This window comes from Nomascus leucogenys, chromosome 3, assembly GCF_006542625.1.
Source record: "Nomascus leucogenys isolate Asia chromosome 3, Asia_NLE_v1, whole genome shotgun sequence".
NCBI classification, from domain to species: Eukaryota; Metazoa; Chordata; class Mammalia; order Primates; family Hylobatidae; genus Nomascus; species Nomascus leucogenys.
Window position 1 is genome coordinate 70,427,257 of NC_044383.1, and position 51,208 is coordinate 70,478,464.

The 51,208-nt window shown below is 39.4% G+C and overlaps 1 protein-coding gene and 1 pseudogene across 2 annotated transcripts; one reads left to right on the top strand and one right to left on the bottom strand.

The window, feature by feature from the left end:
• The first annotated feature begins 504 nt into the window (after window positions 1-504).
• LOC105737521 lies at window positions 505-22,515 on the top strand (annotated as a pseudogene). The gene is made up of 4 exons (XR_004029320.1): window positions 505-1,917; window positions 2,423-2,518; window positions 19,409-21,314; window positions 21,355-22,515. The product of XR_004029320.1 is annotated as a zinc finger protein 85-like (transcript).
• Window positions 22,516-48,373: 25,858 nt separating this feature from the next.
• On the bottom strand, window positions 48,374-48,717 carry LOC115834433 (NADH dehydrogenase [ubiquinone] 1 alpha subcomplex subunit 3). The gene has a single exon (XM_030809437.1). The coding sequence runs from the start codon at window positions 48,692-48,694 to the stop codon at window positions 48,440-48,442; it is 255 nt and encodes an 84-aa protein (XP_030665297.1). The 5' UTR covers window positions 48,695-48,717; the 3' UTR covers window positions 48,374-48,439.
• Between the last annotated feature and the right edge of the window lie 2,491 nt (window positions 48,718-51,208).

Consider the following 51,208-nt stretch of genomic DNA (forward strand, 5'->3'; position numbering starts at 1 on the left):
TGATAGGAAGAGGTCAGTGTGACCCATATTTTCATTACAATAGCAGAAATCGCTGGTGTTTGTGGCAAGGGCAGGCACATGAAGACAAATAGAGAAACATATTTTTATATTCATCGAGCAGCTCATTGTTCCTGAATCTCTGCTGTTATAAAGGACAAAAATGGGTGGGCTTTTTCTGCAGGTCTTAGTTCTTTTTTCTGTGGTTGCGAGGCTAGCAGGTGAATTGGTGGTGCTGACTTCTTTACAAGAATTTTCTCAAGATGCAGGTGTAACTTCTCCAGAGAATGTCATCTGAAAGGATTTCCAAAGAAGGCAAAAGAGGAAAAATGGCTTTATTTTTTTCAGCTAAATATGTCTCAGATGAAGAGCTGTGTCCACTCTGCCTCCCGGAGTGCCATGCATTTAGTCCTTGCAAACCTTTACTTCTCTACTTGTGTTTCTTTTCCCCTAATGAGTTTAACTACTTTTTAAAATTCTTGTGATAGTCAAGGGTCTCTGCAAAATGCTTCTCTCCTATATCCCAGAACCTTCTCTACACTCTAAATCATGGCTTCTTATACACCATGCAGAATTCTTAAAATGAATTTATAATGTGCACTATTTAAAATGTTCCCTTTGTTGCCGTTGAACATGGGAAAATGTAGATATTCAAGATTCCCATTGGCAGAAAGCTGGGGTCCTTAGTAAAGATAAATAACATGTAATGTTGTGGCTTCATCTGTTTTCTCCATTAACTCTATGCAGAACAGGATTAATAAAATACTTATTTAAACAGGATGGCGTTTATTACCGTGAAAATTCTGAAAAAAAGTTATTGAGAGATACCTGCTCTCTCGGGTGCTAAAGAAAGACTACTTTAAAATGTTATTAAAAATTACAGAACATAGAAGATACCTGCATTTTGAACTCTGCATAAAACTGATTTTTCTGTGTGGTTAAATTCAGACTATAATTTACTTTTCGAGGGGCAATATCTCAGCAGTGATGATGTGTTCTTCTGTGTGCATCAGCACATCATAAACATTTGTCCTAATGCAGTTGATTTTAAAATTTACTTAAAGCGCTCTCTGAAATATTTATTTCACTATAGAGTTAATTATTTTTCTCTTCATTATTAAGTATCTTTATGTAGCTAAGGAAAAGCTGTGCATAAACCATCACATTTAATCTGGCAGTTGCCTTTCTTTCTTAGGTTTTCCTTGCATATATCTGTCTTTGGAAAATGAAGACTCTTGTCTTTGTTTACAGGGCAGAAAAATTGAGTAAAACACAGGTTCTTCCACTTACTGGATGTTTGACAAAATATTCTTTCTGGGCCAAACACATTGGCATTACTAGTGAGTTTGTTAGAAATTCATAAACTCAGAGTTTATTTCAGATCTTCTGGGAAAAAAATCTGCACAAGATCTCCAGTTCATTGTTCACATTAAAGCTTGAGAGGTGCCTTCTAACTCAACATATCTTTTTTGTCTGAAAAATATACACAACTCATTCCTTGTGTGGCAAATATAGCACTAAAAAATGTACATGTTTGTGTTTATGCCTTTAGTTTTATACTTTACTATTCATAAAAGTATATATACACTGGTGTTGTAGATTTTATACCATTCTCTCAGAGAATACATTAGAGAATATTTCTGTGTTGAAATTTGTTGGATAATTTCAGTCATTCTTGTAAGTCAGACGAATTTTCTTTACTCTTTCATTTAACCTTAATTCAAATGATAAATTTTGCCCACGTGTAAATGTGTGTGTGTGTGTGTGTGTGTGTGTGTGTTTGTTTGTTTCAGGGGCCATTGACATTTAGGGATGTGGCCATAGAATTCTCTCTGGAGGAGTGGCAATGCCTGGACACTGCTCAGCAAGATTTGTATAGGAAAGTGATGTTAGAGAACTACAGAAACCTGGTCTTCTTGGGTGAGAATAACTTTAATACACAATCCCTTATATACCCTAAAGTTTTCATTTCTCTGTTTTCGTAGAATAATTTTTGGTAATTTATGCTTTGCATAAATGAGTTTCTGATGCCTGTTTTAAAAAAATCTTGAGGAATTGTCCATGTGGAAAAAAATTTCTTCAGGATGTTTTATCTTGGCCTGATCTTTTTACATTTCTGAGCCAGTCTGTATCCTTCACTCTAGAGTAGTGGTAATTTCAGAAATTTAGTGGTATAGAATATTGTTGTCCATATGTTAAAATCTATATGCCACCACTAATTTTTTATCCACAAGTACTGGGTGGTGAAATTAAGCACCTACAAATTTAAAATATTTTCTAAATGTTAAGAACTTTCTGTCATTAAACAGTATTTTGGGATAAATTTTCTAGAATATTCTATTACGTCCTCTTTACTAAGCATGGTACTAGGTAGGTAATTAGAGAATATGGGCCAGATTCATGTTATTTATTTTTAATAAAGCAGGTATTGCTGTCTCTAAGCCAGATCTGGTCACCTGTCTGGAGCAAGGAAAAGATCCCTGGAATATGAAGAGACACAGTATGGTAGTCAAACCCCCAGGTAGGTGAGAGTGAATGAAACAGTTGACATAGATGAAAGGTTGAAAGATTAAAAAAAAAAAAGCTAGTCCCTGCCGGAAGCAGTGGCTCACGCCTGTAATCCCAGGACTTTGGGAGGCCAAGGTGGGTGGATCACCTGAGCTCAGGAGTTCGAGACCAGACTGGCCAACGTGGTGTAAACTCTGTCTCTACTAAAAATACAAAAATTAGCCGAGCGTGGTGGCAGGTGCCTGTAATCCCAGCTCCTCCAGAGGCTGAGGCAGAGGTTGCAGTGAGCCAAGATGGCGCCACTGCACTCCAGCCTGGGGGACAAGAGCGAGACTTCATCTCAAAAAAAAAAAAAAGAAAAGAAAAGAAGATAGTTATCAAGTGAATATGATACCATCACCAAATCTGTCCTGCTGATTTGGGAAGCTATGTTCCAAAGCAAAGAGTTTCTCGGAAGCCTGAGGCATTTTTTTGTTTTTTTTGTTGTTCTTATTCTCACATAGGGCCATCTTCTGTCTTATGCTTTTAAATTCTCTAAGGATTATACTTTCTCTTCATTGATATTCCTTCAAGTTTACAGTAAGAGCCAAATCATCTTCATGGCATATGAGACTGCACAATCTGACTGCTTTTCCATTGCTTTGAGGGACACACAAATATCTGCATCTGCATGATTTTGAGAAACTTTATGTTAAACTATTTTATTCGTTCTCTTTTTGCATCATTTCTAAAATGTGTGAGGGTAGTGGTCTCTGTTCTATTGGTTTTTATGTTAATTTTCTGAACATTCCATCCTGTTTTTATTAGTATATTCTTGAAATGTAGTTTGAAATTATAAAGTATGATGTCCCTCTGCTTTGTTTTTCTTTTCTCATAATTAATTTGGCTATTCGAAGTTTATTGTAGTTTCTTGTAAATTTTAGAATCGTAGTTTTCATTACTATAAGAAAAAAATGCCACTGGAATTTTGATAGGAAGTTTGCTGAATCTATAGATTACTTTGGAGAATATGGTACTTTAACTAAAAGTATTTATTTTTTCAATCCATAAATATGAAATATTTTTAAATTTATTTGTGTCTTGCCTAATTTCTGTTATTGATTTATATCTTTCATTTTAACATTTTTTGCCTCAGGTTAAATTTGTTCTCAGAAATTTAGTATTTTAATTATATTTTAAAAAGATTGTTTTCTTGGCCGCATGGTGGCTGCAGCCTGTAATCCCAGCACTTTGGGAGGCTGAGGCCAGTGGATCACTTGAGTTCAGGAGTTCGAGACTAGTCTCACCATTATGGTGAAACCCCGTCTCTACTGAAAATATAAATAATTACTTGGGTGTGGCTGTGGGCACTTGTAATCCCAGCTACTCAGGAGGCCGAACCAGGGGAATCACTATTATTAATCTTAAAAAATTAAAAAAAATTTTTTTTTTTTGAGGTGGAGTCTCACTCTCTTGCCCAGGCAGGAGTGCAGTAGTGCCATCTCTGCTCACTACAAGCTCCGCCTCCTGGGTTCTCGCCATTCACCTGCCTTATCCTCCCGAGTAGCTGGGACTACAGGTGCCCGCCACCATGCCTGGCTAATTTTTTTTGTATTTTCAGTAGAGACGGGGTTTCACCATGTTAGCCAGGATGGTCTTTATCTCCTGACCTCGTGATCCCCCCCGCCTTGGTCTCCCAAAGTGCTGGTATTACAGGTGTGAGCCACCATGCCCAGCCTACTAAAAATTGTTTTATTTTTATTGTATCCAATAGCTTGTTTTAAGTGTGTAGGACAATAACTTACACTTTTATGTTAATTTTATATTTTGTTAATTTACTGTATTAGCTTAGACAAATTTCAATGTACTGTGGTTTTTTATGTGTAAGATGATATATTCCTCAAACAGCAACTTTTTGCTTATTTGTCCAGTTTCAATGGCTTTAAAAAAATTTTTTTTTTCATTATTCTGCCACATACTTCCAGTGCTATGTTAAAATAGAAACATTGACAATGGGCACAATAGAATTTACTATTGGTGTCTGTGAATTTGAAATGGCAAACAACTCCTTAAGTTTTCATAAGCTGATTTCAGGAGGTAAAGATCTTCTTTTCTTGGGTTCCCAGGGTTCTGGGATGCCCTCTGGGTTGGTAGTGGAGTGGGGTTGTAACTTGGTTGCAAGGCTGCTGGGTCTGCATTAGGGTCCACATTTAGTTGTCTTGTTACAAGAGGCTTGGGTAGTTGTAATTCCCTTTTTTTTTTTTTTTGAGACAGGAGTCTCGCTCTGTCGCCTGGCTGGAGTGCAGTGGTGTGATCTCAGCTCATTAAAACCTTCGCCTCCCTAGTTCAAGTGATTCGCCTGCCTCAGCCTCCTGAGTAGCTGGGATTACAGGTGCCCACCAGCACGCCCAGCTAATTTTTTGTGTGTTTTTAGTGGAGACGGGGTTTCACCATGTTGGCTAAGCTGAGTCTCAAACCCCTGACCTCAGGTGATCCACCTGCCTTGGCCTCCCAGGTGCTGGGATTACAGACGTGAGCCACCACCCCCGGCCACTTGTTTCTTTTTAATGCTTATTAAAAGTTTCTCATCAGAATGTTTTATTTATAATTATACTGCATATTCTCTGAAATTTTACTGCCAATTTTTCAAAATACCTGCCTTTGATGAGTACAGTTACAGTCAAATACTGTAGTTAGACAAATTCTTTTTTAATGGTGCATTAATGTTGCATACCAAATTGTATGAGTAAACGTCTCTTCCTGTGCTGTTTCATATTAGTGGTGTTTTCAGTGTAGGTATCTTAATATCAGCTTATCGTGGTTTTTGGTTGTGTATTATAATTTTAGTCAATTTGCAATTCTGTCTGTATACTTTATGTCACTGTGAGGTTGAATTAAAAGATAAATCAGCCATATGTCTATCACAATCATATATGTGTGTGTGTTTATCTATAAATATGACCCCAATATTGGTTATGGCTTATCTTGTATATATTCTTTCTTTCTTTGTTTTTTTTAAGGCAGAGTCTCGCTCTGTCGCCCAGGCTGAAGTGCAGTGGAGCAATCTCGGCTCACTGCAACCTCCTCCTCCCGGGTTCACATCATTCTTCTGCCTCAGCCTCCTGAGTAGCTGGGACTACAGGTGCCTGCAACCACGCCTGGCTAATTTTTTGTAGAGACGGGGTTTCACCATGTTAGCCAGGATGGTCTCGATCTCCTGACCTTGTGATCTGCCTGCCTCAGCCTCCCAAAGTGCTGGGATCACAGGCATGAGCCACCGCGCCCTGCCCCTTGTATATATTCTTTCTTAGCTGGTTTTCAATGGTTGTTTTATCTTGTCTAAGTGAGTAGTCATGTAAATATTTTCACCATTTCTTATTTTCGTGATTTGTTTAATCATGAATATGTATTTCATTTGTGTAAGAGAAACACTTCTGTGATTTGAAGGTAATTTTTGAAAAGATTTATAATTTTTTTTTCAGTTTTTTGGTTAGAAAATTAATTGTTGTAAAAACACATAAAATTTAGCATCTTAAATCTACTTAAGTGTACATTTCAGGGCCCAACATGTGGGTGGCTCACATCTGTAATTTCAGAAATTTGGGAGTCCAAAACAGGAAGATCACTTGAGCCCAAAAGTGTCAGACCAGCCTGGGCAACATATGAAGATTCTCTGTTTACAAAAATTTTTTTTAAATAGCCAGGCATGGTGGTGTGCACCTGTGGTTCCAGCTACTTGGGAGATTGAGAGGGGAGGATTACTTGAGCCTGGAAGTTTGAGGCTGAGGTGACCCTTAATTGTGCCACTTCATGTCAGCTTGGGTGACAGAGTGAGACCCTGTCTCAAAAAGAAGCTGTATATTTCAGGCATGTTAAGTATATTCACATTGTTATGCAAAAGACTTCTAAAAGTTTTACATCTTGTGAAACTAAAACCCAGTACCCATTAAGTAACAACAACGCATTTACCCTCTTCCCAGCCCTTGACAAACACCCTTCCAATTTCTATTTTTATAAGTGTGACTACTTAAGATATGTAAGTGGAATCATACAGTATCCATCATTTTGTTTCTGGCATATAGGTGACATAATATTTGCAAAGTTTGTCTTAAAGTGTGACAATATTTTCTTAAGACTGAATAATATTTCATTGTATATATATATATGCAACACTTCTGATGTGTTTATAAATCAAGAGACATCTGAGTTGCTTCAGCCCTTTGGCTTTTGTGAATATGGGTACAATAAACATGGATGTTCTAATAGGTCTTCCAGGTCTTGTGTTGCATATTTTGACTATAAATTCATAAATGGGATTGCTATATTTGATGATAATTCCATTTTTAATTATTTGAGAAACATAACATTTTAAAATAATGACTGTATCTTTGTTTTCTACTAACAATCAACATAGGTTTCATTTTTATTGCATCATCAACAGATTTGATGTGCTTAAAAAATTTATAGTGGCTATTGTAATAGGTGTGAGGCAATTTTTTCATTGTTATTTTCATGTGTTTCTCTACAAAGTATTAATTTTCCGTGTCATTTCAAATGCTCTTTTTCTATATGTGTATCTTTTCTGATGAAAATTTTGTTCAATTATTTGCTCATTTCTAAATCAATTTAGCTTTATTGTTCAGTTTTAAGAGTTGTTCATATATTATGAATATTAACTCCTATCACATATGATTTTTGAATTTTTGTTTAATGTGCGGCAATTTTCAAGTATAGTGTAGTTACATTTTTCTGTTTCTTTGTTGTTCATGCATTTAATATCATATCTAAGAAAATGGTGCCAAGACTCATATCATCTCTTTTTTCTAAGAGATTTGTTACTTTTTCATGTCTAAGTTTTTTTGTTTTTGTTTTTGTTTTTTGAGACAGAGTTTTAGTCTTGTTGCCTAGGCTGGAGTAAAATGGCACGATCTTGGCTCACGGCAACTTCTGTCTTCGAAGTTCAAGCAATTCTCCTCCCTCAGCCTCCCAAGTAGCTGGGAGTACAGGCATGCGCCACCATACCCAGCTAATTTTGTATTTTTTGTAGAGACAGTTTCTCCATGTTGGTCAGGCTTGTCTGGAACTCCTGACCTCAGGTGATCCACCCGCCTTGGCCTCCCAAAGTGCTGGGCTTACAGGCATGAGCCACCGCACCTGGCCGCATGTCTACGGAATTTTTTTGTAAATTTTGTGAATATAGTTTTAAAAAATGATGTAACTTTATTTCATCAGTGTTGATGTTGTTTTTAACATTCTTTTTTGAGAAAATTATCTTTTCTGTATCATGTGCTCATGGCAACTTTGCAAAAGATCATGTAATCATACACAGAAGGCTTCATTTCTGGGCTCTCTTTTCTGTTCTTTCATCTTTTTATCTTTGTGTAAGTATCACACTGTTTTTGTTATTGCAGCTTTTAATGTGTTTTGAAATCAGAAAGTATAATGTCTCTCTGTTCTTTTTTATGGGTGTTTTGCTAGTTATAGTTTATAATCAAATTATAAAATGTTAAGCTGGCTGGGTGTGCTGTCTCACACCTGTAATCCCAACACTTTGGGAGGCTGAGGCGGGCAGATTGCCTGAGCTCAGTAGTTTGCAACCAGCCTGGGCAACAAAGTGAAACCCCGTCTCTACTAAAATACAAAAAATTAGCAGGGTGTGGTGGCATGCGCCTGTAGTCCCAGCTACTTGGGAGGCTGAGGTGGGAAAATTGCTTAAACCCAGGAGGTGGAGGTTGCAGTGAGCTGAGATCGCTCCACTGCACTCCAGCCTGGGTGACAGAGTGAGACTCCATCTCAAAAAAAAAAAAAAAAAAAAAGTTAATGTTTTTGGAATAAAACTGTGCTATTGTAATTTTTTTTTTTTTTTTTTTTGAGATGGAGTTTCGCTCTTTCACCCAGGCAAGAGTGCAGTGGCTGAATCTCAGCTTACTGTATCCTCTGCCTTTTGGTTTCAAGTGATTCTCCTCCCTCAATCTCACATTGCATTAAATCTGTAGATTACATTGAGCATTGTGGACATCTTCAAAATATTTCAAATTTTGAACAGGAGCATGCTGAAGGGTGTGTTGTTTAATTTCTGTGTATTTGTACATTTTTTTCTCTATCTTATACTACTGAGACCAGCTCAGTTGGAGAGACCCTAACCCAGCAGTGCTTGTGGAATTAAAGACACACACACAGAAATATAGAGGTGTGAAGTGGGAAATCAGAAAAGGTTTGGAGCTGAGAGCCCTGAACAGAGATTTACCCACGTATTTATTAACAGCAATCCAGTAATTAGCATTGTTTCTATAAAAGATTAACTAAAAGTATCCCTTATGGGAAACGGAGGGGTGGGCCAAAATAAAGGGATGGGTTGGGCTAGTTATCTGTAGCAGGAGCATGTCCTTAAGGCACAGATGGCTCATGCTATTGTTTATGGTTTAAGAATGCCTTTAAGTGGTTTTCCACCCTGGGCGGGCCAGGTGTTCCTTGCCCTCATTCTGGTAAACCCACAACCTTCCAGCATGGGCGTTATGGCCATCATAAACATGTCACAGTGCTGTAGAGATTTTGTTTATGGCAAGTTTTGTGGCCAGTTTATGGCCAGATTTTGGGGGTCCTGTTCCCAACATGTCTCCCTTCTTTGATTTGCAAATGAATAAAGGCAAAAGCAGCTTTGTCACGGTGAGCTACTTCTCGCAGGAGTCAGGATCCACATCTGCAGGCTAAAAGCACAATCATCTTTGAAATCACAGAACTTCTAAGTGTTTTTATCCATTTTACTGGTTTACTAGCTGCTAATCTGTCTGCAGCTCCATTAAGCACTCTAGTTCTTGGCATTAACGTCAGGTGTGCCTGGGATGCTTTAAATATTTGTTCTTTTAATTTTGCAATATCCAAAGACAAGTTTGTAGAGTGTCTTTCTAGATGCTTTTTTATTCTTTCCCAAATTTTGATCTTATTAAGAACTATTAATAGTTTCCACAAATCCTTGTGTTTAGCTCCTACAGCAGGCCTTATCATTTGAGGTTGAGGTGCCACTATACCACCATGGTTCCAGATAATAGGAACTCTTGCCATACTTCTTATCATTTCTATCATCTGACCGTTTTGTTCAGATCAGCTGAACATAGTGTGGCTGTGGCACACAGACTGAGAGGTGCAATTTAAGCTAAACACCTCCTTAGGAGACCAGCTAATAATGATTCCACAGGAATCATTGTGCAGCACCTCTGCCTGTTCTGCAATGCAATCTTTCTGAAGAAGTACATTCATTTTTTCTGGCCAGGTTCTATTTTGTTTACAAATAGGTTTTTGAGGGCGGTATGCCTCAATTATAGGAACAGATTTATTATGGTAAATACTGAGATCAGAAAGCATGTGTAACTGCATCATAGAGAGATTACATCCAGGCATTATTACCAGCCAAGATAGATAAATATGCCCAATAAGTATAATTGTTCTCTGTGTCAGCCCTTGTTGAAGGAATACTCATGGCAATGGTGAAAACTGCTATTATAGCTACCATTAAATTACTCATTGTGATTGCTTGTCCCACTTTCCTCAGGTTTTCTTCTGCCATCTGAGGTGGGTGGCTGTGTTCGATGGGTGTTGCTCATGACGCTTGGGGTTGTCCTCAGTGTCAATCTTGACATGGCTGCCACCAGGAGGTCCTCGGGATCCTCCCAGAATCTTTTCCTTGGCATCTGGCTCATGATAAAGTTTCAGGTGTCTTGATGGTATCCAAATCAGCTGTTGATTTGGGCCTGGAGGACCACAAGCATAACCTCTACCCCAAGTTATTATTTTACCCATTTGCCAACTTTTTGTTATTGGATCTCTCCACCAAATCAGTTGTTCTGCTTCTCTCTTTGCAGCTGGTTTCTGTAGATGCTGTTCAGCTGCTGATAACATCTGGCCTTTGGGTGGGCTCAAAAAATTTAAAGTTAATAATGCTAGATTCATGAGCATCTGTGGGGTTACATATTCTCTATCCCCCCCCTCCCCCGCTTCTGCAACTGCTGTTTTAGGGAGAGTTTCATTCTTTCCACTATGGCGTGTCCTTGAGAATTGTATGGGATACCAGTAATGTGTTTAATATTCCACATAGAGAAAAATGTAGCTAGAGCTTGGCTAGTATAGCCTGGGGCATTATCTGTTTTAATAGAAGCTGGAATGCCCATCACCACAAAACACTGCAAAAGGTGATGTTTAACACAAGCAGAAGACTCTCCTGATTGGCATGTAGCCCAAAGTGAGAAAAGGTGTCCACACATACATGTACATAAGCTAGTCTCCCAAACGAGGGAACATGTGTGACATCCATTTGCCAAAGAGCTTTAGGTTCCAATCCTCGAGGATTAACTCCTTCTGTAAAAGATGAGGAATGTACCATTTGGCAAGTTGGGCATTACTGGATAATAGCTTTAGCTTCATTCCAGGTAATGCTGTATCTGCGTTTGAGACCAGAGGCATTAACGTGGGTTAAATTGTGAAAGTCTCTAGCATTAGATATTGCATTAGCAACTAGGCAATCAGCCATTTGATTCTCTTCCGTCAAAGGTCCTTGAAGAGGTGTATGAGCCCTAATGTGAGTGATGTAAAAAGGGTGCATTCTACTCCTAACTGCTGTTTGAAATTGGGTAAATAAAGTCATCAGTTGTTCATCTGTATGAAATTGTAACTGAACATTTTCAATAAACTGTGTGGAATGAACCACATATGAAGAATCAGAAATTACATTAATAGGCATATCAAAAGCAGTCAATACCTCAATTACAGCTACAAGCTCTGCTTTTTGAGCTGAAGTATAGGGCATCTGGAAAACTTTACTTTTCCAGCCAGAATAAGAAGCTTTACCATTACTAGACCCATCTGTAAAAACATACTCAGCACCTTCAATTGGTTTAAATTTAGTTGATTTAGGGAGAACCCAATTAGTTAATTTCAAAAACTGAAACAGTTTTGTTTTAGGAAAATGATTATTGAGAATGCCCACAAAGTCAGCTAAATGGGTTTGCCAAGTAAGACTATTTATAAAAGCTTGCTGTATTTCTACCTTCGTGAGAGGGACAATAACTTTTCCAGGATCATATCCATGTAATTTAACAATCCGAGTTCTCCCAGTCCCTATCACAGTAGTGATTTGATCTAAATGAGGAGTTAGAGTCCGTGAATTGGTATATGGAAGAAAAAGCCACTCTACTAAGTCCTGTTCTTGGACAATAGAACCAGTAGGTGAATGCCGAGTTGAAAAAATTAGCAAATCTAGAGTCTTCTCTGGATCTATTCATTTATTTGAGCTTTATGGACTTGCTTCTCAATTAGTTGTAACTCTGCCTCAGCCTCCTTTGTTAATTGCTGAGGGCTAGTGAGACTAGGATTTCCTCTAAGGATAGAAAACAGATTACTCATAGCATAGGTAGGAATGCCTAGAGCAGGTCGTATCCAATTAATTTCCCCTAATAATTTTTGAAAGTCATTTAATGTTTTCAATTGATCCCTACATATGGTTCCTTTCTGTGGCACAATGGTAATGTCATTTACTAAGGTCCCCAAGTAGGAGTAGGGAGTAGTAGTATGAATTTTGTCAGGAGCCATAGCTAAACCAGCGCAAGAAATCAAATTTTGCAAGTGATGATAACATTGGAGTAATATTTCTCAAATGGGGGCACCACAAAGTATATCATCCATATAATGAATAATGTAACACTGTGAAAATATTTTACGAGTAGGTCAATTACTTGCCCTACATACGTCTGGCAAATTGTTGGACTATTTAACATGCCTTGTGGCAACACTTTCCAATGAAAACGCTTAGCAGGCTTCTAAGTGTTGTTCACTGCAGGAATTGTAAATGCAAGCCGTTCACAGTCTTGCTCAGCTAAAGGGATAGTAAAGAAACAGTCTTTTAAATCTATGACTATTAAAGGCCAATTTTTTGGAATTATAGCAGGAGAAGGCAATCCTGGGTGTAATGCTCCCATAGGTTGTATAACTGAATTGATGTCTCTTAAGTCAGTTAACATTCTCCATTTACCTGATTTTTTCTTAATTACAAAAACTGGAGAATTCCAAGGGGAAAATGTTGGAGCTATGTGCCCATTTTCTAATTGTTCAGTAACTAATTTCTGTAAAGCCTCCAGTTTCTCTTTACTTAGCGGCCATTGTTCTATCCAAATTGGCTTATCTGTTAACCATTTTATAGGTAAAGGTTCTGGAGGCTTAACAATGGCTGCCATCAAAAATGATATCCTAATCTTTGGCGGGAACTTTGTTTTTCCAGTGGAAGTGGTTTTTTCAAACCTTGCAATTTTTTTTCTAGTCCCATACCAGGGACATACCCCATTTCATGCATCGTATGTTGACTCTGAGGGCTATATAATTGTTCTGGAATTAGAACTTGTGCTCCCCATTGTTGTAATAAATCTCTTCCCCATAAATTTATAGCTACAGAAGTTATAATTGGTTGAATAGTCCCAGGTTGTCCATTGGGCCCTTCACAATGTAAAATATAAATACTTTGATATACTTCAGGGGCTTTACCAACTCCAACTACGTTAAATTGAGCAGGTTGAATTGGCCACACGGATGGCCAGTGCTGTAGAGAAATGATTGAAATGTCTGCTCCTGTATCTACCAAACCTTTAAATTTCTTTCCCTGAATAGTTATGTCACAGGTAAGACGTTTATTAGTAATTTGATTTACCCAATAAGCTGCTTTGCCTTATTTGTGCTTCCAAATCCTCCTGTTTAATTTCACTTTTTCCCATTCCCACATACAGCACAATCAGGAGCTGTGTTATGCGCTCTCCTGGCTCTGCTTTCCAGGGAACAGAAGTAGATATAACAATTCAGTTTCCCCATTGTAATCTGAATCAATGACTTCTGTGTGTATTTGTACCCCTTTTAAACTTAAATTAGACCTTCCTAGAGGTAATCCTATTGTCCCTGCTGGCAAAGGTCCACAGACTACTGTTGGGACCTTTAGCGGGGGTTCCCCAGGCAGAAGGCTCACAGCTTTTGTGCGGCATGAATCTACTGTGGCGCTACCAGCTGTGGCAGGGGACATTGTACAGGGGTGCGGGAATGGCCTGAGCTGGAAATGCCCCAGTTTAGAACGGGGCCTGAGACGGGCCCCTCATGGCGTTTCCCAAAATCAGGTTCCCAGCTTTATCAAACTTAGAGTGACATTGATTAGCCCAATTTTTTCCTTTTTTACATTTTGGACATATTTCAGACTCAGTAGTTTTCTTTTTTCCCCTGTCTGGCAGCCTGACTCGCTGATTTTTTCTACATTCTTTTTTAGTATGAGCATGCTTCCCACAGTTAAAACAAGCTCCAGGAAATGGAGTATTTCCTTTATCCACTCTCAGTCTTGCCATTGCCAGTGCTAGCAGAGTAGCCTTATGCAGATTACCTCCGATACCATTACAGGCCTTGATATAATCAACTAAATATGTTTTCCCTCTGATAGGTCACACAGCAGCCTGGCAATCGGGATTAGCATTGTCAAAAACTAGTAATTGCAACACTATATATATCCTGAGCAGCCAAATCTGCAATCACCTTTTTAAGAGACTCCTGTAACCAAGGTATAAAATCCATGTATGGTTCTTTTGGTCCCTGTTTTATAGCACTAAAGGAAGGATGTTATTCTCTACATGAAATGGTCTTTTCCCAAGCTGTAATACACACTCCTCTAAGCTGTTCTGTGGCATCATCCTGCATGACCAGTTGTGCATCTAAACCAGCCCAGCCACCAACCCCCAAAAGTTGGTCTGCAGTTACATTAATTTGAGGTTGGTCCTGGGCATTGCGAGCAGCCTGAATGGAAGCTTCGTCTGCTCACCAAGTTTTAAATTGTAAGAACTGGGCAGAAGTTAGACAAGCTCGAGTAAAAGCATCCCAGTTAATAGGAATCATCAGACTGGAAACAGCAACATTCTTTAAGAGTCTCACTACAAAAGGAGAACCTAGTCCATACTGATTAATAGCTTGTTTAGATGCTTTGAGTAATTTAAAAGGAAAAGGCTCAAATTTAGCTGTAATATTTCACTGTTGATCTGGGGAGTGTATTCTAACAAGGAACTGCCAAGCCTCTATATCACCCTCTCGTCTGGCTTGCTGAATTCCTGCCTGAATAGAACTAAGAGTGGTTGCTCGAGGCACTGCTTGAACAGTCACTGGGGCAACTACTTTTCACCCAGTGTCCTCTGGAAAAGAGAGATCTGGAGGGTCAGGCCACTCTTTTTCAAAATAATAATGAGGGGGTATAGAAGGGTAGCGATGAACCTCTTCCTTCTGCGCCACTTTAGCTTTCACTGGCAAATAAGCCTGGTCTGTAACCTCTTCTGTTACTTCATTATACTCTCCTTCCTCCTCATTATCAGTGTGAAAAAGTTCCAAGGTGGACCGAACCACAGCCCACACTTGTCCCATTGTTACCCTGATGCTTCCGAGCTCCCTTCTTACTCACCACGGGGATTGCTTTAAGCGTACTTGGGTGTCCTCCAGCTTAGTTCTATGTTCTCCAACCGTCGCTCCACTGACCTTCAACCTGGATTCGAGCCCCCCATGATGGACGCCATTTGCCAAGACCACCTCGGTCGGGGAGACCCTAACCCAGTGGCACTAGAGGAATTAAAGACACACACACAGAAATATAGAGGTATGAAGTGGGAAATCAGGGGCCTCAGCCTTCAGAGTTGAGATCCCTGAACAAAGATTTACCCACGTATTTATTAACAGCAAGCCAGTCATTAGCATTGTTTCTAGAGATATTAGATTAACTAAAAGCATGCCTTATGGGAAATGAAGGGATGAGCCGAAATAAAGGGATGGGTTGGGCTAGTTATCTGCAACAGGAGCATGCCCTTAAGGCACAGACAGCTCATGCTTTTTTTTTTGCGATTTAAGAATGCCTTTATCCAGTTTTCTGCCCTGGGTGGGCCAGGTGTTCCTTGCCCTCATTCTGGTAAACCCACAACCTCCCAGTGTGGGTGTTATGGCCATCATGAACATGTCACAGTGCTGCAGAGATTTTCTTTACAGCCAGTTTTGGGGCCACTTCATGGCCAGATTTTGGGGGACCTGTTCCCAACATGTAAGTTGAGTGCTTTGCTGAGTTCTCTGAGTAATCTTTCAAATCATTGAACTTGAGGAGGAAGATGTGGAAGACCTTGGCTTGTCAGCAGTAGTTCAGAAATAGATGGTTATCCAGAGCCATGTGACTGGCATCTGTAGTTGCAACAGTGTTGTGGGACTGAGCCCTGAACTTGTGGATTCTGTGTTGACTCTGGGTGGTGTCAGAATTGAGTTGTTAGACAGCCAATTGGTGTTGGATAATTGATTGGTGTTCAGCAAACTACAACTTTTTTTGTCAGACGAGAGCTACCACAGGGGCTTTGTATTAGGGTTCTCTAGAGGGACAAAACTAATAGAATAGATATATATTTATAAAGCGGAATTTATTTAGTATTAACTCACATGATCACAAGGTCCCACAATAGGCCGTCTGCAAGCTGAGGAGCAAAGAGAGCCAGTCTGAGTCCCAAAACTGAAGAACCTGGAGTCCGATGTTTGAGGGAAGGAAGAATCCAGCACGGGAGAAAGATGAAGTCTAGGCCAATGTAACCTTTTCATGTTTTCCTGCCTGCTTTTATATCCTGGTTGTGCTGGCAGCTGAGTAGATGGTGCCCACCCAGATTAAGGGTGGGTCTGCTTTTTCCAGCCCACTGACTCAAATGTTAATCTCCTTTGGCAACACTCTCAAAGACACACCCAGGATCAATACTTTGCATCCTTCAATCAAGTTGACACTCAGTATTAACCATCACAGGCCTGGGCTGGAGGAGACTTCAGATGTCTGAGGGAAGTGAGGGTTTGTTCTGCACACAGGCTGTCACGCTGTACATTGTCCTGTTATTGTGGGTCTCATAGGGTGAAAGGGAAGAGAGAGTAAAAATGTTCTGAGAACTTATTCCCTCTCCCCACTTTGGTGCCAACCCCCACATGATTCTGATCCACTCTTGACCATACCCACTAAAAATTGACATGGCCACTCCTCTCCCAGGACAAGGTTTTACCCTCAGGAATTATGCCCACAATAGATTTCTTTGCCCCTAGAGTTTTCTGCCAAGAATATACACAGGTGCTTAGAAGACTTCTGGCTTATCTCAAACCCAGACACTGAATCTGTAGCTGGAACCTGTCTCCTTCACCAACACAGGCTTCTGGACCTCCTGATCATAATCTCTTCTGCCTGTACAGAAACAAAGTTTTCTGAAACAAAGAGACTTACTAATGTTAATTTATTGTTCTATTTGATTCTTCTATCTTTGTCCCACATTTTCTCTGTCTCTTTCTGTCTTCTTTATTTTTATTTTATATGCTTTTACTTCTTTCTTGTTTTGTGTATCTATATAGATGTATTCTTGGTGCTAAGAAATTTATTTTTGTGTATGTGCATATCTTTCCCAGAAAATAATGTATTTTAATATGATTATATGTTGTTTTGTTGAGTCTTGTTATTTTCATTGGAAGCAACTACTTTCAGCACCTTTTATATGTAAGGCAGTGCCAATATATTTCTTTAGAATTCGTTTAGTTTTGAAGTTTTTTTTTCTTTTTATTTAGCAGGACAGATTTTGTGATGGTATTATACTCACTTGATAGCTTTTTTTTTTTTTTTTTTTTTTTTTTTCAGAACTTTGACTATATCACACAGTATCCTTCTGGCCTGCAAAATTTTTGTTGAGAATCCACTTGCTATCTCATAAGAGTATTCTTGCAAATAACACTTTTTTTTTTTTTTTTTTGAGACGAAGTTTTGCTATTGTTGCCCAGGCTAAGTGCAATGGTGTGATCTCAGCTCACTGCAGCCTGTGCCTCCTTTGTTCAGGCAATTCTCCTGCCTCAGCCTCCCGAGTGGCTGGGATTACAGGCAGGCACCATCACACCCAGCAAAGTTTGTATTTTTAGTAGAGATGGGTTCCCCCATGTTGGTCAGGCTGGTCTCGAACTCCCGACCTCAGGTTGTTGGCATGCCTTGGCCTCCCAAAGTGCTGGGATTACAGGCATGAGCCGCTGCACCCAGCCAACACATCACTTTTATGTTGCAGCTCCAAAGATTCCCTTTTCTGTGACTTTTACAATTTTGCTTACATATGTGTTCGATATAAATATCTTTGCTTGTATCCTAGTTTGTTTGTTGAGCTTTTTTATTTTTACATCATTTTTCAAGATTTTTCAGTTTTTTAGTATTTTTTTACCTCCCTAATTTGTTTTACTAATATTTTAAATATTTTTGTTCTCGTTTCCAGTTTTCTGATTTTCTGTAGTTCTCTGTGTTCATATTTAACTCATTGAGCATTACTCAATTTATTTCATTTTTTATTGTTTCTTTCTGAAAATTTTATAATTTTTTTTTTTTTTTGGAGACAGAGTTTTGCTCTTGTTGCCCAGGCTGGGGTGCAATGGCATGATCTCCACCCACCACAACTTCACCTCCCGGGTTCAAGCAATTCTCCTGCCTCAGACTCCTGAGTAGATGGGATTACAGGTGCCTGCCACTGTGCCAGACTAATTTTCTATTTTTAGTAGAGACAGGGTTTCTCCATGTTGGTCAGGCTGGTGTCAAACTCCTGACCTCAGGTGATCCGCCCACCTCAGCCTCCTAAAGTGTGTGACCTGCTGCACCTGGCCACATTGTAATCTTTTATTGAAATTTGAACATTAAAAAGTTAACTGTCACAATCTTTGTAATATGGCTTTCTTCTGGCTTACTTTGAACAATTGTCTGAGTTAGAGATTCTGAGAGTCTCTCAAGCATGTTCTTTGAGTGTGTCTTATCTGAAATTTTGTGTTTATTTTTTAGTTAAAGGAAATTATTCATCTTTTTTTTTGGAGATGGGAGTCTCAGTCTGTCATGAGGCAGGAGTGCAGTGGTGCGATCTTGGTTCACTGCAACCTTCGCCTCCCAGATTCAAGCAATTCTCCTTCCACAGCCTCCTGAATAGCTAGGACTACAGATACGTGCCACTATGCCCAGCTAAGTTTTGTATTTTTAGTAGAGATGGGCTTTCACCATGTTGGCCAGCATAGTCTTAATCTCTTGAACTCGTGATCCACCCGCCTAGGCCTCCCAAAGTGCTGGGATTACGTGCATGAGCCACCACACCTGGCCCCTAGTCATCTTTTTTCTTAGTACTCAGTAATCACTTGCTACACCTGTTTTCTTTCTGTGGCACTGCAGTTTCTCTACTGCTGTAACATTTAACTTTGGTCTCAGCAGACTCAAACTGTCATTCCAAAGTATACCACCATTTCTTTCTGCACTATATATCATAGAAGACAGAAACCAGTGTGTGGAAAGGCCTGGACAAGCAAGTAATAAAGAAGTTTGAGCCAGTATTTTACTAGTCTTTTTTTAACAAAATCAAAAGTTGGCAAGTTACCTCTTTTTTATTTATTTATTTATATGTATTTATTTATTTATTTTAGATGTATTCTCACTCTGTTCCCCAGGCTGTAGTGCAATGTTGCAATCTTGGTTCACTGGTACCTTAGCCTCCCAAGTAGCTGAGGTTACAGGTTGAGCCACTGCACCTGGCTGGGAATTTACTCCTAAAGGCATTATGTTATATTGGGGAGCAGGAATAGCCATGTTGGGTAAATGTAACAAACTTTTGCTTTTCCCTTCTGTGTGACTTTGTGTTCACTTGGGATACTTCAAACACCTAACTCATTTATAATTTTTTCTCAGATATATTTTGGTTAGTATGTTTTCATTACATATATATGTCTATAAAGAATTAGAGCCTTTGGTATTTTGCTATGCTATCTGGTTTATGTAGTTTGTATAATATTATAGGTTAGATTTGTAATCTATATTTATCTGAGTCTAGTAAGTGGAGTAATTTGATATTTTTATTTCTTTCAGTTATATGTTCTCATTTTGCTGAAGACTTTTGCCCAGGGCCAGGCATTAAAGATTCTTTTCAAAAAGTGATACTGAGAGAATATGTAAAATGTGGACATAAGGATTTACAGTTAAGAAAAGGCTGTAAAAGTATGAATGAGTGTAATGTGCACAAAGAAGGTTATAATGAACTAAACCAGTGTTTGACAACTACCCAGAGCAAAATATTTCAATGTGATAAATATGTGAAAGTCTTTCATAAACTTTTAAATTCAAATAGACATAACACAAGACATACTGGAAAGAAACCTTTCAAATGTAAAAAATGTGGCAAATCATTTTGCATGCTTTTACACCTACGTCAGCATAAAAGAATTCATATTGGAGAGAATTCTTACCAATGTGAAGAATGTGGCAAAGCCTTTATCTGGTTTTCAACCCTTACTAGACACAGGACAGTTCATACTGGAGAGAAATCCTACAAATACGAAGAATGTGGCAATGCTTTTAACCAGGACTCAAACCTTACTACACATAAGAGAATTCATACTGGACCGAAACCCTACAAATGTGAAGAATGTGGCACAGCTTTCTACCAATTCTCATACCTTACTAGGCATAAGCTAATTCATACTGGAGAGAAACCCTATAAATGTGAACAATATGACAAAACTTTTAACCAGTCTTCAACCTTTACTAGACATAAGATAATTCATACTGGAGAAAAACCTTATAAATGTGAAGAATGTGGCAAAGCCTTTAGTATTTTCTCAACCCTTACTAAACATAAGATAATTCACACTGAAGAGAAATCCCACAGACGTGAAGAATATGGCAAAGCTTATAAGGAGTCTTCACACCTTACTACACATAAAAGAATTCATACTGGAGAGAAACCCTACAAATGTGAAGAATGTGGCAAAACCTTTAGTGTATTCTCAATCCTTACTAAACATAAAATAATTCATACAGAAGAGAAACCCTACAAATGTGAAGAATGTGGCAAAGCTTTTAAACGATCTTCAACCCTTACTAAACATAGGATAATTCATACTGAAGAGAAACCCTACAAATGTGAAGAATGTGGCAAAGCTTTTAACCAATCTTCAACCCTTACTATACATAAAATAATTCATACTGGAGAAAAACCCTACAAATGTGAAGAATGTGGCAAAGCTTTTCAACGATCTTCAACCCTTACTATACATAAAATGATTCATACTGGAGAAAAACCCTACAAATGTGAAGAATGTGGCAAAGCTTTTAATCGGTCCTCACACCTTACTACACATAAGAGAATTCATACTGGACAGAAACCCTACAAATGTAAAGAATGTGGCAAATCCTTTAGTGTATTCTCAACCCTTACTAAACATAAGATAATTCATACTGATGAGAAACCCTACAAATGTGAAGATTGCGGCAAAGCTTTTAACCGATCTTCAATCCTTAGTATACATAAGAAAATTCATACTGGAGAAAAACCCTACAAATGTGAAGAATGTGGCAAAGCTTTTAAGCGGTCCTCACACCTTGCTGGGCATAAGCAAATTCATAGTGTACAAAAACCCTACAAATGTGAAGAATGTGGCAAAGCCTTTAGTATATTCTCAACCCTTACTAAACATAAGATAATTCATACTGAAGAGAAACCCTACAAATGTGAAAAATGTGGCAAAACTTTCTACCGATTCTCAAACCTTAATACGCATAAGATAATTCATACTGGAGAGAAACCTTGCAAATGTGAAGAATGTGGCAAAGCTTTTAACCATTCCTCAAACCTTACTAAACATAAGCTAATTCATACTGGAGACAAACCCTACAAATGTGAAGAATGTGGCAAAGCTTTTAGGCGGTCTTCACATCTTAGTAGACATAAGATAATTCATGTTGGAATTCATACTGAAGAGATTCTACCAAAGTGAAGAATGTGGCAAAGGCCTTTACTGCTCCTATTCCCTTACTAAAGAATGTGGCAAAGCTTTTCACCAGTACTTTACCCTTACTACACATAAGATAATTCATGCTGGAGAGAAACCCTACAAATGTGAAGAATGTGGCAAAGATTTCTATTGATTCTCGTACCTTACTAAATATAAGATAATTCATATTGGAGAGAAATTCTACAGATGTGAAGAATGTGGCAAAGTCCTTAATTAGTTCTCATCCCTTACTAAACATAAGAGAATTCATACCATAGAGAAATCCTACAAATGTGAAGAATGTGACAAAGCTTTTAACCACTTCTCAACCATGCTTACATATAAGATAATTCATACTGGAAGGAAACCCTACAAATATGAAGAATGTCTCAAAGCTTTTTACTGATTCTTATACCTTACTAAACATAAAATAATTCATAAAGGAGAGAAATTATACAAATGTGAAGAATGTGGCAAAGCTTTTAACAAATCCTCATATATTAGTAAACATAAGATAATTCATACTGGAGAGAAAACCTACACATGTGAAGAATGTGGCAAAGCTTTAGCCTGTCCCTCCAACTTACTGCACATAAGATAATTTATACTGGAGAGAAGCCCTACAAATGTGAAAAATGTGGCAAACCTTTTAACCAATCCTCAACCCTTACTACACATTAGATAATTCATACTGGAGAGAAACCCTACAAACGTGAAAAATGTGGCAAAGCTTTTAACCAATTTTCAAACCTTACTAAACATAACTCATACTAGAGAAAAATCTTACAAATGTGAAGAATGTGGTAAAGCTTTTATCCAGTCCTCAACTCCTACTAAACATAATGATGGAGAGAAACCGTACAACTGTGAAGAATGTGGCCAAGCTTTTAACCGGTCCCCAAACCTTATTGAACAAAATAATTCATACAGGAGAGAAACCCTACACATGTGAAGAATGTGACAAAGCCTTTAACCAGTCCTCAATTTTTACTAAACGTAAGAAAATTCATACTGGAGAGAAACCCTATGATTGTGAAAAATATGGCAAAGGCTTTAACTAGTCCTCAGTTCTTAACACACATACGATAATTCATACTAGAGAGAAACTCTACAAACCAGTAAGATGTGACAGTGCCTCTGACAACATCTCAAACTTTTCTAATCATAAAAGAAATATTGGTGAGAAATCCTAAAAATGTAGAGAATGTAACAAAGTATTCAAATGATTGTCACACTTGATTATAGGTAATATTCATATTGGAAAAATTTCCTACAAATAACAATGTGGCAAAATTTTTAACTAATACACCTTATTGCACAGAAAATCATTTATGTTTGAGAAAAATTGTAGAAATATAGACGGTGAAAAAGACGTCAATATCTGCTCACATCTTACTAAACACCGGAGAGTTCATGCTTAATAAAACCATGATAAGTGCAATTACTGTCAAAAGATCTTTCAGAAAATATTATCTTTTAAAGTGAGAGTATTTATATTAAAGATGAACATTACAAACATAAAGAGGGTTGAAGTACCTTTACTTGTATCAGATCTTATTGTCCACATTTTGTACTAGAGAAAAACTCTGAAGAGGTTGCTCAAACTTTGTTCAACATCAGGGAATTTATATTGGAGAACTGTCTTGCAAATGTAATAAATTTGGGAAAACACTTTTTCAAAAACTACAGCTTAGAAAACAACAGAGTTTATACGAAAATATATTTTCAAAGATGTAGTAAAAATAAAAAAAAATTAATCCAAATTTAAGTCTATGTAAATACCAGAATTTATAGTAGAAATATATGAGGAAGTGACACTTCGAATAGTCCACTAAATGAGACTTCTGAGTATAGAAAATAATCTAAAACTAAAGTTGGTAGAAAAATTATTTGTATGTAACGTTAAGAGGAGTAAAAGGTTTTTTGTAGAGTAATAACTATATTCAGATTATACTTTGTTTCTTGAAAAAATTACAGACTTTTTGAAAAGCAAATCATGTAACTCAACTCATTATTTTCTGCTGTTTCTTTGTTCTTATTCACTTGTGAAAGCTTGTGATCATTTGTTGCTGCATCAGAGGTATGAGAGATTCTTTTTCATTAGGTGGGCATTATTTTTGATCTTTTCTATGGATGAGTAAGAATATTAAAATGTAAGATGCATGATGAAAACCTAAGTGGAGAGGTTCTTTGTGGTTAACTTATACTATTGAGTGATGCACGAGGTAGGTGTTAAGAGTAATATTCTTCTGCATTATGAGAAAACTAGTATATTATTCATATATTGTACTAATTGTACTTTTATATAATATGCAGTACATTTGAAAAATTTTAAATTATGTGTGAAGGTAACTGTTTCAACATTTTTAACATGGTAAATATTGTGCATTCAATGAAGTGTTATTATGCCACAAAGATTAACCTTTTCCACCTTACCAAAAGGAATAGGTAAAAGATGGTAACAATATACTATTTGGTAATATAATGGACTAACATCTGTAGTCATCTCTTTTGCCAGTGGCTTCGAACTGCAAATAAGCTAAAGAATATTGTTCTTATAGGTTAAATTTTTATTTTTATTTTAATCATTAAAATTTATTTTTCTTAATTTTTGTGAGTACATGAGTATATATACTTACGCCATATATGGCATATTTTGATACACAAATACAATATATAATAATCACATTGGGATACATGTGGTATCCATCACCTCTAACACTTATTCCTTTGTATTACAAACAACTCAATTCTACACTTTTACTTATTTTAACATGTACAATTGTGGCCAGGTGTGGTGGCTCACGCCTGTAATCCCAGCACTTTGGGAGGCCGAGGCAGGTGGATCACCAGGTCAGGAGTTCAAGACCCGCCTGGCCAACATAGTGAAACCCTGTCTCTGCTAAAAATACAAACAATTAGCTGGGTGTGGTGGCAGGCACCTGTAATCCAAGTTACTTAGGAGGCTGAGGCAGGAGAATCACTGGAACCTGAAAGGTGGAGGTTGCAGTGAGCTGAGATCATGCCAGTGTACTCCAGCCCAGGTGACAGTGTGAGGCTGTGTCTCAGGAAAAAAATACACAATTGTTATTGCCTACTGGGTTATTTTTATGGTTATAATAAAAATTATTTTAAAATATGCAATTATGGTTGGGTGCAGTGGCTCACGCCTGTAATCCCAGAACTTTTGGGAGGCCCAGGCGAATGAATCACCTGAGCTTAGGAGTTCTAGATGGCCAGGAAACTGGGAGGTAGAGGTTGCAGTGATCTGAGATCGTGCCACTGCACTCTAGTCCAGGGGACACTACAAGACTTCATCTCAAGAAAAAAAAAAAAAAAGAACAGTTAAATTGTGATTGACTAACGGGTTATTTTTATGGTTATAATAGAAATCATATTACAAGTATAAATAAAATACATACATTTCTGAGTCCTGAGTAGATATCTTAAAATTTTATACATATGTATATTTGAACATGTGTCCTGTCTGCATGCAAACACATACAGACTTTAGTTTGGGTTAAATATACATTACTCTAAAAGATAAACTTTAGGTGTAAGGAAATTGTAAAGAAAGTGAGTTTGTGTGAGTAGAAGTTTGTACTTATTTTCAGAAGAAATATTGGGGAAAAAATTATTTTAACAAGGTGACTAGTATAAAACTAAAAGCCTCAAAAATACTGAAAGCAAATGTATGTTCTGCTTTGTATTGAATTTATTACTATAGTTATTGTATATGAAAGTGTTTCTTAATTTTCATTTTGTGATAGTTGTTAATGCATAGGAATGCTACTGACTTTGATGTTGCTTTTGTATTTTGAAAGTTTAATAAATTTGTTTAGTAAATTCTTAGGCTTTTCTTTTTTCTTTTTTTTTTTTTTTTGAGATTGAGTCTCACTGTTGTCACTCAGGCTGGAGTGCAGTGGCATGATCTTGGCTCATTGCAACCTCTACTTCTCAGGTTCGAGCAATCCTCCTGCCTCAGCCTCACAAGTAGCTGGGATTACAGGTATTGTGCCACCAGGCCTGGCTAATTTTTTACTTTTTTTTTTTTGTATTTTTAGTTGAGACTGGGTTTCACCATGTTGGCCAGGCTGGTCTTGATCTCCTGACCTCAGGTGATCCACCTGCTGCAACCTCCCAAAGTAGTGGCATTACAGGCGTGAGCCACTGCGCCCAGCCAGCCTTACTTAGGTTTTTCTGTACTTCAGATTATGTATAGGGATAAAAGATAATTATACAGGAATAATTAACTTCCATTTGTCCTATCTGGATGCTTTTGATTTTATTCCCTAATTCCTTTGTCTTGGATTTGTACTATGTTTAGCAAGACTGACTTTAGTAAGGATGAGTGGGCATCTTTGTCTTATACTAGCTCTTAGAGTAAAATCTTGCAACGTATCCCTGTTTAATATGTTGTTAGCTGTGTATTTTTTGCTAATATGTGACATTTATTGGCTGAGGTGCCAATAATTTGATCTATAACTAGTTTTTCAGAGATTATCGTAAGGGAATGTCAAATTTTGTCAAACTTCCATTGTGCATCTGTTCTTTTGTACTCTGCATCTATTTACATGTTAGAGATGTGAAATCACAACTAATTTTACATATATACAAAAAATCATCAGAGACTACTATGAATATCTCTGTGCATGCAAACTAGAAAATTTGGAGAAAATGAATAAACTCCTGGATATACAAAACTTTCCAAGATTGAACCAGGAAGAAACAGAAGTCTTGAACAGGGCAAAAATGTATAAAACATATGATGAAATTAAATTAGTAATAAAAAACCTACCAACTGTAAAAGCCCTGGATTATGTAAAATCACAGCCAAATTTTACCACATATACAAAGATGAGCTTGTACTACTACTGAATATACTCCAAGAAATCCAGGTGGGATTCCACCCTAACTCATCATATCAATATTATCTTAATTCCAAAATATAGTGAAGGCACAACAAAAGAAGGAAACTACAGGCCAATATTTTTGGTAAACATTGAAACAACAATCCTCCATGAAATATGAGCAATCTGAGTTCATAAGTAAATCAGAACGTTAGAATAAAAATAAGACAAGAATATCCAGTCTAACACTCCTATTCAACATAATTCTAGAAGTCCTAGTCAGAGCTATCCAACAAAATAAAAGCATCTAAATAGAAAAAAAGGAAGTTAAATTATCTTCACTGATGATATAATGCTCTACCTAGGAAACCTTAAAAATTTCCAGAAATATTTTAATTTTAAAATGTAAATTATGACTGTTAAATACCTTCATTTCTGTGCATTTTTTGGTTAATATTATGGCTGATTGACAACGTGTTTTAAGAAAACTTCTTGGACCAAAGCCATTACTTTATTAACGTAATTCGAGACAAAATAGCAATGAAAGTCAACATTGATGAGTGAAACAGCTATGATCTAGTCCCTGGTAATCATTTTCTCTCCCACCCAACGTGCAAGCACCATCTTTGTGTCATCTCTCCCAGTTCTAAGTGTTGCAGGACGCAGAGGACTAGAGAGACCAGTATCGGTGAATACAGGAGCATATTTATTTTAAGGTAGGCACCAGCTCAGTGGATTCACATCCAAGCTTACAAAGCAAAGACTGAGCTCAAAGACTCAGCAAACTTACAGAAGCAAAACAAAGGCAGTTAACTATATAATGACAGGTCACATAATTTATAGCATAACCGGTGACTTGGCATAACTTGTGGCCTGGCATAGCTGGTAGCCGTGGAGCTGCGTTGAAAAAAAAAGAACTGGCTAATATAGGAATTTGTTTGTTTGTTTGTTTGTTTGTGTCGTTCACCCTTGCTTCGGAGGGGACCGTCTGGAGCCTATTTCTTTGGTTTTGCCTTCCTCGAACAAGGTTATCTTCTAATTGTCCTTGAAGTGAGATTGCTAGGCAGAGGAAAACTTTTAACCCTTGCCTTGCCACATTCTGGGCTTTGGCTTTTACTTTTCTTGGAGTTAATGAATGCAGTACCTATTATTTTAAATTTCTGCCTCGGTTTCTCCCCTTTGATGCTTTTTATAAACAAAATTTTAATAGAAGGCATCACTATTACTTGATTCCTTATGAGAGAGCAGGTTTTCTTCTTTAGGAACAGGCTGATACTTATGCAGAGCATTAGGTGAGTGGTAGTTTGCCTAGCTACAATTGTCTCTATAGTTGATTGAATGCTCCTAATAAGGAAGGATTAAAGGCAAGGAAGTATCAACCTCCTAGTATGGTTAGAACTACTCCTTTTAAGGTTTTGAATCCATCAAAGGAGGAAAACCAGCCTCCAAAGAGGGAATCAGGAGTCCACCCTTTCCAGGTCTGGACCGAAATATGGGCTAATTTTTTCATTCTTGCAGTTATTTCTACAAAGCTTTCGCATTGTTATCAATTTTTAAGCAGCAATTAGTTAGATTAAACTTTTCACATATTCCTTCTTCCTGGGCTAGGAGATAGTCTAAAGCCAGTCTATTTTGATAAATGGCCTTTCTCATTTTTGTGGCCTGCTGGGCCAATAAGTCTAATGCATTTGTTTTTTCATTAGTGATAATTTCAAGGACTGCCTGCAACCTTATGATGCAGTTAAGCATGTAAATTGAGGTGCAGTACCCCCATGACCGATTTTGTGCCCAGGTAGCTAGCCCACATTGTTGAATTATTCTTTCAGTGGCCAATCTGTGTCCTTCCAATCTCTTAATTTTTTTTTTTTTTTTTTTTTTTTTTTGAGACGGAGTCTCACTCTGTCACGTAAGTTGGAGTGCAGTGCCGCGAATCTTGGCTCACCGAAAGCTCCACCTCCTGGGTTCACACCATTCTCCTGCCTCAGCCCCCTGAGTAGCTGGGACCACAGGTGCCCATCACCACAGCTGGTTAACCTTTTTGTATTTTTAGTAGAGATGGGGTTTCTCCATGTTAGCCAGCATGGTCTCGATCAGGTGACCTTGTGATCCTTCTGCCTCAGCCTCCCAAAGTGCTGGGATTACAGGCATGAGCCACCATGCCTGGCCCCCAATCTCCTATTTGTATGTCTTTTTTAATGTTTATATTTCTGTTGTTTCTTCTTTTAATTTCATCATAGACAGGATACCCTAAGGTTTTTCCTTCTTGCAGTGGGAGTAAAAATAAATATGGCTTAATTGTCTTGAGTATACAAGCCCCTATTTTGCTTGTAACTGTTGGTAGGCCTGTGGCCCGCAGATCCAGTCAAGACCAGAGGGTGCTTGCCAGGTATTTGGAGCTTCAAGCTGATACCAGGTGTGATTTAAAGAACAGAAACGGGAGAACGGATTTGGATGAGGTGATTTGGAGTCATTTCTGCCCCGCCACAAAGTTTTTCTTAGTGTTTCATTATAATATTGCTGTTCTAAGCAGGTTAGTTCTCTTACTGGGTTTGTAAAAGCCTTTCCCCAGCGAGCAACACAGTATCTTCCAATGATAGAAGTTTTTAGGAGCCAGACACTTGAACTTATAGGCATTGGTTCAGGGGAGTAGTCAGTTAAAGTAAAATTATCTTGCGGTATTAACATTTTTGCTTTTCAAGGCCACTGGTCTCCCGTGTTAGTTCCTCTGTAAACATAACATGAAGAAACGCCTAGGCTGCCAGCAATGTTTTCAGCCAGCTGAGCAAACAGGTTCTCAGCTGAAGGAAGAGGCTCTAGTAACTTCTAGTTTACATGCTTATAGATGATTTAAAGACTTGGAATTGTTGCTGAGCCAGACAGGTCCAGGTTTCTTTTTTGATAACATGTAGGTAGGTTGCTGGGTGTGTATTTATGTAGCCATGTATGGGTAAGTCTGACTTTAGAATGGTGAAGTTTACAGGATTACAGGTTTTTATTTTGCAATCTGGTTTTACTGGCATTTTGGTAAGCATAATTGGCCTCTGTTGTATGCTAGGGTGTCATGATATGCAATACCAACAATCCTTTTTTGGGATCCCAGGGCTACAAGGAGGAGTTACTCTTGGCATGCATATATATTTGTAGTTATTTCTATAGTATTTAAGGATAAGTTACCACAGACAGGTATGCTGCCTGATAGGCATCCAAGTACAGAGAAACAGGCCCTTGGTAAAAGGGAGGGACCTTGGTTTGGTTTAAGAGGAAATTTTCCTTTGACCTTGCATGAATCTTACACCATTCACCAGGTGAAAATTTAGAGTCAGAGAATACATAAGGTTTATTATTTTCTGGGCCACAAATTGAGTAGGTGGTCTGATTATAAGTACACATTCCTAAGCGAGTCCCTGTACACTTATAATAACTATGGTACAATAGAGTTTTAGTTATACCAGTCCCTGACCAGGTAGTATGTGTACAGTGGGGACGCCCTTCTATAGGTGCTTCTTCTAGCATAGTTTTAGGGGGGTAACACAGCATAACAATATACAGCATATTTATATTCAGCAAGGACAGAAGAGGTCCTTATTTGGGCGAGGAGGCTGAGCACAGTGACAGAACAATAGGAAAACCGTATTACAAGGAAAACTACCACTTTTAAGATTTTTAACCACATCTACTTGCTTGACAAGTTCTTAAGCTTTGGCCGTGTGTAGACTAGTCAGATTCCTGTGTGTGACTAGAATAGGGCTTGTTGTCTTCTTATGCTTCCGCCATGCATAGACTGGTGAGCTTCCAGAATGACCAGAGCAGGGTGGTTGTCTTTCGCAGCAGCTTGGGCTTGTCTCAGGATCATCCGGGTTGGATGATCTGGGTCCTGCTGGCTGGTCCACTTGCCTTGGGCTGCTGGTTTTAGCCGACTGTGGTGGATCCAAGGCACGACAACGGAAACTTTAACAGCAGTGGGAATGGACTAGATTACAGTGTAGGGCCCATCCTATATGGGTCCTAGAGAAGTTGGATTCAACTTTTTAAACCAAACAGTCTCTAGGTTTAAAGGGGTATACTGGGTCTGTCAGACTTACAGGGTTTTTTTTTATGTACCAAGTAATGGACACTTTGCATAGCTATCCGTAGAGCCTGCATTTGCTTTTTAAAGTTAATTCCCCTAGTTCCTAGAGATCACCTTTTATTTCACTTATGATTCGGGGAGGCTGACCGAACAAAATTTCATAGGGCAAATACCCAGTTTGTTTGCTGGGGGTGCACCTGACTCAGAGGAGGACCATAGGCAAGACTTGATTCCATCTTAGATGAATTTCTTGATATTTTTTAAGTAGCTGCTTGAATGTCCGGTTCATACATTTCACTTTTTCTAAACTTCATGGCCGATAGGCTGTGTGTAACTTCCATTTTATTTTTAATAGTCTTGTTAAATCTTGCACTATTTCAGCCACAAATGACGACTCATTGTTTGATCCTAAAGTTAAAGGCAGCCCAAACCTGGCGATAATGTTTTTTAAAAGTACTTTACTTTTCATGCTTTTTCTGTTCTGGGGGGGAAAGCCTTAACCCATCCTGAAAAGGTGCAAACAAGCACTAGCACGGACTGGTAGCCCACAGCATGGGCAGTTCTGTTAAGTCTATAACCACGTTTTTACAAGGCATGGCTTCTACTTCCTGAATTCCTGGGGGCCAAGTGGGCCCCTGTTGTGGGTTGTTTTGAGCAAAGGTTAAACACTGTTTACAAATGGCTCGAGTGATGGCAGAGAGCCATGGCACATAGAAATGGCATTTTAGTAACGTTTCTAGTGCCATTCTTTCCATGAGTTCCTTGATGAATTTGCTTTACAAACATACGAGCTCAAATCTTTGAAATGGCTAATCTCCCATCGAAGAATTTCCACCACCCTCCTTTAATATATATTTCAACCTCCTGGGCAAACCAGGGTCTTTCATTTGGTGTATAACTTGGGTTTTCTTGGAGAGGAGATTCTGGGAGGAGAGTCATAGCTAAGGCTTCATCTGCTTTTTTTTTTTTTTTTTTTTTTTGAGACACAGTCTCGCTGTCGCCCAGGCTGGAGTGCAGTGGTGCGATCTCGGCTCACTGCAGGCTCCGCCCCCCGGGGTTCACGCTATTCTCCTGCCTCAGCCTCCTGAGTAGCTGGGACTACAGGCACCCACCACCTTGCCCGGCTAATTTTTTGTATTTTTAGTAGAGATGGGGTTTCACTGTGTTAGCCAGGATGGTCTCGATCTCCTGACCTCCTAATCCGCCCGCCTCAGCCTCCCAAAGTGCTGGGATTACAGGCGTGGGCACCGCGCCCAGCCCTTCCTCTGCTTTAAAAAAAAAAAAAATGCAGCATAATTATTGCTACCCGTTTTGCCTCTCTGTCTGCCTTTTTGTTTCCTTTGGTCTCTGGTGTTCCTGCCTTTTGGTGCCCTCTGCAGTGTATTACAGCTACTTTTTCTGGAGCCCATACAGCCTTTAGGATCTGTAGAATCTTTTCTTTGTACTTTTTTTTTTTTCTCCAGCTGTTGAAGGGGTTTTTTTGTTTGGTTTTTTTTTTTTTAATAGCTCCATGAATATGCAGTGACGTAAAATCAAATTTAGAGCCAGTGTAAATATTGATCTTCTTATCTTTTGCCAACAACAGTGCCCTTGTTAGGGCTATTAATTTTGCTTTTTGAGCTGATGTTTTGACATTCGGGTTTCTTGGGGGTTGGTTTATAAAATTTGTCCGACTGGAGGATACCTTATCCATGGTTTTGACGCAGTTATGGAGGGGAGCTCCCGGTTTGATGGGGAGCAGAGTAGCCAGATTTAGGTGTTTACTTTTTTTTAGACAGAATCACACTCTGTGGTCTCAGCTCACTGCAACCTCCACCTCCTGCCTCAGCCTCCCAAGTAGCTGGGGATACAGGCACATGCCACCACACCAAGCTGATTTTTGCATTTTTAGTAGAGATGGGGTTTCACTATGTTGCCCAGGCTGGTCTCAAACTCCTGACCTTGTGACTCTCCCTCCTTGACCTCCCAAAGTCCTGGAATTCTAGGCATGAGACACCACACCCAGCCTGGATGTTTACTGTTTTTAAAATAATGTAAGCGTTTTTACATAGAAGCCCTTAGTACTGAGTCATTCTTGGGTTTGGTAACCAATGATGCCCTCTTTGATCCATTAAAGTTATAACTGTTCCTAGTGTGGCATCCGGATGGTTAGCTGCTGTCCCAGAGTTAATTTACTAGCCTCTTGTGTTAACAAGACAGTGGCGGCTAAGGCTTTAAAGCAAGGAGGCTATCTTAGCACCACGAAGTCTAGTTGTTTGGATAAATATGCCACTGGGTGATGCTGTGATCCTGTAACTTAGAGTCAGAACTCCTGTAGCAATTTCCTTTTGTTCATGAATATATAGACAGAAAGGCTTACTTATATCTGGTAGTCCTAAGGCTGAGGCCTGAGTTAAATCCTCTTTGATTTGTTTGAATGCTATTTCCTGATTAGTTTCTCAAAGGAGGTGTTCCCCCCCACCACCCCTTTGTGGCTTTATGTAACGGCTTAACCATCAGTTAAAAATTTGGAATCCAGATGTAGCAGAATTTTGCTGCCCCTAAAATTTTTTTATTTGACGTTGGGTGGTCAGGGTTGGAAGCACACAAATGGATTGCTTTTGCTTATACCTAAGCTGGCATTCCTCATGGCTTACTATGAAAACTAGATATTTAACCTCTTCATGGCAAATTTAGGCTTTCTTTTTAAATACTTTGTAACCTGCTTTCAATAGGAGATGGAGGTGGTCTTGGGTTTTCTGATAACAGTCCTCTTGGGTTGGGGCTGCCAGAAGAAGGTTGTCCATGTACTGTAACAAGGTACACTTATCATTTGGCGGGATATAGGCCTTAAGGTCTGAGGCCGATGCTTCCCCCAAAGATTGTGGGAGAGTTTTTAAGCCCTTGCAGGAGCCTAGTCCAGGTGAGCTGTGTAGCTTCTGTGTCTCATTGAAATGCAAAGATAGGCTGACTAACTGGTGCCAAGCACATACAAAAGAAAGCATCCTTTAAGACTGTAAACCAGGCAGTACTTGCTGGAATGAGTTCCATTAAAGCATACAGGTTGGGTACCACTGGATGGATAGGTACCATGGCACGCAAGTTCTGCACTGGTCTATACTTATTAGACCCTGGTCCTGGCAGCGGTTTTCGTACAGGCAAAAGTGGAGTATTCCATGGCAACTGGCACTGGACTAAAATCCTATGTTTATAGAGCCACTCTAAGTGTTTATAAGTGCCCTGTACAGCCTTTTGGGGGAACTGGGTACTGATGAACCCAAACAGGAGTTGCTCCTGGTTTTAATTTTACTACTACTGCTGCATGATTTACAGCTAACACAGGTCATTTGTCCTCAGCCCACACTCCAGGAATTTCTTTAACTAACTGAAATAATATTTTTTCTTTCTTTTGCATATGAGGTTGCATTGCTGCCTGTGATTTCTTTTTATAAAGTCTCCACTCCTCAACCTGTGGGATGGTAAGGGTTAACACCATGGCCTTTGGGTGAGTCAGATTTAAAGTCGTATCTCCCTGTGGGCCAAAAGTAATTTGTGCTTGCAGTTTTTGGAGTAGGTCTTTTTCTAACAAGGGAACTGAACAATTTTGGAGGTACAGAAAATCATGCTGGACTTCTTGTCCTTCTGTAACACACCTCTTTGACCAACAGAACGGCCTCTTCTTTGAGACTCCAGTAGCCTCTACAATTGTTGCATAATTCTTGGATAGTGGCCCTATGGGTCAAGTTACTACAGAGTATTCAGCCCCAGTATCTACCATCAAGTCCATTAATTGGCCTCCAACTTCTAATGTAACCATAGGCTCCTGGAGGCCCAATGAGAAGGAGCCCAGTTTGTCCCAGTTCTCATATCTTTTAGCCCCTGCCAGCCCAATTAGATCAGTATTGCATTGCTTTAGGGTTTGGCAGCCCCTGGCCGATGGCTTCTGGGTCACACGGCCTTAGCCATTTGCCTCATTGCCTTCTGGAGATTCACCTTTAGAGTGTCCTTTCTTTTTGCATCACGCACATTGATCCTTCTCTAACCTTGGTTGGCTCTCGAATCCCTGTCTAACTTGACGTCTTCCAGGTCCATGTCCACATCCTCTCACATTACTACTTTCTCTCTCTATGAGGGCTGCTGCTTACAGATTGGTGGTATTTTTGTTTGTTTGTTTTGAGATGGAGTTTCACTCTTGTTGCCCAGACTGGAGTGCAATGACACGATCTTGGCTCACCGCAACCTCCGCCTCTCAGGTTCAAGTGATTCTCCTGCCTCAGCCTCCCAAGTAGCTGGGATTACAGGCACGCGCCACCATGCCTGGCTAATTTTTGTATTTTTTTTAGTAGAGACGGGGTTTCTCCATGTTAATCAGGCTGGTCTCAAACGCCCAAACTCAGGTGACCCACCCGCCTTGGCCTCCCAAAGTGCTGGGATTACAGGCGTGAGCCACCATGCCCGGCCTTGATTGGCTTTTTTTTAAAGCCTCTGTTCTACTTCCTTCTTTGCCTCCTGGTCATGGTTAACTTACACTTTGGTGGCTACTTTTATAAGCCGGGTGGCATTCATGGCTGCAAAACCTCCCAGTGTCTGAAGTTTTTGCTTTATATTACTGTGGGCCTGTCCTACAAATGATGTATTTACCATATGCTGATTTTCAGCAGCCTCAGGGTCAAACGGGGTGAAAAGCCAGTATGCCTCACAGAGTCCTTCATAAAACTGGCTAGGGATCTTACCTCCCTGAAGCACCTCTGAGATCTTTCTTATATTGATAGCCTTTTTTCCACCATCCCTTAGCCCTTGCATAAGTGCCCTTTGGTACCTCTGCAAATGCTGAAGCTGTCGCATCTTCTGAGTCCCAGTTGGGATTTTGGTCTGGGAACTGGCCCTGAGCATATGGCTGAGCATTTTTTTTTTTTTTTTTTTTTGAGACCAAGTCTCGCTCTGTCACCCAGGCTAGAGTGCAGTGGCACCATCTCGGCTCACTGCAAGCTCCGCCTCCCAGGTTCACGCCATTCTCCTTCCTCAGCCTCCCAAGTAGCTTGGACTACAGGCACCCGCCACCATGCCCGGCTATTTTTTTTTTTTTTTTGTATTTTTAGTAGAGACAAGGTTTCACCGTGTTAGCCAGGATGGTCTCGATCTCCTGACCTCGTGATCCACCTGTCTCAGCCTCCCAAAGTGCTGGGATTACAAGCATGAGCCACCGTGGCCAGCCTGCCTATTTGCTGCATCTGCTGGTGCATGGGCTTCTAGCCAGCAGAGAGCTGCCTAGGTTACTCTCCTGTGCTGCTTAGTGTTACACAGCATGAGAAGCTGCTGCCTGCAGTCTGGTCGGGTTGGATTATGTGTCAGAAAGATGGACTGCATCAGATCTGTAACAGCTTGGGGCTTCTCCATATAGGAGGGAGTATGGTGTTTCCAGTTTAAGAAATCAGTGGTTGAGGCCAGGCGCAGTGGCTCACGCTTGTAATCCCAGCACTTTGGGAGGCCGAGGTGGGCGGATCACGAGGTCAGGAGATCGAGACCACGGTGAAATCCCGTCTCCAATAAAAATACAAAAAATTAGTTGGGCATGGTGGTGGGCACCTGTAGTCCCAGCTACTCGGAGAGGCTGAGGCAGGAGAATGGCGTGAACCCGGGAGGCGGAGCTTGCAGTGAGCCGAGATCACGCCACTGCACTCCAGCCTGGGTGACAGAGCGAGACTCCGTTTCAAAAAAAAAAAAAAAAAAGAAATCAGTGGTTGAAAAAGGCTGACAGATGGAAGTCCGTTCCCACCCTCGGACTTGGCCTTGGTTATCTTAATAAATGGGTCCTTGTGTCTCCCTGAGAGGCATTTGCATATCTCAAGCACAGGCAGATCTGAGACGGCCTGCTCAACTATCTTGACTTCTTTCCCTGGCCTCTCAAGGCTCCAGTCTTTCCCTTCAGGGTGAGAGTTGGGGTGTGCTAGCTCCTGAATCTGGTTCCCGGGGGGCTGCTGGCCTTGGTAAAGTGGGGTGGGCTGCGACATATGGAGTAGGAATCTTTATTCCCTCTGGTGGCTCCTGCAAAACTGGATTTTCTTGCTCCCTCTGGGACTTCTTCTTTAACTCTGTATCTGCTGGCAAAGCTGCTCTTACTTTCATTTTTGGCTTGGCTCAGGCCAGAAGTGTTTTGCAATAAGCTGCTAAACAGGGCTGGATTCAGGCTGGTCTTGTTTGTGCTAGATTTAACCATGAGTCAGTATAAGGCAACTTATCTGGATACCGAGGCTGTCCTCTGACCTGTCACCACCTTAAATACACGGCCAATTATTTTCCTATCTATAGTTCCTTCAGTCAGTCATCCAACACTAAAAGAAGGCAGTTCTAATTCACAGAGAGTTCTTAACCTCTAGGGGGTTAGCTTAACTCCATAATTCCCTGTAAAACCTTCTTTAAAGTTCTGTAACATGCGCTCCAATGGAGTGGACTTTGATGACTTTACTCCCATTTCCTCCCTTTACTACACAGCACACCCACTCTTCCTTTTGCCTCAGACTGACCAGACCATCCCCAATTACGGGAGTTTTCAGATGCCGCTTGGCTTTGGAGAGGTCCTTATTCCCACCACAACTCTGAGCTGTGGGACAACTCCTATTGGACGTATACAGTTCGCCACTAGTCCAGGGCAGCCCCACACTTTGCTCAGAGCACACAATCGATGCTAAGAGGTCTGTGACTACCCACATCACTCCTTGCATTGTTTTCTCCTGGAACCATCTCTTTCACACACTTTTATATACGTCCCTGTTCCCAGTTCCTGTGTTCCTAAATGGGGTGGCAAGCCACTCTCACCACCTCCAGTTTCCTTTACCTAACTGACCAAGCAAGCCACTCTCGCATCCTGTGTTGGTTGAGGTGTGAGATTCATCTGAATTGGCAAGCCCCTCTCGCCGCCCCAAGCCTTTCTGGGTCGGACTACTAGTTACACCCCAGGAGGTGATGAGGCTCCCCTTCCATCCTTATGGGACGGGTCCTGCCTTGGACCCCAATAACACTGTGGTTCCTGAAGCGCACTGTTTCTAGAATCATCCTGTAGCCCTTCTCAGGCTCTGTTGCACTGTTGGGTAGGGATGCCGGGTCATGGGAGAGCTGATTTCCCCTCCAGGCTGAAGTTCTCCCGGTGGCACCTGGGTCCCAGGTTTCACTTGAATCAGGGCTCCAGCCCCGATTTCAAGGCAAAGGAGACAGTAAATCTGCCATCTCTGCTCCTGGCTGGCTCACCAAGAAATGTTGTGGGACACAGAGGACTAGACAGACCAGTATGAGTGAATAAAGGAGGATATTTATTTTAAGGTGTGCTCTGGCTCAGTGGATTCACATCCAAAAAGCTGAGCCTTAAACAAAGACTGAGCAAGATTTTAATAAGTAAACTTACAGAAGCAAAACAAAGGCAGTTAATTATCTAATGACAGGTTTATGTAATTTATAGCATAACTGAATTCTTGGCATAACTTGTGGCCTTGAATAGCTGGTGGCCTTGTAGCTGCATTGAAAGAAAAAACAAGAACTGGCTAAATACAGACGTTTGTTTGTTTTTCTTTGTTTCCTTCACCCTTGCTTTGGAGGGGAGTGTCTGGAGCCTATTTCTTTGGTTTCAACTTCTCAAACAGCATTATCTTATAACTGTCCTTGAAGTGAGCTTGCTAGGCAAAGAAAAACTTGTTCTTTTCTTTTCAACCCTTGCCTTGCCACATTCCGGGTTTTGGCTTTTACTTTTCTTGAAATAAATAAATGCAGTAATTATCTCATTAAGAGAGAGGCTTCTGATCAAATTGATCAGCAAGTCAAACTCTCTGCTTAATCAGCAGTAACTTTATTTTCACTCTTCAAAGGCATTTTACCTGCCTGAAATGCAAAGGGGCAGTTCAAGTGACTGTGCTGAGCTGGTCCTCTCCAGTGTCAGTCTATTCACATTCACACAGGTGATCTTCTGGTGTAAGGGGGTGCACTTCCACAGCATTATCACAGGATTGTGGAACAGATGTAACAGAATAAAAGAGGAATCACTGCCTTCCAGGAAAAGGAGTTAATCTTATTCATTTTGTGTATGAATATGTGGAGAATAAAGTTACAGAGAATGCTTTTCATTAGTAGTGCAGTGCAGATCCCATGCAATCTTCTTGTTTGTCAACCATACCCTGAATGGTTTTGTTAAGTACTATGTTTCTGTATCCATCCCTTATTTGATTCTGATAATTTCTACTTTATCAATTTAAATATTCACTCAACGTCATCCAGATTTCTGTCCTTGATGCTTAAGTCCTCAGACATAAAATATTATTGATAAAAACATGAGCCTTTATTTGTTAATTTTACTACAGAGCATTTCTTTAGCTTGGAAAGCCAAATTTGGTCAAAATGAAATATAAAAATGAATATAAATCATTTTGGAAGTAAATTCAAATTATTTAAGATATTAAATTTGATAGATATATGTGTGTCAGAATTTTTAAAAAATTTGAATACATAAAGCTGAAACTTGAAAAATATACATGCTTTTAAGACAAATCACTTTGTGATCATTTAAGTTTTTAATTTAGCAGTTTTGGCTATGTTGAAAATGTAAATATGAAATATCACATAAAATAATGTTAAGAAAACAAAACAAAGCACAATAGTCCTGATGGCTGTTGTGAGACCTCAGTTTTTAGTTTCAAAAATTTAAACAAGAGACACAAAAAAATGAGGATGCAACATGGATGGATTTATTGCAAAGTAGAAATACTATTTTAAAAGTTAGGTGCAAAATACCCCTGAGAGAGAAGCGATTCAGGATGGGCTGCTTATAAGAATGAGACAGCAAAGACTGGAAATAGAGAGACTCCATTTATGGGAGTCTTACATAATTATTTACAAGGAGTTACAAAGTGGTGTTATTAGTAGGCATGTTCTGGGTGGTCCTCTTGGTGCACATACACGTGGCTGTACATGCTTGTTTATATGTCACATATCTCATTAGCATCTTAAAACTCCACTCACGTGTGTGTTTTTTAGTATTACAGTAAGTAAAAGGTCAGAGGACAAGTAAAATCAAAATGTGCATGCTCTTTATGGGGGAATATCCCTACTGAAGAGAGCTTTGCTTGAATGAGCTGAAATGCAATTCAAATGTTGGGGTTTATTGTGTTGATAATATGCTGTCACCATGAAATCGCCATGGCTGCTGCATCCTGAGGACATGGTGACCTTCTTGGCTATCTAGCCAGCCTCAATAGTACTTAGTTTATTTTCAACTATCAACTCTGAGACTAAGATTTAGCTGTTATGTCAATTTTAAAATCAAACATATTTGAGCTTGATTTGGGTCACTAGCTGTGTACCCAGGAGAAATTATTTTACATCCCTGGAGCTTCAGTCAATATGTATGCATTGGTGTATGTTTGTTTTTTTGGTGTAGGTTTTTGTTCGTTTACATTTTTAAAGATATTTTTTCTTACTTTATGCTGACATTAAGCTACACAAAACTTACCAAGAGGTCTATTTTGCTACATTTTTCAACCGAAAGGTTAAATACTTAAATATTGAAAGTGGCATTCTGGATTATCCTTTTCCATGCAGATTACATTGCAGTTTTTCCTTATGTGGTGCAAGGTTATAAAAATGCCATTCAGTTGATTTCTTAAGTAACAGTAGAATGTGTTTTCTCAGACAGTAGCATGAGAATTTTTGACATACTACCATTAGACATAATGAAAGCAAATGAATAAATGTGTTGATATTTGTCTTTATTCACAAGGTCATTAGAGGCTAAGTCATGGCAACACGTGTAATTCAATCCAAAATTTTTTGTGTAAAATTTTGTTGAGCCACATCCATCTGTGTATGTAACACTAATTTGGTAACAGCTTCTTTATACTAAGCCAGAATTAATTTGTCCTGATGGTTTTGTTTTAAATGTGTGAGTTGTATTATTTCATATTTGAACAAGTAATATAAAGAATATAAATTTAGTTTAGAGAAACAAAAGTACAGGCACACTAAAAATGAATTAGAATCTGGCAGCTGACACTGATTAACAGGTTGAGCAAATTCGACTAGACCTAAATTTCTGCAAACAATTTTGAAAGACAGAATTTTAACTAAAAACATCTTCAGCAACATAATAAACCTATGAGATTTTTAAAAAAGTTGATTTGTTTACCCATCATCAATCAATACTAGGTTAAATTAGAAAATTGTGAACACATCATACAAAAAATAAAATTACTAAACTATCCTCAGACTTCATCTGATTAAAACAAGACTTCTGGGTATTTGAAAGCACCAAATTATTGATGAAAAATATCTATTTTGAACAGATCCTTGATCTTATATACATATTACTACTAAGTAAAACCTAATACAGCTTTGATTTCTGAAATATTTGTGAATGTCTATCGCTGTACTCAAAAATCAAGAAATTATTTAATCTGTAAATTTTGAGGAAAATATTTGCTATTTTAATTGAATGCCAGTATTCTTGTAGTATGGCAAACCACCCATTTCTTTAGTATTATGCTATTTTTATAAAATAAGCCAGAATTTGTGGAGACATTTGTAAAAAACCAAAAATCTTTTCTAAGAAAAGTTAGACATCAGAAAATAGCGATATTAATGTTACGTTATATACACAGTTTGCTAAACCCTACCACAATCTGTAAAGTTTTTTGTGTACAACGATCTTAGATTACTGAAAACAAAATAAAATTTTTCTTCTTTCTTTTTTTTTTTTTTTTAGACAGAGTCTCTCTCTGTCACCAGGCTGGAGTGCAATGGTGCGATCTCGGCTCGCTTCAACCTTTGACTCCCAGGTTCAAACAGTTCTCTTGCCTCAGCCTCCCTAGTAGCTGGGATTACAGGTGCCTGCCACCATGCCCAGCTAATTTTTTTGTATTTTTAGTAGAGATGAGGTTTCACTATGTTGGCCAGGCTGGTCTCAAACTCCTGACCTCAGGCAATCCACCCACCTCAGCCTCCCAAGGTTCTGGGATTACAAGAGTGAGCCACCATGCCCGGCTAATGAGATTTCTTTCTTATGTTATGCTTAACACATATATATATATGTATATATATTTATGTGTTATGAGGAAAATATATATATATATATATATATCCAGACAGACAGGAACTATGACTGCCACTTTAAAAAACAAATGTTTCAGCACAATACAATATTTTGTGTATGTACAGAAGGAAAACCAAACTTTGAAGTTTTAAAATCATAAACAGGAGCATTATTTGTGATTCTAAGCTTTAAATATATAAAACAAATATTTATTATTATTATTATTATACTTTAAGTTCTGGGTTACATGTGAAGAACATCAGTTTTATTACATACGTATACACGTGCCATGGTGGTTTGCTGCACCCATCAACCTGTCACCTACATTAATATCGTAATATTATCCCTTTCTTAGCCCCCCAGCACCTGACAGGCCCCAGTGTGTGATGTTCACCTCCCTGTGTCCATGTGTTCTCACTGTTCAACTCCCACTTATGAGTGAGAACATGCAGTGTTTGGTTTTTTGATCTTGTGCTAGTTTGCTGAGAATGATGGTTTCCAGCTTCATCCATGTCCTTGCAAAGGACATGAACTCATCCTTTTTTATACCTGCATAGTATTCCATGGTGTATATGTGCCACATTTTCTTTATCCAGTCTATCACTGATGGACATTTGGGTTGGTTTCAAGTCTTTGTTATTGTGAATAGTGCCACAATAAACAGACGTGTGCATGTGTCTTTATCGTAGAATGATTTATAATACTTTAGGTATATACTCAGTAATGGAATTGCTTGGTCAAATGTTATTTCTAGTTCTAGATCCTTGAGGAATTGCCACACTGTTTTTCACAATGGTTGAACTAATTTACACTCCCACCAACGGTGTAAAAGCGTTCCTATTTCTCCATATCCACTCCAACATTGTTGTTTCCAGACTTTTTAATGATGGCCATTCTAATGGGTGTGACATGGTATCTTACTGTGGTTTTGATTTGCATTTCTCTAATGCCCAGTGATGAGCACTTTTTCATATGTCTGTTGGCTGCATAAATGTTTTCTTTTGAGAAGTGTCTGTCCATATCTTTGCCCATTTTTTGATGGGGCTGTTTGTTTGTTTCTTGTAAATCTGTTTAAATTCTTTGTAGATTCTGGATATTAGCCCTTTGTCAGATGGATAGATTGCAAAAATTTTCTCCCATTCTGTAGGTTGCCTGTTCACTCTGATGAGTTTCTTTTGCTGTGCAGAAGCTATTTAATTTAATTAGATCCCATTTGTCAATTTTGGCTTTTGTTGCCACTGCTTTTGGTGTTTTGGACATGAAGTCTTTGCCCATGCCTGTGTCCTGAATGATACTGCCCAGGTTTTCTTCTAGGATTTTTATGGTCTTAGGTCTTACATTTAAGTCTTTGATACATCTTGAGTTGATTTTTGTAAAAGGGGTAAGAAAGGGGTCCAGTTTCAATTTTCTACATATGGCTAACCAGTTTTCCCAATGCCATTTATTAAATAGGGAATCTTTTTCTCATTGCTTGTGTGTGTCAGGTTTGTCAAAGATCAGATTGTTGTAGCTGTGTGGTGGTATTTCTGAGGCCTCTGCTCTGGTTCCATTGGTCTATATCTCTGTTTTGAATTCTGCATTTCCACTTTACAAATCCCACAGTTCTGCTATTTCACAGTAGGATTTGACACTAAGTAAGTATTTTTTTGATGGTGACAGAGTAATATCAATTTCTGAGGCCTCTATTCTGTTCCACTGGTCTACATATCTGTTTGGTACCAGTACCATGCTGTTTTGGTTCCTGTAGCCTTGTAGTATAGTTTGAAGTCAGGTAGCCTGATGTTTCCAGCTTTGTTCTTCTTGCCCAGTACTGTCTTGGCTGTGCAGGCTGTTTTTTGGTTCCATATGAAGTTTAAAGTCGTTTTTTTCCAATTCTGTGAAGAAAATCAATGGTAGCTTGATGAGTATAGCATTGAATCTATAAAATTACTTTGGGCACTATGGCTATTTTCATGATATTGATTCTTCCTATCCACGAGCATGGAATGCTTTCCCATTTGTTTATCTCTTCTCATTTCCTTGAGCAGTGGTTTGTAGTTCTCCTTGAAGAAGTCCTTCATGTCCCTTGTAAGTTGTATTTTCCTGGGTATTTTATTCTCTTACTAGCAATTGTGAGTGGGAGTTCACTCATGATTTGGCTCTCTGTTTGTCTGTTATTAGTGTATAGGAATGCTTGTGATTTTTTGCACGTTGATTTTGTATTCTGAGACTTTACTGAAGTTGCTTATCAGCTTAAAGAGGTTTTGGGCTGAGAAGATGGGGTTTTATAAATATGCAATCATGTCACCTGCAAACAGAGACAATTTGACTTCCTCTCTTCCTATTTTGATATGCTTTATTGCTTTCCCTTGCCTGATTGCCCTGGCCAGAACTTCTAATACTATGTTGAATAGGAGTGGTGACAGAGGGCATCCTTGTCTTGTGCCAGTTTTCGAAGGACTGTTTATTCATCTTAATTTAAAATACAGTGGTTTTTGAACAATTCAAGTACCATTAGACTATTAAAAACTTCATGAGCCATACAAATGTCAACTGCATTTTCAGAATTATGAGAACTTAGAAAAAGTAAACTAAACACATGAAGTGTAGTTAAAAACATACTAAACTACTTTGTATTTGCCCTTGTGATGAGAATCATCTTTATTCATTTTGGAACAAACAGGAAATGCTGTGGTGGTAACTTGCTGAGTGGTGACTGTGATGATATTTACTGTCCTTGGGATGGTGGGATCCAGTGGACCAGAATCGTCAGGACCTTACTATGGTCACTGCTGTTTATTCTCTTCTGTCATTCATTTCCCAGACTCCTTCATCAATTTCATTTCTATCGTTGAGTGAATGATTTTGCACTGCTTTAGCATCTGCCTTTGATTTCTGCTAATTTTCTTTGTTCATTTTTCTTGTCCATCTCTGGTGGCTGCTTTGCTATTCAACTCTGAGGAGTTCGTGCTGCTTCACCCTCAGCTGCTCCAACAGTCCGTCCATTTGCCTCAAGCTCTCTGGCAGGGTCTCCAGGTTCTTCTGCATCTGGTGTCTGAGATTTATCAGCAGGAGCTTGTTTTCAGTGACCACAGCTACTGTTGTCTCCTGCCAGCGCGGTGGCTTCTACAAGAGCCGAAGTGCCCATGCCCGGGAACACCTTGGTTATAAACCTTGGTCATGGTCCAGTTTGGTGTGCAAAAACCCGATGTCAACCAGAGAATTTTGCACAGATGGGTGAGCGTTCCTTGGCACATGGGGCAGTTCCCCCATCATCTCTGTGCTGCCACCTCCCCTTACACAAAGGATGGTGTAGGGGCCTGATGACACCGTGGAAGAGTCCAGGGAGTTAGGAGGGCCTGGGCCAGGGAGCCTCAGGCCCAGAGCATGGCAGTGCCCCTCACACCTAAGCAGACATCAGCCACTGCCACCTCGGGGAGGACAGAGGAGCCCAGGCTCCCCCAGCCAGCCTCACTCTAAGCCAGCAGAGGAAAAAAATTATTATTATTATTTTTTTTTTTAAGTGAGACGGAGTCCTGCTCTGTCACCCAGGCTGGAGTGCAGTGGCACAATCTAGGCTCACTGCAACCTCTGCTTCCCGGGTTGAAGTGATTCTCCTGCCTCAGCCTCCCGAGCAACTGGTACTACAGCTGCCCACCACCATGCCTGGCTAATTTTTGTACTTTTAGTAGAGATGGGGTTTCACCATATTTGCCAGGCTGGTCTCGAACTCCTGACCTTGTGATCACCCCACCTCAGCCTCCCAAATTGCTAGGATTACAGGCATGAGCCACCCCACCTGGCTGAAAAAAAATTATTTTCTAAAAAACAAAAAATAGTATAAAAAATAATATGCAGAAGAACTTGCATATCTAACCTAATCAAATTTTTATTCTTTTCTATTTCTTTTTATTTCTGCCTTTTCCACTTAAATTGTGCTCTCCTGAAGTGATGCTCCATCCTCACGTGGGAATTTAAAAGTAATTATAATGGTCACAAATTTAGAAACTAAAAAAATTTAATATATTTTTACCCACAAGTGCTGGTTTAACATTAAACTTTCAATAGTGCTTTCTGAATTCTACACTTTATTTTCTATTTGATTCTGTTAACTAAAATATAGGAAATAAAAATAAAATCTTGATTTGCAGACTTTCAGTTTACAAAGAATATGTATTCATTCTTTTAACATAAATGTGTGTTGAGCACACACGATATGCCAAACATTTGGTAGCCTTAGAAAATAGAGGACAGGCAGGGTGGCTTACGCCTGTAATCCCAGAACTTTGAGAGGCCAAGGCGGGAGGATCACCTGAGGTCAGGTGTTCAAGACCAGCCTGGCCCACCTGGTGAAACCCCGTCTCTACTAAAAATACAAAAATTAGCTGCGTGTGGTGGTGGGCGCCTGTAATCCCAGCTACTCGGGGGGCTGAGGCAGGAGTATCGCTTGAACCCAGGAGGTGGATGTCGTAGTGAGCCAAGATCATGCCATTGCACTCCAGCCTGGCAACAGAGCGATACTCCGTCTCAAAAAAAAAAAAAAAAGATTTAAACATAATATTGTTTTAAACAATTTTATGTCATTATATTTTGAAAATTAGATACAATTATTGTTTTTCCAGAAAGGTATGTGGCAAAAAGTGACTGAAGAAGAAATAAAACAGAGCCCAGGCGTGGTGGTTCACACATGTAATCCCACGACTTTGGAAGGCCAAGGTGGGAAAATCACAAGGTCAGGAGTTCAAGACCAGCCTGGCCAACATAGTTAAACCCTGTCCCTACTAAAAATACAAAAATTAGCTAGGCATGGTGGTGGGCGACTGTAATCCTAGCTACTCAGGAGGCTGAGGCAGAGAATTGCTTGAACTCGGGAGGCGGAGTTTGCAGTGAGCCGAGATTATGCCACTGCACTTCAGCCTGGGTGACAGAGCAAGAGGCCATCTCAAAAAAAAAAAAAAGATACATAAGAAATCTAAAATTTATGTTTTTAATTTTACAAAAATAAAAAATACATCTATTATAAGAGAACAGCTTGAGCCAGGCATGCTGGCTCATGCCTGTAATCCCAACACTTTGGGAGGCCAAAGCAAGTGGATCACGAGGTCAGGGGCTCGAGGCCAGCCTGGCCAACATGGTGAAACCCTGTCTCTACTAAAAATACAAAAATTAGCTGGGCATGGTGGTGGGCACCTGGGATTACAGGCATGAGCCACCACGCTTGGCTGACATCTGCTATTCTTAACTGCTCTATAAGCCTGCTGAATCACAGGGCCATAGGAGCAATCACTGTTGTTTACATGCTTTTTGTCAGGCAGTTCTTATGAGCCTGCAAATGTTATATTATTCCCAACCACTGACACCAACATGCATTATTTTACTTTTTATTCAATAGGGAAAAGCCCCACGTTTTTGTTTCCAACCATCATGGTCGTAAAGAAATAGTCCCAGTTCCCTGATAACTCTGCTTTCCCACCCCTACATGAGACAGCCTTTGTGAGGCACCCCCGACCCATGGCCTGCCTTGCTCTTGTTTCTGGTGCAAGTGTATTAAACACCTTTTAATGGCATTCAGCTTTCTTTTATGAATTAAGATCCAAGCAAAATTCAAGAAACCGTGTTGCTGTGCTTTGTTATCAGAAATAATATGGGGTTGGGCTGGGTGTGGTAGCTCATGCCTATAACCCCAGCAAAGGGTGGTGGGAGGCTGAGGCAGGTGGATCACTTGAGGCCAGGGGTTCAAGACTAACCTGGTCAACACGGCAAAACCCCCTCTCTACTAAAAATACAAAAATTAGCCAGGTGTGCTGGTGGGCAACTGTAATCCCAGCTACGTGGGAGGCTGAGGTATGAGAATCACTTGAACCTGGGAGGTGGAGGTTGCAGTGAGCCGAGATTGCACCACTGCACTCCCGCTTAGGCGACAGAGCGAGACTCTGTCCCATTAAAAAAAAAGTAATAGGCAGTTTCATAAAAATAATACTTAATTTGTAGGCTGATTTAGGAAGCATGGATATTTTACATTCATTCCTCAAACCCATAAGCATACAATTTTTTTTATTTATTTGCATTGTCTCTGATTACTTTCAGTAATGTTTTGTAGTTCTTTTTTTTTTTTTTTTTTTGAGACAGAGTTTCACTCTTGCTGCCCAGGCTGTAGTGCAATGGCGCGATCTCGGCTCACTGCAACCTCCGCCTCCGCCTCCGCCTCCGCCTCCGCCTCCGCCTCCGCCTCCGCCTCCGCCTCCACCTCCCAAGCTCAAGCGATTCTCCTGGCTCAGTCTCCGCAGTAGCTGGGATTACAGGCATATGCCACCACGCCCGGCTAATTCTGTGTTTTTAGTAGAGACGGGGTTAATCCACGTTGGTCTGGCTGGTCTCGAACTCCCGACACACTTACTCCATAATTTTCTTACACCTAAAGTTTGTCTTTAGATTAATAAATATTTAACTCTATGTAAATCAAAACTAAAAGTCTTATGTGTTTGCAGGCAGACAGGCCACATGTTCAAAGAAAAATATATAAGAAATTTGAAAAAATATTAAGAATTTAACAGTGAATTTTATTTATACTCATATATAATTTTTATATGACCATAAAAATAACCCTGTAGTAAATAACAATTTAATTGTTCATTTTAAATTTAAAATAAAAGTGTAGAATTGGATTGTAAAACATAGGATAAATGCTACAGGTGAAGGATGCCTCACTTAATGCTGATATTATTATTATATATTGTATTCCTGTATTAAAATATGCTTATATTGCATAAATACTCATGCAGCCACCAAAATTAAAATAAATTTAAATGATTAAAAACAGAATAAAAATTTAACCTACAGAAACAATATTCTTTAACTTATTTGCAGTTGAAAGCCACTGGCAAAAAAAAAAAAAATCAACTAGCGATGTTAATCTATTATCTTACTAAACAGTATATTGTTACCATCTTTTACCTATACCCTTGAGTAAGGTGAAAGAGGTTAAAGTTTGTGGGATAATAATGCTTCATTGAATGCACGATAGTATTTAACATGTTAAAAATGTTGAATTAAACTATTAACTTCACACATAATCTAAAAACAAATGTACTGCATTTTATTTATTTTTTATTTTTATTTTTTTTTGGCTTTCACATTTTTATTGGGAGCCGTGGGAGGGGCCACCTCTGTCAGTGGAGGTGCTCACAGTTTCTTCAGCCACTCCAGGCTGGGGCCCTGAGGGTCCTGGGGGTGGCTGGGCACGTCAGGCATGTTCCCATCATCGCGGATGGGCACTGGGTAGTTATAGGGCGTGGCCGTGTTGATCATGACGGAATACTTGAAGTAGGGGCTCAATGGGGGCAGAATTACAGCGAGGCCCCCGACAACGAAGGACACGACCAGCACTGGCTCCTTGTCCCAGGCATTCTTGAGGAAGGCGCCGACTCTCGCAGCCATCTTGGTCTCGGCGGCGGCGACGACTGCATTTTATTATATAAAAGTACAATCAGGCCAGGCTCGGTGGCTCACGCCTGTAATCCCAGCACTTTGGGAGGCCAAAGTGGGCAGATCACCTGAGGTCAGCAGTTCGAGACCAGCCTGACCAACATGGAGAAACCCTGTTTCTACTAAAAATTCAAAATTAGCCAGGCGTGGGGGCACATGCCCGTAATCCCAGCTACTCAGCAGGCTGAGGCAGGAGAATCGCTTGAACCTGGGAGGCAGAGGTCGCAGTGAGCCAGAGATCGTGCCAATGTACTCCAGCCTGGGCACCAAGAGCAAAACTCCGTCTCAAAAAAAAAAAAAAAAAAGTACAATTAGTACAATAATATATTACTCATTTAATTTTAAATAAAATTAAACATGTTTTCTTCTCATGATAACACAGATTACTCTGAACACCTACCTCATGCATCACTCAATATTATCGGTTATAAGAGCCTCTCCACTTAGATTTTTATTATGCATCTTACATTTTAATGTCTTTACTTTTCTATAGAAAAGGTAATAAACAATGCCCACCTAATAAAAAAGAATGCCTTGCCAGGCATGGTGGCTCACACCTGTAATCCCAACACTTTGGGAGACTGAAGCAGGCAGATCATGACGTCAGGAGTTTGAGACCAGCCTGGCCAACATGGTAAAACCTCATCTTTACTAAAAATACAAAAATTAGCTGAGTGTGGTGGCAGGCGCCTGTAATTCCAACTACTCAGTAGGCTGAGGCAGGAGAATCACTTGAAACTGGAAGGCATAGATGGTAGTGAGCCAAGATCATTCCACTGCACTCCAGCCTGGGCGAAAGGGTGAAATTCCATCTCAAAAAACAGAAAACAAAACAAAAAGAATCTCTCATATCTTTGATGCAGCAACAATTGATCCCATGCTTTCACATGTGACTCCAATAGGAATGAAGAAACAGCAGGAAATAATTTCAGAGTTGAATGACATCATTATTCACTTTTCAAAAAATCTGTATTTTTTTCAAGAAATAAAGTTTGAATGTAATTATAACTCTGCAAAAAACCTTCTGATCCTCTGACAGTTACATACAAATAATTTTTCTGCCAACTTTAGTTTTAGATTTCCTATACTCAGCACTCTGATTTAGAATACGTGAAGTGTGTCAGTGCCTTATATATTTCTACCATAAATTCTGATATTTGCATAGACTTAATTATGGATTAAATTTTTTTTACATTTACTGCATCTGCAAAAATATACTCCAGTATGAACTCTGTGTTGTTTTCTAAGCTGTAGTTTTTGAAAAAGTGTTTTTCCAAATTTATTACATTTGCACAATTTTTCTTCAATATAAATTCCCTGATGTTTGGCCTTGATGAAACTTTGTTCCATAGAAGGAATCTCAGATAAGACTTTTTAAAAGCCAACCCCAGCCATGGATTTGTACCATCAAATACCTGAGTTGGGTGAATTTCTCTCCTCTTGAGGTTCTAAGATAAACCTGGGGCTCCTGAGTTTGTCAGAAAAGTGACCTTCAGGATTTCTGACCTGTGGTAAGTAAAAATGTCATAGTACAGGGACTATGTAGACAAGATTTGAATCCAGTTTTCCCAAGGGGCTTTTAATTGGCTCCATAAATCAAGTTTGATTCCTTAAAAAAGGAACACCATTCCAGTCAAAGTGTTGGTAAAATAACCAGTTTCTCCAATTGTGTCCTGTTGATTATAAAAACCAGATTCTTGGCAGGGCGTGGTGGCTCATGCCTGTAATCACAGCACTTTGGGAGGTCAAGATGGGTGAATCATGAGGTCAAGAGATCAAGACCATAGTGGCCAACGTGTTGAAACCCTATATCTACTAAAAATATAAAAAATTAGCTGGGCATGGTGGCGCTCGCCTGTAGTCCCAGCTACCTGGGAGGCCGAGGCAAGAGGATTGCTTGAACCTGGGAGGCAGAGGTTGCAGTGAGCCAAGATCGTGCCACCACACTCTAGCCTGGCGACAGAGTGAGACTCTGTCTCAAAAAATAAATAATCACACAACAAAACAAACAAAGATTCTTATTGCACTTACGCAAATAAATGTATTTCCATAAGTTAAGAATACTCACAGTTTCCAAATTCTAGAGAAATCAAGTAGAGAGAATTAAATATTCTTTAAATTTTGTTCACAGGAGTATACTAACTTGTTAAAAGCTGTAAATAGATCAAAAGCTAGGTCTCCTTGACTCAGAAAACAAAGGATCAGCAACATTTTAAGTAAAAAGTCAAAAAGATTGGCTGGTCATGGTGGCTCATGCCTGTAATCCCAACATTTTGGGAGGCCAAGGCAGGCAGATCACGAAGTCAGGAGTTCGAGACCAGCCTGACCAACATGGTGAAACCCCGTCTCTACTAAAAATACAAAAATTAGCCAGGTGTGGTGGCATGCATCTGTAATTCAGCCGAGATCACACCACTGGACTCCAGCCTGGAAGACCGAGTGAGACCCCGACTCAAAAAAAAAAAA

Excerpts from the sequence above, each read along its gene's own strand:
- LOC115834433 (XM_030809437.1), bottom strand. The coding sequence starts at position 48,694 with ATGGCTGCGAGAGTCGGCGCCTTCCTCAAGAATGCCTGGGACAAGGAG.